This window comes from Lycium barbarum, chromosome 8, assembly GCF_019175385.1.
Source record: "Lycium barbarum isolate Lr01 chromosome 8, ASM1917538v2, whole genome shotgun sequence".
Classification (NCBI taxonomy): Eukaryota; Viridiplantae; Streptophyta; class Magnoliopsida; order Solanales; family Solanaceae; genus Lycium; species Lycium barbarum.
Window position 1 is genome coordinate 2,748,631 of NC_083344.1, and position 58,698 is coordinate 2,807,328.

A 58,698-nucleotide genomic window follows, 5' to 3' on the forward strand; every position below is an offset into this window, starting at 1 on the left:
GTCTGCTTCTGGATTTGCTTCTATGATGTTCTCTATTTTGAGAACCACGATTCTTGCCTCTCCCTCTAGTGTCAGTCACCAAGACATCTGATGAGGAGGAACCTTGAGATTTTCTTCTCATCTCTTCATTTAAAAGACTGCTCTTGGCAAGATCCATGGAGATCACACCATTCGGAGCAGAATTTGATAATGAAGTTCTAATAATTTCCCAAGAATCTGGTAGGGAACCAAGTAGAAACAAGCCTTGAATTTCTTCATCAAAATTAATGCCCATAGCAGATAACTGGTTCATGATCCCCTGAAAAGTATTCAGATGATCTGTCATTGCGGAACCATCGTGGTATTTTAAGCCCAACATTTGTTTTATCAAAAACATCTTGTTGTTACCAGTTTTCCGAGCATACAAACTTTCAAGATGCTCCCATAGGGTCCGAGCATGTGTCTCTCCAGAAATATGGTTCAACACATTATCGTCAACCCATTGTCTAATAAAGCCGCAAACCTGCCGATGCAATAAATTCCACTCTTCATCTGATTTATTATCAGGCTTTTTATTGGCAAAGACAGGTTGATGAAAATTCTTGACATAGAGCAAATCTTCCATTTTGCCCTTCCAAATGGCATAATTTACGCCACTCAAAGTAACCATTCTACTAGTGTTAGCTTCCATCGTTTATCACAAATACAAATACTATTTTATTCGAAGACCAAAGTAATTCTTTTCTGATGTGGAAGTTCAGACTGTGCTGCAACCACAGAGCATACTCAGACAGAACCTTGGCTCTGATACCACTTGTTGGGAATAAAATAGACCCGCAAAAATAATATTCACGGTATTAGTGATAAACGCGGAACACTAAGTTATGGTTAAATCAGCAAGAATAAAATGCAGCAATAATGACACCAAGATTTTACGTGGAAACCCTTCTGAATAAGGGAAAAACCACGGCCAAGAGGAGCAGCTGATATCACTATAGTAAGGAATTTTACACTGTGTAGTCACGAGTATAAATACTCCAAAGACCACTACACACTCAAAAAGAAAAACACTCTTTTGATTTTTCCCACCTCACTACAATATCACTCACACTCTATTTTTCTTCACAGACTATTTTCTTACAGTCTATGGAATACCTCACTTTGCTCTCACTCAGATGTATTGTCTGAGATTTTGGTGTGTATAGCAAATGATCTTGGTGATCTAACAAATGATAGAAAGCTTCCCTATTTATAGGGATGAAATGGAGCTATTGATGTCATCAGTGACATCACTTGAATGTAGAAAGTCAAGATGTTCACTATGAACACATTCAGTAGCCGATTTTCTCATTTCAACAATAGCTTCCAATTGTATATTTTGTCAAAAGGAAGAAAAAACTTTCTTCCTTAAAATAGGGGACTGGACCCCACACAGATAACTGAAGTAACGGACAAAAAAGATGCTAACGAAAAACAAAAGCGAAGAGACAAATAAAGGGCTAGGGTCATTCTTAGTAAGAAATCAAAGATTTAATTGTTATGCTATTGGTATGAGTTGCTCATGAAGCAAAAAGAAATATTGCGAGGATTGCATTGTTGGGGGAAAATTCTCAGATACAAATTAAGACTCCATACTCTTGAATATGCCATATAAAAGAGAGAAGTTTCCCTCCCCTTCTTATCTCCACAATCTTAAGGTGTTTGAACCTCTACAAAATCAATTACAATATTGAATTAGAATATACAATGATAAGATAAAAGAAAATATTGACGCACCTCTAACAAACTTTGACATGTTTGAACCCTGGCATTACAGCCTTAGCACAATCTTCATCACTGCCCCCGAAAATATCTATTTTGAAACAACTCTATCAATATCTTCAGAAATAATATAAGCTAAATCAAAACTAGAAATTAATAGGATAAGCTCTATTGATACTACAATCTTCATCAATTTAAGTAAGAAAAGGCCTCAAAGACATATTAAAAACACAGAATTATCAATTAAGATTCTAAAAATCTCAAATACAAATAAAAGCCAGAAAATTCATCTAAGATCAAGAAAGTACGAGGGAAGAAAGTAAATGGCTAAGACTAATATTGAATTACGATTTAAGAAGGTTGTTTGCAAATAAGAAAACGGAAGGAGAAAAATAAAGAAAGGGCGATTCAGGAATAGTAATAAATTATAGTAATAGTGAAAAGAGATAAATAAGATATCTTTAATTTATTTTACATTTTGGAAGTAGAAAACAAAAGAAGAGAGAGGGGTTCTAGGAAAAATAATAATTCTAGCAATGCTAGTGAAGAGAGAAATAAATAAGGTATCTTTAATTATAATTTTTTATGCAGATTTTGTTAGATCAAAAAAGGAAAAAATGAAAAAAAAAAAAAAAAAAAAAAAAACAATGGTAATCCTGGCCTAAGAGAAGTGTCACATCACCTTCTCATTACAAGCTTACTATATATATATATATATATATATATATATATAAATTAGCATCATAATCTACAATTTGGATTACAAATTTATTATTACGATTATAATTAATATTTCCTATGTGTGTGTGTGTATATATATGCACACAACTAAGGGAGTCATTGCAATCGGAAATAAAATTAAATTGAAAACTCACATTAGTTTTTGAAAGGGGATTTGAAGAAGTTATCATGATGAGGCTTCATATTTTTCTGGCTTTGCTCATCATGGCTTCAATGTCAAAAGCTGAGTTAATCAATGCGGCCAAACCCCCTGTTGGTCCAACAACTTGTCCTGTGACTAAAAATAGTGAGTACCTCTTTTTATCATATTTTTTTATATTCATCTTTTTATTAGTTCAAAACGAAGACGTTGAGGCCGTTCCATAAACAGTTCTTTGCCTAAGTGATTCTCACATGACAAATCTATATTGATTGGAAATTGGAATGTACCTTCTGAACAGGTGTTGGCAAGGTTTTTAAACAACATTGATCTATTGTCATAATTCGTCTTGTACATTTATTTGAGTCTAAAGTTGCAAGATTGTAAAGCTTAATTGAGTTACCTTCTATCTCCAAATTGACGTTTATTTGTATTAATTTCAAGTCGTGTCGAGCTATATGTTTGAGTAATTAAATTTATCGAGAAATGATATCAAGGATATCACTTGGTTCGATGTGTCTTCACCCTACATGGTTCAATCATGCTATAATATAAGCTGAACGATTTTAATATGTCTATTAGTTTTATGATGTATAAACTGATGAATCTTCATTTATCTGTGATTAGTTTTTATTAAATACGCTTGGATTGCATGCTATTTGCAATAAAAGAAAGGGGAAATGGTCAAATTATCTCTTTACTTTCAAAATATTCTGTGCTCAGCCCCCATTATACTTTGCGGACAAAAGTACCCTGCCATCAACAAAATTGTTAAAAATACCGTTACAGGAAACTACAGAAATGACAATAGCTCTTTTGGCAACAAAAATAATATAGTTGGCAAAATTCAATATTTGGCTACAACTTAATTTTATTGTTGGCATATATGATGACTTAGTTTTATTATTGGCATATATGATGAATCTTTTAAAAATGAACTTTTTTTTTGTTGCCAAAAAAATTAATTTGTTGTCATTGTATTGATTGTTGTTGCAAAAAGTAATATTGGCAATAACAAAAAAGTTGTTGCACGTCGTTGGAATAGCAGCCGATGAAAAAAGTTTATGCAACAATAAAAAAATATTATTGTCAAAAATACTTTTTGCAACAATAGTCTATCTATCTCAATAAAAATATTTTTGTTGGCAAATATCTTCTTTCTTGTAGTGCCCCTTCATCCATTAGCCCCTTCCACCATGGACAACAATAACCCATGTGCCATAGCATTTGAATGAGGTGAACGTCACGTCACGTCACGTCGCATGCGCCTCCCCCACACCCCAAATGAAGTTTTACAAAATGTCTCATCCAATTTCTAAATTTGTAGTTCCAACCCGAATTTTTATCTTCAGATCCTACTCCAATCAGATTTAAACCAAAATTTGCAAAAACACAAACACACTCAAAAAAAAAAAAAAAAAAAAAAAACTATTGCTTGTTAAACCATAAACTTTTTGTAGTCCTCACATGATTTTTTTTTTCTTTACCCCTAATACTCATACATATTTGAGTCTTTTATGAGGAAATATTATTAAACTTGTTTTAAAATGGTTTTCCTTGAGAATTTATTATAGACACGTAAAGAATTATCATGTCACTCAAATTCTATCTTAATATAGGCTTAATTATGGCTTAATACCCAGATGGACCCTTAAACTTGGCATGTTTTGTAAGATAGGCATATAAACTTATAAGGTGACCAGATAGACACTTAAACTTACTCAAAGTGTATTTTTCAAGTTTTTCAGTTGTTTTGAAAACAAAAACTATATTTTTCAAACACTCACAATTTTCATGGCCAAACAAGCCCTAAATATATCACAAAATATTTTTTTAAAAATGCAAAAATAAGGCAAACGCATATACATGAGACTATAAATGTGCACTTAAACCAATAAATACTCGTTAATCGCAATTTTGCAGCTTTCAAGTAACTCGGATTTTTTTTTTACACTTGAATAATTAAAAAACAATAACTTTAACCAATAAAAATCCTTAAAAAAAGAAATTTCTTTTTTTAAGGATTTTCTTCTCGGCTTTACAGTTTTCTTAATTTGAAATTTCTTTTACACTTGAAATACTGAACTTAGAAATTTCTTAATTTGAAATTTCTTTTTTTAAGGATTTTTATTGGTTAAAGTTATTGTTTTTTAATTATTCAAGTGTAAAAAAAAAATCCGAGTTAATTGAAAGCTGCAAAATTGCGATTAGCGAGTATTTATTGGTTTAAGTGCATATTTATAGTCTCATGTATATGCGTTTGCCTTATTTTTGCATTTTAAAAAAAATATTTTGTGATATATTTAGGGCTTGTTTGGCCATGAAAATTGTGAGTGTTTGAAAAATATAGTTTTTGTTTTCAAAACAACTGAAAAACTTGAAAAATACACTTTGAGTAAGTTTAAGTGTCTATCTGGTCACCTTATAAGTTTATATGCCTATCTTACAAAACATGCCAAGTTTAAGGGTCCATCTAGGTATTAAGCCCTTAATTATTGAATTAAAATACTATTCTTGTAGTACTAATTATTATTTGTTGATGTTGTTTACTAATTATCATTTGCTATTTTCAATTTTTATTCGTCTGGTTAGACGTAAAGTTGTTTTATTTTCTCCTGTAATTTTACATCGTACATGCTGACACAAGTAATTAACAAAGATTTCACTTAAGGTAGAATTAAGTTTTAAATTAAAGGAATAATACATATAAACTTATAAATCAATGTTAAATACTTTAAAAATGTATCAAAATGTAAATTATAGTCCTTTCGTCTCAATTGAAAAATGAACTTCGATGTATAATAATAATTAATCAAAATTTACATATGCACACTTTTAACATAAAACTTATCTAATAACTGACTATATTGGAAGAGGAACTATTTAATTTTATCTATATTCTAAATATGTTGGAAAAAATACTGAAGTTAAAGAAAATACAATTTGATCTCCAAACAGTAACAATACTAGAAAATTACAAAAAAGTATATTTTTTTAATATTACAATATTTTTTAAAATACCAAATAATAAATATTTTATAAAATTTAGGATAAAATAGTTAAGTTCAACACGAAAAAGTTATTACAATGTAGATTTCATAAAAAGGTTCATTAAATTAAGAAAAAGGAAAAAATAACTTTTGTGACATGCATTTTTTGGAAGGAAAAACAAAGCTTGAAGTAAGAACAATTCAATTTTATTAACTTTTCAGTATTTTCCTTTTGTGATTTAATTTGAAGAACTTCTACAGATTATCTTGTATTATAAAGGCTTTTAATTATTTATATTTATTTATAAGTTAAATTTATTTATTTCATCAACAACAATATTTTCGCATTAAATATTTTTGACATTAATTGAATACTGTAATATCTTTTGATAAAAAATAAGTTAGCTACTATGGGTTCAATTCAAATAATCAACTGAAATTAACATAACATATGAAAAGCTCAATTTGGATCATCAGGGACTTTAATCTCAAAAAATTTAAGTAATATATCAATTAGAAGAGATCTCTATTGTTTGATTATTTAAAAAAAAAAAAATATAATACAACTAAGAAAAATGTTTTCTTACTTTCATATACGTTTGATATTTTGAAATTTTAGAATTCTTTTGGAAGTTTCAAATTAATGTTCCAAAAATAAAGAAGCAAGAGCAGAATTTAAAAAAAAAAAAAAACTATAAATTAAATTTTTAACATCAGTAAGCACGGGCCAAATAACACTAGTATATTTATAGGGAAAAGGACATAAAGGGTCATCCGGCCCAAACTATTCCCACCGGATGGCCCATGTTTCTCCAAACCCAAAGTGTAGCCAGCGACCTTTGTGACGACTTTAGCCGCCACTAAAAGTCCGACGCAAAAAAAAAAAAAAAAAAAGGGACCATTTGTTGATCATTTTTTTTGTTGGTAAAAGCCACTAAAGATCAACTATGTATAGAAAAATGTATCAAACTGTGTCATACGGATAAAAAAGTATTATTATAGTATAGAATATGTATCCCCACCGTATATCTATAGAAATGTATCATAGGTTTATATCATTGTTGTGTAATTTATGTATAATAAATGTATCATCAACGTATACTCACTAATCATACATATATTATACATTAGTTATACATTGATTATACACTAATGATTCACTTATTATACAATTCCATACATAAGTATATAAAATGTATTAATCTTGTATAATTTATGTATAAACAATATCATTCTTGTATAGAAAGCGTATCATACGTCTAGACAATGTATCATACATATACAATATATAAACTGTATCATTCTTGTATAGAAAGTGTATCATACGTATAAAAAATATATCATACATATACGTATAGAAACCGTATCATTGTTGTATACAACATGTATCTATAATGTATATGTATAGAAAATGTATCATACGTATAGAAACTGTATCATTATTGTATAATATGTGTATAATAAATATATAATTAACGTATAATTTATGTTTAATAAATGTATAATTAAGGTATACTTACTAATTTTATTAGTTTGTAGTTGATATATTTTAGTTTGTTAAGTTTTCGATGATGGTTACTTTAGTACATAAAATGTATCATTGTTGTATAGAATATGTATCCCAACTTTATATGTATAGAAAATGTATCATAAGTATTATTATACATGTTTTGAAATATTTCTTGAAGGCACAATCAACGTATAAATATACACAAATCATACATGTTTTGGAATATTTTTTGAAAGTTCAATCACTGTATGAGTATACACAGATTATACATGTTTTGAAACATTTGTTGAAGGCTCAATATGAATTTTAACCTTTAGTGGAGACTTTTTTAATTGCCGCTTAAAAAAGAAGAAGTTATCTTTAGTGGCGACTAACGTCGCCACAATTAGTCTTTTTTTCAAGTGAACTTATAGTCTCCACAGAAAGTCTTTTTTTTTTTCTAAAGGCGTTTGGGCTGCTGGACCGGCCAGCGCTTGGGAATAGTTTGGGCCGGCCGGCTAGCTCACGGTATTAGGCCCCAATGTGGGATTACTTTGGCCTATTGGCATCGTATGTCTTTTTCCCATAAGTACGATGTATTTCTTTTGTCCGTCCGCCTAATTCTATTTTATTAGAAGAATAAACAAGAAAAATATACATAGCGGACTATCCAATATAATATGCAAACAATTAAAGGATTCATTGATTCAAATCATTTTATAACGAAATGAACATTGAAAACTATACCATTAGTTTCTGAAGAAAAATAGAAATTCAAAGAAAGTATATTAAAATGATGAGGATTCACAACATTTTCTTGCTCTTCTTGATGGCTTCAGTTTTATCGAAAGCAGAATTAATCAATATTGCAAATCCCCCAATTGGTCCCACAACTTGTCCCGTGCCTAAAAATCGTGAGTATATCGTTTTATGAACTTGTATTTGCTATTCATGTCCATATTCCTTGAATTAAAACGAAAACATTGAGACTGTTCGAAAAATTATTTTTCACGTACTTCTAACATGACCTGGATAGTCAAATTAAATATTCACAAATTCTAATTTAATCCTTAATTATGGTTTCTAATTAGGCACAATATTGAACCTTCAGTTAATTGATATATGTGTTTTTAAGCACTCTGAGTGTGAATCTTCACAAATTTAACAAACTACTAAGTGCATAACCATTAAATTATTGATGTATTTTGTTAAATTTGTCTTGCTACTCTATATTTGAAAGTAATATAATTCTAAAAAGGCTTGCAAGTATTTTTTATTAGGCAGACTAGTATTGATTAGTTGCAATATTAGGCTTGCGAGTTATTTTTGATAAAAGAAATGCATATGATTTGGGATTTTTTTGTAATTTCATATTCTCAGGATGTGAAGATGTATGCAATGAGAGATGCTCAGCTACATCTCACAAAAAGGCCTGTTTGTTTTACTGCAAGCATTGTTGTGAATGGTGTAAATGTGTTCCACCAGGAACTTTTGGCCAAAAAGAGTGTTGTTCTTGCTACAATAATTGGAAGACAAAATTAGGAGGACCCAAGTGTCCGTGAAATCATTGTACAACATTGGTGTTGGATCATTTTTATGTTTCTTTGTTTTCTTGTTGAGAAGCGTTTTGTTATGTGCTAATTGGGGTGTGTTTGGTAGGGAAGAAAACGTTTTCTATTTTTTTTTTAATGTTTGGTTGATCAAAATATTTAGAATGCCCTTATCTAAGCATCTTCAATGTCATGCACGACAATTCTCTATCTTGGTTCACCCTTCTTTAATTAGTATTTTGACTAGTTGCATCGCGGATGGTGTGGCGAAGTAGTGAAAACGGTTGTATGGATACTCTACATAGTTTCTCTAGGAGAACAAGTTCCTTGAAAATAAAAAAAATAAATATCCTAATAGAAGTAGCTAGAGAACACGAGTTTCATAAGTGGTCGCACTCGATAAGGGAGCCCTTTAAAGTTGACAACAAGTTTTATTTAGATTCTCGAAGTCTCGAACTACAGCTTGTTCCAATTGAGCACCTGAATATATAATAAAGTGTTCCTATTTGAAACTTTTGATTGAAATATTGAATTTTTATTGTGCATGTTCTCAAGTATCTATTACGTAGATAAGTTAATGACGCAAACTATGTCACCACCTTTAATTGTCACATTAGCCTTTATAAACCGTAAAACCTCAGGTATGTTCCAATTAAGGCTAATGTAAATAATTAAAGGACATGACATATTTTTAAGTGATTAACTACTTAATAGACGCATGAGAACACACGCAAAAGTTTTTCAAAATCTAAACCGAAAATATAATACTTTATCATGTTCACATGCTCAATTGAAACAAGTCATAATTTGAATATCTAAATAAAATTTATGGTCAAATTTAAGAAATTGTCAACGTATTAAACCTTTAAAAAAAAATTAAAAAAAATAAAAACTTGAAAAAGATTGGCAGTACAAACCATGTGCACCGTAATTATCGGAACAAACACAGGACAAGGCAGTGACATTTTGTCAACTTATGCATCGCAAAGTGCAACACTACTCAACTCATTAAACAAACAACTTATCCAATTCCCAGATTGTCCACATAAAAATATGTTGACTATGAGGTGATAGCTTATTCCCAGTTCCCACTTCCATATTAGTAGTTGTAGATTTCTGAAAACATTAATCACATATACAAACTCCACATGAGAATAGCATATAAAGAAAATTGCAACAAGATCGATATTTGGTTCCACCGATTTTCTCTCGATCTCCATGTGTACTCTTCTTTGGTTAAATTTGAAAAGGAAATTTAGATCACAACAATGTTAGATGGAAAATCGGTTTGTCAAGCTTCTAAAATTAGCTTATTTTTAAAATTGTTTTTAGAGTGATTTTCGATAAAGTACCTCTATTGAGAAACGGTTTGAGTTTGACTAATCGATTTTAAAAATACTTCTGAGCAACAACTATTATTTGACCAAGCGTTTAAAAAGTGTTCTAAATGTATTTTCTTAAATAATAGTTGTTGAAAAGTCAAAAGTCAAAAGAAATATTAACAACTCGTTTAGCTAAGCTTTTGAAAAGTCAAAAGTGTTTTTTTTGTCTTTCTAAAAGTAAATATTTTAAAAAGTGAGGTCCTTTTTTTAAAAAAAAAAAATACTTTTGACTTTTCAAAAACTTAGTTAAACGAGTTATTAAACCATAAGAATAGTAAAGAAATATTAAAAAGTTAAACCTTAAGGAGTTTGGCTAAGCTTCCGAGGAGCCAAGGTGCTTATTTTCATTAAAGAAATATTCATTTTAAGGAGTTCAAAGTGGTTGGCTAAGCTTTTAGAACAAAGATACTTGTATTTTAGCAAAAATTGTTATTTTTCAAAAGCTAAAAAACAGTTTCTCCAAGAAGCACTTTTGAAACCTTGATCAAGCATAAATTATTGCTCTTATATTGCTGGTGTTTTTTTAACGGAAAAGGGCCAAAACTACCCCTGAACTTTGAGAAATAGTTCATTCATACCCTTTATTATACTTTAGGATCAATTATACCCTTACCGTTATAGTATGGGGTCAATTATACCCTTATGTCTAACAGCTGACACGTGGCATCATCCTAGCCTTTCAAAATTATTTTCCCCTCAAATAATTTTTTACCCGCTAAAATAACCCAACCCGACCCGAATTTCTTTTCCAGCCAAGGGGTAATGGGTTGGGTCCGTATCACTTTGGCTGGAAAAAAAAAATTAGGGTCGGGTCGGGTTGAGTTATTTTAGTGGGTAAAAAATTATTTGAGGGGAAAATAATTTTGAAGGGCTGGGATGATGCCACGTGGCAGCTGTTAGACATAAGGGTATAATTGACCCCATAGTATAACGGTAAGGGTATAATTGGCCCTAAAGTATAACGAAGGGTATGGATGAACTATTTCCCAAAGTTTAGGGGTAATTTTGGCCCTTTTCCGTTTTTTTAATTAATCAACTTTCCCTCATAACTAATATTTGCATAACTCTAACCAGTTACCAAACGATCCTTAAAGTAATAACGAAATATATAAGGGGTAAAAAGAAGGCTTAACACATCGATATCCCTTTTAACTTAACAACAAATTTCATTTAGACACCCGAACTACAACTTGTTCCAATTGAGCACCTAAACACATGACAAAGTGTTCAAATTAGGAGCTTTCGATTCAAATTTTGAAATCTTTTTTGTGCGTGTTCTAAAGTGTTTATTACCTATAGATAAGTTAATCACTTAAATTATGTCACCTCTTTTAATTATACGCATTAGTCTCAATAAATCGTAAAACATAAGGTATATTCGAATAGAGATTGATGTAAATAATTAAAGGAGATGATATATTTTATGTAGTTAAATGTAACTATCTAAAATGAGAACACACGCAAAAATGTTCTGAAAATTTAAATAGAAAATGTCTAACAAAAATACGTTACCATGTTTCAAGCGCTCGATTGATACAAGTAACAGTTTGAATTTTCAAATGAAATTTAATGTCAAGTTTAAGAAGTTATCGATATATTAAGCTTAAAGAAACTTACAAAAAAGGGCAGTACAAACCATGTGCACCGTAACTATCTAATTTAGTCAACTTATACATCGCAAAATGCAACATTGCTCAGCTAATTAAACAAATAATTATCCAATTTCCCAGATTGCCCTCATGATTGGCTAGCATGTTGACCATGAGATTACGAATTTATTTCCACTTATATATTAGTGGTAGATTCTTGGAAAAGTTAACAACATGTGCAAGTTGAAACAGATCACATATTATTCGTTATAACATGATAGAAGATGGACGAATTATATAGCTTTGCGATAATAAAGTACGGTAAGCAGAGAGAGTTTTAATTCACCTTTTTCTGCAGATATCTTCATTGACAAAATCAAAAATTTCACCCCATAAAAAATACTACTCCCTTCTTATAAAAAAAATTATTTTAGTTTAATTTAACACGAAATTTAAAAAATAAAAAAATACTTTTGAAATGAAATATTTAAACCGTAAATTATCTCATAAAATTAAATTATTTTTGAATATAAAAATATTGTAATTTGGTTCAAATTAAATAAGAAAATTAAGACAAACCATAGAATAGATAAATCATTAAAACTGAAAAAGAGCATTTAAGGAGAATTATGATGGGGGATATGTGGGACCACGGAAGAAATCACAGTACAGTACTTGGTTGTGGCAGTTACAAAAATAAATTTAAGAAAACAAAATGAAATATTTAAAAGATGAAAAGTACATGACAATTGACAAGTACATGTGAGCATTGAATGAACACGTGGCCATAACACTTTTATGATTGAAAAATACTCTTTTGACCTTGATCGACTATGGGTGGAGCTAGGTTAGACCCCCTTTGGAGAAAAATTATACTACATATAAAAGATTAAAATTATCTTTATATGCATGTAGTGGATGTCGAATTTCTTAATTTTTTTGTTTAATTTTTTATATTTAAAATTCATTAATAAAAATTCTGATTCTATCACTGTGATCGACTATTATGATTCTTATTATAGCAAAATATACCATGAAGAAATTGGACTTTTGGCGACTTGGACGGTCGCCGCATTACGCTGATCTATTAATGCAACTAGAGGTATCATTATTAAAAGTCGTCAAAAAAAAAAACTGATTTCTGGTAGTGTGGCCAACAAGTGTGTCGATGTTACACCAAATACAAAAGATAAAGCTTATTAAAAGTGGTCACAAGAAACCTGATTTCTTGTAATGTGGCCAACAAAGTGTACCAATGTCACATTGAATACAAAAGATAAGCTTGAATTATGCTATTTATATTATATTTAATTATCTAGTAGTACTAAATTACTAATAGAAAATTAACAGCAATATTCCTATCATATGTACAAACTCCATGCGAGAATATATAAAGAAAATTGCAACAATATCGAGATTTGCATCCACCGATTTTCTCTCAATCTCCATGTGCACTCTACTTTGGTTAAAAATTTGAAAAGGAAACTTGGATCACAAGAATGGTGGATGGAAAATCGAAAAAGAAGATTAGTGTGTTCAGTCAAACTTTTAAAATTAGTTTATTTTGAAATTTTTATTCTTAAAAGTCCTTTAAAAAATATTCTTTGTGAGAAGCAGTATGTGTTGGCTAATCAATTTAAATAACAACTTTGACCAATCTTTTAAAAAGTGTTTTTAAGTGTTTTTTTTCAAAAATTTGACCAAAGACCTCAATTTTTAAAAATAAGCATTTTTTACTTCCCAAAAGCTTGACCAAACAGGCTATTTAACCATAACGATGATAAAGACTATTAAAAAGATTTACCTTTTAATGTGTTTGACCAAGCTTATAAAAAGTTAAAGTGCGTAGTTTCTTTAAAAAAAAAAAAACTTATTTTAAGGAGTTAAGATACTTGACGAAGTTTTTAGAACAAATGTAAATGTTTTTGAGTAGTAATAAAAGTTATTTTTCATAAGTTAAAAAAATAACTTCTCCCCAAAAGTACTTTTGAACATTGGCCAAATACAATTTGTTGCTTCAATATTGCTAAAGTGTTTTTCAAATTAATAAGCCTAATACAAACTATTTTCTTCAAAAGTAATTTGTCGAAAAACATTTCTAATAAAAAAAATACTTTTTAAATTAAGCAAGTTTTGAAGGCCTAACTAAACACATTAAAACAAAAAAAAAAATGGAAAAGAGAGGATAATTTTTTTAAGAAAAATATAATTAGGTTGATGAAGATGTTTATGATGTGGCATCACTTTATATTTGATATGAATATGATGTGTCATTCCCACTATGACATTGACAAGCAAGAAATAGACAAGGCTGGAGGTGATTAAACATTTGTCCTTACCAAATAGAGTGCTATTAGAAAATCCATCAATTACAATATCAAACAGGTTTTGCAAGACAAATGTTTAATGACCTCTAACCTTAGTCTATTTTTTGCTTGTCCTGATGGGAATGACGCATCATATTCGTATCAAATAAAATCATGTCACATCATAATTTGTAAAACAATAGTGCCTTAAATTTAATTTGTTATTACATTTTATTTGGATACTTCAACATACTCGTTCTGGTCAAACATCTTAACACATGATAAAATATGTATATTAGACGCTTTCGACTTAAATTTTAAAAAATATCTTTTGCATGAATTCTAAAGCTCGCATTATATAGATAAGTTAACTATATAAAATATGCACTTCATTTAGTTATACATATTAACCTTAATTGGAATAGGCTAGCGGTTGTACGACTTATTGAGGTTAATATTTATAATTGACGAATATAACATAATTTAAGGATAAATCTATTTGTGTAATGGACACCTTTACACACAAATATTTTTTTCAAAATTTAAGCTGAAAGTGCTTAATAGAAACACTTTACGATGTGTTTAGACGTTTAATTGGAGCATCACGTAGTTCAAGTATCTAAATGAAATATAATAACAAGAACGAGTTTAAGGAGTTATTGATGTATTCCGCCTTTTAACTTATCAATGAATAATACTCTCTCCGTTTCAATTTATGTGAATCCATTTGATTGGACAGGGAATTTAAAAAAGAAGAGAAGACTTTTAAACTTATAGTATTAAATTAGTCACATATATGTTATGTGGCTATAAATCATTGCACAAAGGTGAATTGTTTCTAAATATAAAAATATATCATTCTTTTTTACACGAATTAATAAAGAAATAGATTCACATAAATTAAAATCACTGGACTAAAAAAATTGCACCAAAAAATTGTGATGACATGATAAGTACTTATTTACCCTTAATCAGAGAGTTTGGTTTATGATGCCCTTTAACTCCCACCCTCACTTCCCGGCGCAATTCTGGATGGGAAACGAGAAATAGAAGAAGAGAAACTTAGCATTTACATTTGAACATACCTGTCCTCTCCATGTTCTCTTTTTGGTTTGACAAAAAGTAAAGGAAAAAGTCAAAAAGTAGGAAAGGATAATAAATATTACAAATAAAAACACTTACATCCACATGCCATCAGTGTTTGTCATAATTGAAAGGGCACATGTATGCACATGGCTTCAGATAAATTTCAGGCAATGCAAAAGAAGTGGTCCCCATTGTGCTCTTTTTGCTTTGACATTTGGTGCCCTTTTGTTGGCCATGGATATTTTTGGTTTTTTTTCTTCAAAAATATGAATTTCGAAAATTCCGAAAAATTTATGCTTCAAAATCTGTTTCGACAATTTTTACTTTAAATCACTTAAAATTAAAAAAAAAAGTTAAATTTGTACTTTTGTCTAAACACAACTCCAATTTTCTAATATCATTTTCATATAGAGCTATGATCAAAGACACACTTGAACTGTCATCTCAAGTGTCACACTTTAACTATCATCTCTTCTCTTTTCCTATCTAAACTATCATCTATATGTATTAAAACACACCTCACAATTGATTAGGTCAACTATCAGTTGTTGTTTTTTTTTTATTTGAATTGAGTATCACTTAAGTGCATTCTATACATATATGGTGATGGTTAAAATAAAAAAGGGAAACAACTGATATTTGAAGTGTGAAAGTTTTTTTTATCATTATCTCTTCCAAACATTATTTTTTTCAAATTTCACAATTTTATATCCAAACGCCTGCTTGATGTCCCCATTCTCCCTCTTGTTATGAAATCGAAGAAATTAAAGAGAAAATTGAAAATAAAAAAAATTATAACTTTTTGTATTGATTTTTTATTTGAAAAATAAAAGGCTATATTCCTATGTGCAGAGAAATGAAGAGAATAAAATAAAATAAAATATATTATCTCCTTATGAATATTAATTTAAAAGGACATTAAATATTTTATAATTAAATATAGTAACAAGACTTAAAAAGAAATTAAATGTTTTAAAATAATTTTTGATTAAAAAGAAAATAAATATTTTATCATTAATGTAATAAAATAAGGCAGGTAAATTCCTTCACCAACACCCCAATCTTTGATTATTCCAATAAGTACGTTCAACAGTCTCATAAATAGAGAACTAGAGAACCCCACACTCTTATCATCTGTTCTCTCATTCTTAAAACCTTTTCTTTACTAATCTTTGAAGACCCAAAATCAAGATTCAATCACATCTTTTGTTTCTCTATCCAAACATTGTTAAGGTATTAGATCCTTTTAATTATCTTTCTGACTCCACCCCATTTGGTTTAATTAATTGGAGTTGATGTTTGCTTGTGCTTTTCTTTACTAATATGTGCTAAAGATTCAATCTTTGAGTCCTTATTAGTGGCAACTTAGGGTGAGTTTGACATGGAGGAAAACAAAAAATTTCAAAAATATTTTTTAGTTTTCTCATATTTGGTCGATTAAAATATTTTAAAAACATTTTTTCTGAAAGATAAATTTCTTAAAAATGACGAAAATGACTTTCTCATAAAAATAGGAAAAAAAAGCTCTATAATGATATATTTCAAGTTCATTGTCTCCTCCCACCCTCCCAACACCCCCACCCCCGCGCCTTGACCATCCTATTCCTGCCCACCCTGAAACCCCGCTCCTCACTCCATCTATCCCCATTGGGTTTTACTAAATTACATATAAATATTCGTGGGATAATATATTTTTTCTTACTCAAACACTAGAAAATAAGTAAGATACTCACTTATTTTCAAAAAATATTTTTTAGAAAAAGATTTTTCATGAAAGACATTTTCGTTCACACCAAACACACTCTTATAGTCTTTGTGATCTCAGTAATTACCTTTCTGCCTCCACATTTTTTAAGTTTTATGCCTTTGTATCTGGATCTTAAAGATTCAAGTTTTGACTGCTTCTTTTACATTGGTGTAGAAGAGATTTGAAGAAGTTATTCAAGATGAGGCTTCTTCCCATTTTTTTGGCATTGCTTATCATGGCTTCAATGATAGAAGCTAAGCCCCTTATTGGTTTCAATAATTGTCCTGTGCCTAGAAATAGTGAGTAACTCTTCTTCTTTTTAAGTCATTTTGTTTTTTTTTTATTTCACTTACCTATCGGTTCAAAATGAGGACATAGAAACTGTTCGAGAAGTAGTTCTTTACTTCTAACATGATACTCGAATTACGAACCTATTGGTTGGAAGTCGAGACCTTATGAGGAATGGCGTTGGTAAGAATTTTAAACAATATTTCCTGGTCCAAAATAAGTAATCTTTCGTCCTAATTTATGTGGTATAATTTGATTAGACATCAAATTTAAAAAAGAAAAAAATATTTTTAAAACTGAGTGTCTAAAATAATTTATAGATATTTGTGTGACCCTATATCATTTTATTAAGAATAAAATGAGTAACTTTAAGTTAGGTTATATTTAAATATAGATTTTTTTTTTTGACAGACTGAAAAGGGAAGTATATCACATAAAAATAAGGATCTAGTAGTTCAGTTGGTTGACTACCTGAACTTTCACCGTGTCGGTGAGGATTTGAATCTCACATTGTAATCCCCTCCCCATTTCCCCTTCCCCCACCCTCTATGTAATAATTTTTTTTTTTTTTTAAAAGTATATCAGATAAATTGAAACATAGATAGTAAGTTTTTAGCGCTTTTTCTTTAATCCAAAATAAATAAATTTTTCAAAGCCAAAGGCATTATTGATTAGGTTTTTTTTTCAAAATTACTCCTCTTCAGTGTGGGTTTCAAGTTTCAACTATTTTTTAAAATCTCAATGTTGACTACTACTTTTAAGAAAATTTTTGGGGAAAACAAAAAGGTGACATTGTCGGATAACCCTTTGACTAATGTAATTATGACGGAGTAACTTTCTTTAGTAGTGTGCCTCTCCTAAAAAAATCATATTTTTTTTAACTAGAAGGAGTATCAATCTGTATATTATCATAATTCGTCTTGTACGAGTATGAGTCAGTCTGGAGTTGCAAGGTTCTAAAGCATTTTACCTTCTATCTCCAAATTTATGTTTATTTGCATTATTTTCAAGTAGTATCGATCCATATGTTTGTGTATTAACTTCTCGACGAAATGGTTTCAAGGATATCACTAGGTTACATGTGTGACCGCTCTACGTGGTTCATTCATGTTATATAAGATAAACAATCTTCATTTCTCTGTCAGTTTTATGTTGTATAAACTGAATAAACTTCACTCGTCTTTGATAAGTTTGTATTAAATACATCGCGATTTCATGCAATTTGTAATAAAAGAAAGGGAAAATGGTTAGATTTACCCCTTTACTTTCAAAAATAGTTTACATTTAAATTCTGTTATACTTTGGGATGAAAATACCCCAACTGTTATAAAAAAAAAAATGCCCCTTTTGTCTGTTAACCCCTTCAATCTGGAGTTGAAATCCGGATTTTCCATAATTCGGAAAACTTCAAAAAGCTGTTTTTTTTTTAATTTTTCACTCCAAATAATTCACAAAAATCTAAAACAACTCATATTGGTGTTCATGTCCAAACACAACTCCAATTTTTATATACCATTTTCAACTTTCTTCCAGATGCTACTTATTTTTTTAATTTCACAATTTTTATGTCCGAACACCGACTAAATGTAAACTATTTATTGAAAGTAGAGGGTAAATCTGTCCTTTTTCCTAAAAGAAAGGAATCTTTACACAAATAGTCCGTCGAATTCACTTGTTATTTTTTCTATCCAATATGCATACATTATATACTAATTATATACGTGTTATGCATATATTATGCATCCGTCATCTATATAGAATTCTTAACTTCTTTTTTTCTTAAACTTTTTGTATTTTTCAGGATGTGCAAAGGCATGCGTTAGAAGATGCGCACTTAAAGGTCACAAGAAAAGATGTTTGTTTTACTGCAACCATTGTTGTAATTGGTGCCAATGTGTTCCACCAGGATATGTTGGGCAAAATAAAGGGTGCTGTGCTTGCTACACCAATTGGCACACACAATTAGGAGGACCAAAATGTCCATGAAAATAAATTAATCATGGAAGAAACAATGGTGGATCAGTTTTATGTTTAATTTTCTTTAATTTGATCTTCTTGAGAAGGAATTCTCTTGTACTGTTACAAACAAGAATTAATATTTCTTGATTATTGTTTTATGTTTGGTCACAATGATCAAACTATTATCCATATTACTAATTTTCATGAACCAATAAGACACATGACTTCTTCTTTTTTATTGTGCATCATTGCAACTCAAAATGTTTTCCTATTATTATTTTTTGTTTATTTCCTTAAGGGTGAGAGCGGATCGATTTGAAGTTGCAATCATTAAATTGTAATTGTAATCTTAGTTCAACAATTATCAGTATTACAAAGAAAATAATTAATTGAGACTAAAAAGCAGCAACAACAACAAGAAACCCGGTGAAATCTAGTTTGAAAAGGAAAAGATTATCAAATAAGTAATCAGGGTCAATGTTGGAAAGAAAAAGAAACAATTCAGGGAAAAAGACATATTAATTAGTTTTTTTTTTTTTTTACAATTTTTCTACTATTATTAAAGAAGATTGAGGCCCACCATTTTTTAAAAAAAATTGGTGACCGATGACGAGAACTCTACAGAAACTGACGTTTCTGTATAGTAGTAATATAATAACTAGACTTAAAAGAAAATTAATTAATATTCTAAATATTACTAGACTAAAAATATTCTAATATTTACGTGGATCATAAAATATAAGACAAGTAAATTCTAACACATTTCACTCTCTCACCGACACCCCACTCTTTGATTAATCCAATAAATACGTTCAACAAACTCATAAATAGAGAACTAGAAAACCCCACACTCCATATCCTATTTCTCTCATTCTTCAAGCCTTTTCATTTACTACTAGTCTTGAAGATCCAAAATCAAGATTCATCACATCTTTTGTTTCTTCACTCCAATTGTTTTTTTTTTTTTGTTTTTTCCCTATCCAAACATTGTTAAGGTATGAGTCTTCTGATCTTTGTAATTACCTTCTGCCTCCAATTTATCTTGTGCTTTTCTTTACAAATATCTGTTAAAGATTCAATCTTTAGCATTTTATTAGTGGCAGCTTATATGGTCCCGTTTGGCCATTAAAATTATTTTCTTTTTTCCCGAATAATTTTTACTTTATTTAAAAATTAGATCACATTTGGTCATAAGTGTTTTTTGCACTTTTTTTCCAAAAATATTTTGAGAAAACATTATCTGATCATACAAAGTGATCCATTTTTTGGCAGTTTTTAAAGATGAATTTTTCAAGTTTTCTACTAACAAACTTTAACTGCTTTTCATCTAAAATATATATCCAAATACAATTTTAATTTCCAAAATTTATTTCTCATTCCATCTTCAAAGAGCCGAGATTTTCTTTAAGTTTCGACCAAATCTATGTCCAAAACTCTAGCTTAGTATTTGGCTATGAATATTTCAAATTTCGTTTTTTTTTAAAAAAGAAAATCACTTTTCACTTTTGATATTATAAGTACATTCAATCATTGAACACTATTTCAGAAATTCTTTGCAAAAAATATGATCAAACAGAACTCAATCTTCAACTCCAGCGCCATAAGAAAATATTTGAAACTATGGCCAAACACCTACATAGTCTTTGTGATCTCAGTAATTACTTTTCTGCCTCCACCTTTTTGGGTTTTATGCCTTTGTATCTAAGATCTTAAAGATTCAACTTTTGACTGCTTTTTTTCCATTGTTGTAGAAGAGATTTGAAGAAGTTATACAAGATGAGGCTGCTTCTCATTTTTTTGGCTTTGCTCATCATGGCTTCATCAATGTTAGAAGCTAAGCCACTTATTGGTTCAACAAGTTGTCCTGTGCCTAGAAATAGTGAGTATCTCTTTTTTTCATTTTTTTTGGGGGGGTTTTTACATCCACTTATGGTTTCAAAACGAGGACATTGAGACTGTTCGAAAAATAGTTCTTTACTTCTAATATGATTCTCGAATCACGAACCTATTGGTTGGAAATCGAGAGCTTATGAACTGTGGTGTTCATAAGAATTTTTAAACAATATCTATCTATTATCATAATTCGTCTGGTGCACGTACTAAATTAGGAGCCACTGATTTAAAACTTGGTGAAACATTTCTTAAAACTTCATTGTTGGGTATTTTGTGGAAGATGAAATGGAAGGGTAGAGGGAAGGTATTAGGGGAGGGTGGTGAGGTGGCATATCACTTGACGCTACCTCACCCAAATGTTATGTCACATGGGATGTTGTTGGCCATGGTGGAAGGGGTTAACGGATAAAGCGTATTTTTAACAACATTTTGTTAACTGCAGGGGCGTTTTTGTTTCGCAAATATAACGAAAGTTAAATATATACTTTATTTTTTAAAGTAGAGAGATAAATCTGTCCTTTCTCCGTAAAAGAAAGGAATCTTTGCACAAAAAATTCATTGTTTACTTTTTCTTACTAGATATACATAGATTATATACCGACCATACATGCATTATACATATATTATGCATCCGTCAGCTATATTTTGTAAATCTTAACTTTTTTTAACAAAAACTTCGTGTTTTTCAGGTTGTTCACAGGCATGCGTTAAGAGATGTGCACTTAAAGGTCACAAAAAACGATGTTTGTTTTACTGCAACCATTGCTGTAATTGGTGTCAATGTGTTCCACCAGGATATGTTGGGCAAAATAAAGGGTGTTGTTCTTGCTACAACAATTGGCACACACAATTAGGAGGACCCAAGTGTCCATGAAAATAAAAGGGTGGATCAGTTTAATGTTTAATTTTCTTTATTTGATCTTCTTGAGAAGGATGATCCCATGTATTGTTAAAATCAAGAATTAGTATTTCTTGATTATGTTTTATGTTTGGTCACCATGATCAAACTATTATCCATAATATTACAAATTTTCATGAACCAAAAATAAACTGAACTCCTTTTTTTTTTTTTTTTTTTTTTATAACTGTGTGTCATTGCAATTTTATTCTTTTTGTTTAATTCCTTAAAGCGTCGTTTGCTATGCTGGACAACCAAAAGTAGTCCTATGATAGTGTCTTATTGTTATTAATTTTGGGATAAGTTATACTATGATTAGAAATAGTATTGAGATGGTGGTATAATAGTATCGGGATTAGTTATCTCTGGACAAAATAATGCCAATGACAAATTACCCCCGGGGTCCCTCAAACTCTATTTCTCTAAATAAAATCGAGGGTGTTTTTTTGCAAACAAACAACTTCTTTTTAGAAATTATGCATTTCGTGTTATTTTTAATACAACAAATCAAACAATCAATAAAAAATAATATCACGATAACTAATTCCTTCATAACTTGTTTTCGAGCCAATTAAATGACCCCTATTTGATATTCTTGAGAAGGATTTCCCATGTGTTGTTAAAATCAAGAATTAATATTTCTTGATTATATTTTCTGTTTGGCCAACATGATCAAACTATTATCCCTATTACAAATTTTCATAAACCAAAAAGAAATTGAACTTTTGTTTATTGTGTATCATTGCAACTCAATTTTTTTTTCCTTTTATTCCCTTTTTTGTTTATTTTTTAAGAGTTAGAGTGGATTGATGAACAATGGAAAAAAAAAAAAAAGGAACGGGGGGGGGGGGGGGGGGGGAACTTTAGTAAAGAAGAACCTCTTTAGCGCAATTTGAAGTTGCAATCATTAACTGTAAATCAAATCTTTAGTTCAACAATTTATCATTGTTACGATGAAAATAATAATTTGAAACTAAAAGATTAACAGCGTCGTGCGACTCGAATAACTCCAAACTAGCTGTTAAGTTCAAAGCTCCACCATAAAAAAACACATTTTTTCAGAAAAATAATACTACTTTAAAGAATAAGTTGAAGACTTAGAATATTTCTCTTTGTCTCAATTCCTTCTTTCACTGCACCAAACCTCAAATTATAAACAAAATACATAATGTGTTTTCATTTACAATATAATACTTCTCATCCACTCAACACAAGGAAGAAACGTCCTCATGTATGTGTAGAGTTTCTTCCATATACTGAATGTCAATATAGTGGATAATACTTTGAGGTGTAGTAGGAGATAAATGGAGTGAACATGTCAAAGTGATTACATGAATTACAAAGAATAATGACCACTTTCTCCACTTTAATTCGACTAGTATGTCATGCACTTTAATATTTGAGAAAATGACACAGTGTACCCATTAAGACACATGATTGACATACATTAGCTGTGTTTTAAGAAGTTGGGACAAAATGACTATGAGCCCGTTTGGATTGGCTTATAAGTTACTTATAAGCTGTTTTCAGCTTTTTTGAGTGTTTGGCTGACCAGCTTAAAGTCATTTTTTGCTTAAAATAAGCTCAAAAAAATAATTGGGCCCATTTAACTTAGCTTATCTAAAGCAGCTTATAAGCTGAAAATAACTTATAAGCTAAAAAAAATAAGTTAGACTATCCAACTTATTTTTTTTAGCTTATAAGCTGTTTGCAGCTCATAGACATAAGCCCATCCAAACAGGCTCTATGTCACACGTTCTAGGCCAAAAAATCTATCACCACATGACCGATAAATAAAAACAATAGCTGATAATACGCATTTCCTATTTTCTCTGCTACAATGTTTCCAATGGCGGACCCAGGATTTTGAGTTCGGGGTGCTTGATAATAATAGAGAAGTAAAATTATCACTTCATGGGTGCTCTATTAGTTACTTATATCTGTTTTCTTTATATTTTTTATACAGTTATACACTCCGTGACTGAGTTCAATGGATGCTGGAACACCCAAAATTTGCTAGTGGGTCCGCCCCTGAATGTTTCCTCCACACCTATTTCTTCCCCAAAAATCTCTCCATTAGCACCGCGAATCTCTCAAATTGAATAATCTTGACTCACTAACCATATCTTTTGTATACTGCTATTGTCTAATTTCTCAAATTTTTAAGATTCTGTACTTAGAAACAGTGATGCACGGTTGCTACATCTTTTTGATCGATGTTGTTAGTTTTTATTGCTAATTTAATTGAGAAGAACAGTGCTTCAAATCTAGGATTAATGATTCTGATTTTTAGGATTCATTATCAATTCCTCTAAATATTTTAATATTGAACTAATGCTTCTTAACTCTAAACTAAGTATTGCTTTTGTCATTCGGCCCAATTTCATTTTTAGGAGAATAACAAGCAAACATATACTTGGCGGATTATCCTATATGATATGCACATAATTAATCGCAATCATTTTGTAACGAAATAAAGATTTAAAAATATCATTAGTTTCTGAAGTTATTGGTAATGATGAGGATTCACCCGCACATTTTCTTACTCTGTGTTACACGCGCGGCTTCAATTTTGTCAAAAGCAGAATTAATCGACCACCACATTGATATTGCAAAGGTCCCAATTGGCTTGACAACAATTGAGTATAGTCAGACTTCATTATAATAGTCATTCTTTATAACATTTCATTATAATATTTAAGTGTTCTTTAGAATCAAATTTAATATTATGTTATATTATATATTTTTTATAATAACATTTGCTAATCCGAACAAACAATATCGCTATAAAGAGATTTGACCGTAGATCTCTTTCTATCGAACTTGTTATTTTTCACGTCTACCTCCCTTCTAAAGATCAAACAATTAAGAACGTTGAAACTGTTTGAGAAATAATTTTTCGCTTCTGACATGAATTGAATAATCAACCTATCACCTAGAATTAGAGACAAATTAGATTTGTGCGATCCTCACTTGTCACAAACTTAAACTTTCAGATGGGATAGTCACAAACTTCAACATGGTATCAGATGAGGCACAGATCTTCGGATCGAATCTCACTGCCGCATCTTATAAAAAAGAATTTTTACGTGCTTGACCCATAAAAAAGAATCAGAAAATGAGATGGTCACGCACTTCAACACTTCATTCTCTGCCTAAGAGTGAACAATTTTACGAAATTACTGAGTTCTTTTAGGGTAACTTACATAAATAGCTATAGTTTGGGGGCTTCTAACCAACCGTAGCTACATTTTTGTTAATTACATTTCGTAGCTAGTTTTTAGTTATTTCGAGTGTATTTGACTGTATTAGAATATACTGTTCCGTTGTACCTAAATATTTGTGCGAACTAACATGGTGTATTTGCCTGTATTCGAATATGTTGTTCTGTTGTATCTAAATATTTGAGCGAGCTAACTCGGTGTATTTGACTTTATTTATAAGTGTATAGATAAACGGCAAAACATAGTAACTTAGTGTATTTGACTGTATTCATAAGTGTATAGATAAATGGTCCTAGTTAGTATTGATATGAGTTACTAATGTATTTATACATTTAATACATCTGTCAAAATACAAACTTCCATAGATACTGCAATACACTCAGAAAATAACGAATACACTCATATCTGGAGATACAAGAAATATCCATATCTGAATAGCGAAGGTATTCCGGCGACTCGAGGCCATGGCAGTGACCGAATCTGAGGGGCAAAGGTACTCTGAGCAAAGGGACCCTACAAAATCCCAAAGCGATGGAAACGACTCTTTGAAGAAGTAGGTTCTACTAAAGAAGAGATGAAGGATATAATAGTGACTGCTGAGTAGTAGTAGTATTCTAGTAGTTAAAGTGAGAGAATACTAAATACAATATATAGCTATGATATGTAAATTAAAAAACTAACTGTAATTACGAAAAATAATTAAATTAAATAAGTAGTAGTTATTAACCCTATATACCTCTTAAAGTTAGCTATGCCATATAAATTTTTTCTTGTAGACATATATATAATGTAATAGTATTATCTATTATTATTAAGCAAGCAACTTTTTCGCAACTCGATGGTATACTTTAATTTCCTGCTTAAGTAGCTGAAGTCTTTTTATTTGATTGCGGTGAACTAAAATTTACGATCTTAAATATGAACACCAAGAATATGTTACTAAAGATAAGTAATAAATTTAAAAATAAAAAATATCAAAATATAAATAATTTTTCTTTTTCTTGAAAATTATGTTATATTTAAGTTATTCATCACTAGTATAATATATATATTTTTTTTATACATTTTTTTTTGTGTGGTTTCTCAGCATGTGTCCTATAGTTGCATTAGGACCCATATTCATACAAGATTTGTGTCGGATAAGGCCATCAAAGGAAAAACACTCTCTAACAAGAATTTTTTTCATATTTATGGCTCGAGCCTATGATTCCTGGTTAAGAATATCTATTCCACCACAACCTTTATTGGTACTAATAAAACATTTAGAGAACTTCATAAATAGCTATAGTTTAGAGCGTAATTACGAAATGTAGCTACATTTCACTTATTTATAAAACGTAGCTACAGTTGCAGTCCCAGCCGGGTATCAACTGTATCAGTAAAAGAGTTGTATCAAGCGGGTATCAGCTCAGCTGTATCAGGTGGGTATCAACTGTATAAGCGCACACTGTGTCAACTGAAATCGAGCGAAAGAGTTGTATCAGCGCATACTATATTAACGCTAATAGCTACAATTTGTAAATATAATAGCAATGTTTCATAATTTTTTGAAACTATAGTTATAGTTGGTAAGTTTGTCACGTGGCCTAATTTTTCCTAATACCCCTAAAATTCACAAAACTCCATATCAACATATATCTAAAAATTGCAATAAAATCAAGATTAGGATCTACCTACCTTCTCCCCATACCCACTTTTTGGTTTGATACCTGAATCCATCTTTCCTCTCACCAACCCCCACATCAACTACCCACTCATTGATTTTTCCAATACGTTTACCAAACTAAGGACCCGTTTGGCCACGAGAACTATTCACCTTTTTCGATTTTTTTTTCACTTTATTTGAAAATTATATTTGATCATGAAAGTTTTCCAAATACAAAGTAAAGTTGTATTTAAAATTTAGAAAATACTTATTTATTTTATTTTCACTTTTTTTCACTTTAGATATACATTTAAACAATCAAATATTTTTTTTAAAAAATTATAACCAAACATAATCCTTTATCTTCAACTCCAACTTCAAAATATTTAGCTTATACAGCCAAACGACTACTTAAATAAAGAATTAGAAAAGCCACACTCCATTCTTTCTCCTCCAACTCTTTTTGGAGAACCAAATCAAGATTCATCACATCTTTTGTTTCTCCACTCCATTGTTTATTTCTATTTCAATATCAAAAATGGGTGGCGAAACTAAGGTTTATACTTTGGCAGAGGTTGCCCCCCATAACAATGTTAAAGATTGTTGGCTTGTTATTAGTGGCAAGGTATTAATCTTTTAATCTAATTTAGCGTTATTGATGTTTTCTTTTTCTTTACACATATCTGTTAAAGATTCAATCTTTGGACCTGGAAGGGGAGCCTTGGCATGTGACCTGAAAATAGCCTCTTGTAGAAATGTAAGTAAGGGTGCGTACAATAGACCCTTGTGGTCCGGTTCTTTTCCGAATCTTAATGCACGGGGCTGTCCTTTTTCAATCTTTGGGCCTATGTTAGTAGTAATATATAGTCTTTGTGTTGTGAAATTAGTCGAGGTGCGCTCAAGCTGATCCGAAAAGTATAGTCCTTGTGATTTCTGTAATTACCTTTCTGCCTCCAGTCCACCCCTTTTGATGTAATTAACTGGTATTGATGTTTTTTTTTCTTTTACAAATATGTGTTAAAGATTTAATCTTTGGGTCTTTGTTAGTAGCAGTATATAGTCTTTGTGTCATTGAATTAGTCGAGATGCGCCTAAGCTGGCCCGGACACAGTGGATATTAAATAAAAGTATAGTCTTTGTCATTTCTGTAATTACCTTTCTTCCTCCAGTCCACCCCTTTTGATGTAATTAACTGGTATTGACGTTTTTTTTTTTTTTTTTTTACAAATATGTGTTAAAGATTTAATCTTTGGGCCTTTGTTAGTAGCAATATATAGTTTTTGTGTTGTGGAATTAGTCGAGGTGCGCCTAAGCTGCTCCGAACACCGTGGGTATTAAATAAAAGTATAGTCTTTGTCATTTCTGTAATTACCTTTCTGCCTCCAGTCCATCCCTTTTGATGTAATTAACTGGTATTGATGTTTTCTTGTTTTTTTCTTTCTTTACAAATATGTGTTAAAGATTTGATCTTTGGGTCTTTGCTAGTAGCAATATATAGTCTTTTGTGTCGTGGAATTAGTCGAGGTGCGCCCAAGCTGGTCTGAACACCATGGGTATTAAATAAAAGTATAGTCCTTGTGATTTCTGTAATTACCTTTCTGCCTCCAGTCCACCCCTTTTCATGTAATTAACTGGTATTGATGTTTTCTTGTTTTTTTTCTTCTTTATAAATATGTGTTAAAGATTTAATTTTTGGGTCTTTGTTAGTAGCAATATATAGACTTTGCGTCGTGGAATTAGTCAAAGTGTGCCCAAGCTGGCCCGAACACCACGGATATTAAATAAAAGTATAGTCTTTGTCATTTATGGAATTACCTTTCTGCCTCCACCCCTTTTGATGTAATTAACTAGGATTGCTGTTTCTTGTGCTTTTGTTTACAAATATCTGTTTTGATCTTTGGGTCTTTGCTAGTAGCAATACATAGTCTTTTGTGTCGTGGAATTAGTAATATATAGCAATATAAGCGGGCTTAGGCGAGGAGGAGAAGAGGCGCTTTTGGGAGGATTTTGACGAGTTAGTGGGAGGCATACCGACTACTGAGAAACTTTTTGTGGGAGGGGATTTCAATGGGCACATCGGGTCTATTTCGGGAGGTTATGATGATGTGCATGGAGGCTTTGGCTTCGGGAACAGAAATGGAGGAGGAGTTTCACTTTTGGATTTTGCAAGAGCTTTTGGGTTGGTGATACCAAATTCGAGTTTTCCAAAGAAGGAGGAGCACTTGGTAACCTTCCGTAGTTCGGTGGCTAAGACTCAGATAGATTTTTTACTCCTTAAAAAGGATGATAAAGGTCTGTGCAAAGATTGTAAGGTCATTCCGAGCGACAACCTTACAACCCGTCATAAGCTCTTAGTGATGGATTTAGGGATCAAGATGACGAGGAAGAAGAGGGTCGGGGATGACCGACCTAGGATCAGATGGGGGAGTTTGACCACGACTAGTGCCTTGGAGATGGGAGAGAAATTGAAGGATATATGCGACCGGTATGTGGGATAGGACGGCTAGTTGCATTAGGGTTGTAGCAAGGGAAGTGTTGGGGGTCTCGTCAGGTGGCCATGGTCGGCATCGAGGGGACTGGTGGTGGAATGGAGAAGTGCAAGGGAAAGGTGGAAGCAAAGAAGGTGGCGTATGCGAAGTTGATAGAAAGCAAGGATGAGGTGGAGAAGTGAACGAATAGGGAACTTTATAAGATAGCGAGGAAGGAGGCGAAGTTGGCAGTTTCGACGGCAAAAACGGCAGCTTTTGAACGTCTTTATGCTGGACTAAAAGAGAAAGGCGGGGATCAGAAATTGTTCAGGCTAGCCAAGGCGAGGGAGAGAAGGGCACGCGATGTGGATCAGGTGAAGTGCATCAAGGACGAGCATGGAAAAGTATTGGTAGAGGAGACTCTCATTAGACGGAGATGGCAGTCATACTTCCACAAACTCTTGAATGAAGGAGGGGACAGAGACATTGTGTTGGGAGATTTGGAACATACAGGGAGACGTCACGATTTTGAGTATTGCAGGAGTATTAAGTTTGAGGAGGTTAAGAGTGTTGTTCGTAGAATGCGCAGGGGAAGAGCGACCGGACCGGATGAGATTCCAGATGAATTTTGGAAGAGTGCGAGCTCGGTAGGTTTGGAGTGGCTGACTAGGTTGTTTAATGTCATCTTTAAGACGGCAAGGATGCCCGAAGAATGAAGGTCGAGCATAATGATCCCTCTATACAAGAACAAGGGGGATATCCAGAGTTGCAACAACTATAGAGGTATCAAGCTGCTAAGTCATACTATGAAAGTGTGGGAAAGGGTGGTGGAGATGAGGGTGAGTAGAGGCGCGTATATTTCAGAGAACCAGTTCGGATTCATGCCGGGACGCTCAACTACAGAAGCCATCCATCTTGTGAGGAGACTGGTGGAGCAGTATAGGGAGAGGAAGAGGGATTTACACATGGTATTCATCGAGCTAGAAAAGGCTTACGACAAAGTTCCAAGAGAGATCCTATGGAGATGTTTGGAGGCTAAAGGTGTAACTGTGGCGTACATTAGAGTGATCAAGGACATGTATGAGGGAGCCAAAACCAGGGTAAGGACAGTAGGACGGGACTCAGAGCACTTCCCAGTTGTGATGGGGTTGCATTAAGGATCAGTTCTCAGTCCGTTTTTATTTGCCTTGGTGATGGATGGATTGACGCAACAAATTCAAGGTGAGGTGCCATGGTGTATGCTTTTCGCGGATGACATAGTCCTGATCGATGAGACTCGTAGTGGAGTTAATGCTAAGCTGGAGGGTTGGAGACATACCTTGGAGTCTAAAGGGTTTAAGCTGAGGAGGACCAAGACAGAGTACTTGGAGTGCAAGTTCAGTGAAGCACCTCAGGAGGTTGGCGTGGAAGTTAGGCTTGGTACCCAGGCATCCAGAAGAAAAGTAGTTTCAAGTATCTTGGGTCTATCATGCAAGGCAGCGGGGAGATTGACGAGGATGTCACATATCGTATTAGGGCAGGGTGGATGAAATGGAGGCTCGCTTCCGGAGTGCTATGTGAAAAGAAAGTGCCACCATAACTTAAGGGCAAGTTCTACAATGTGGTGGTTAGACCGACTATGTTGTATGGGGTGGAGTGTTGGCCAATTAAGATCTCTCACGTTCAAAAGATGAAAGTTGCCGAGATGAGAATGTTGAGATGGATGTGTGGGCACACCAGGAGTGACAGGATTAGGAATGAGGCTATTCGGGTTAAGGTGGGAGTGGCCTCGGTGGAAGACAAGATGCGGGAAGCGAGACGGAGATGGTTTGGGCATGTGAAGAGGAGAGACACGGATGCCCCAGTGCGGAGGTGTGAGAGGTTGGCCATGGATGGTTTCAGAAGAGGTAGGGGTTGGCCGAAGAAATATTGGGGAGAGGTGATTAGACAGGACATGTGTCAGAACCCAAATCATGGATCATGCTGGCACCCACACTAACCCTCCCTGGTGGGCGAACCCTTCAGGTAACTACCTTAATTTGATACAACATGCGGAATAAATACTTTTATTATAAGAAATTCCCAAAACCTTGTCTAGACTCATACAAGAGCTTCTAAGAAGTTTACAATTTGAAGTAGATAACAAACTCAAACTGGATACGACTTCTGTTTAAGGATAGAGAACAACAGAAATCTAAGGGGAGACTCTGGGTTGCAAGATCTCAAATAGCTCACCCAAACGCCTTTGACGAATGCCTCGAAACAGTCATGAGACTCCGAACATCACCTGAAAATAACTCTACACTCTACAAGGAGTGTAGCAAGAGTAGTATGAGCACAACACAAGGCTCGTAGGTATCATAGGCCGACAACGGTTAGTTCACGCATATAAACAAGAAGCAACTAACAAGTAAGCAGATAAGTAATCAAACACAGTCACAACTCTAGCACATATGAAAGTCTTGCAGTAACGATAGTCACAAGGGATTTCAATATCTCAGGTTATAAGCCTAGGGGGAAATCTATAAACCTCGAGTCCATCAAGCCTCTAAAATAAATACTTACAAACAACAACTCAATAATTCACAAATCAAGAATCAATCAGAGAATGTGCCATGCAATGACATGAATAGCAATTCAAATGGAGTGCTATGCAATGCAATGTCGTGCTATGTAAATGTTATGCAATGCAGTAGTCACCTCTCACGCTCCATTCTCGTACACACATGCTATGGCAATGCCTCATAGTCATGACCCATGGGGGACCCGCGAAGTCCATGTACCACTCGTGCTCTCCGGCAGAAACCTCGGAGGCTATCAATTACTCTTAATCTCCGGCAAAGACCTCGGAGTCTCTCTGTCACTCTCAATCTACGGCAAAGACCTCGGAGTCTCTCAATCACTCTCCTCACCATTTGAACAACATAAAAGTAATATGGAAGCATGTCATGCATGATATCAATTTCAACTATATCATTAATATGCAATAACAAGTACAAGCCATATTATTGTCCATGGCTCCATCATCAATATTACCCTTCCCTTTCATAAGGTGAGTGAGCTAGTATGTGATAAAGATACAATTAGGTGATAATTACATCAAATAGCACATAGAATATGGGATGCATGCCTTGCATGAATCAACCTCAATAATCACCGCAGTCATAGGTTCCATAGATTCATACTAGGAAGTGCAATTCAGTATTCAATTTCTCAGTAATAACTTTCCTCTTCCATATGACAAGTGAGATAACAAGAGAGAGGGAATTATATCAAGTACATGCAATCACAACCATGGTGACAAGCCCACATAACAATATCACAATAATGGCGACAAGCCCACATAACAACTGACGATACCAACCTCGATGGAATTCACCTCCACACCATGCCTGAAGACCTATCATGCTTTTCCCGTTAACCACTACTATCTACATACGTTTTGCTAACCGGAGTCTAGACATAAAGTAAGCCGTAACCTACCTCAATGCCGAACAGGTGTCACGAACTTTCACGCCAAAGCTTTTTCCTTCTGAAGTGCTTCCGAACGGACAAGGTCTATCAAATATATAATCTACGTTAGAATACGAATCTAATAGCGCCCATATTGCTATACCTATATTTGAAATCCAAAAACGCACTCCAAAAAGTGGCCTTGGGCCCACAAAGGCAGATTTGGAATTTTTTTGAAAAATAATTTCACCCGTTATCTAAGGATCATATAATTCGGGCGGCATCTCCTCGAAATAATTCACCCCATGCGAACTCCAAATTAGTTCCAAATGACAACAACAACACCAACAACCTTATGTACATCTAATCCATAAGAACATAGCACCATAACAATCCTCATAATTGTAACGACCCATTTGGTCGTTTAGCACTTTTAGGCCTAATAACCCTAAAACACCCTTTTCGTGGTCTAATTTTGGTGTCTATAGCTTGCGATAACGGGTGATTCGGTTACTTAATTGACGAGTAAATTTTAGAATATATGTATTTAATGTGTGTGAATAGTTTATTCATAGAAATATTATTTGCACACACATAAGGTGTAAGTGGGTAAATATGGTATTTGACGGAGTGGATCATTTTTTTTAAAATAAAATAAAATGGTTGAGTAAAAAGATTATTTTGGACAATGATTTTAGTTGGGGAGTAATAGGACAAGCCCATAATTAATTATTTGAGAAATTGATTAATTAAGAATGTTAGTGGGAAACATGTCAGTGATTAAGAGTGTTAGTGGAAGACAAGTAGTTAGGTGTTACTATCAAGGAAGACACGTGTGGTTCAATGGAATAAGAGTCAAGTGTGACTAATGCTTCTGTAGATATTGATGATCAGATTGGGAAACAAAGTGGACAAGTATAGGTCCATGTGGCATCCTAATAAATATAGAAACAAATGACTAATGTTACTTATACCCATTGCTGGACACGTTTTGGGGAATATTATGCATAGTAAGCATAAAGTGGCCGTATGTGTAATCCTACTACATTAAATGTTGGTGGAGTGGGAAAAATGAATTAATTAAAAGAATTAGTTTCTAGAACATTTGGATAAAGATGTATTGTAAAGACATTTAATAAGCAAATAAAGGTGGAGGAAGTGTGGTGGAAATGAGTAAATAATTGGGACTATTGGATGACTTTGGGGACATTCCAACGTGAACAACAATTGTCCAAAGTGATAAAAAGAAGAGGGCTGACAGTCCATTTAGTGGAGGAGCACATAATCATTTTGTGCACTAACTTATCATACCCCACCAAGCATGTTAATTAAAAAAAAAAAAATCTGATCATAAATCATCACATGCCATAGTGGGACGTGTCTAATGGGTGGGCTGCATTATGATGACTAATGAATCACACTTTCATCTTCCCCTTGAATTGGAGAGAGAGAACCACACGGCCATGGCAAGTTTTTGAAGCTCAAGGCCATTGGTGCAAGTGATTATAGGATCTGCCCTAACTAAATTAAGGTAAGAATCCTCCTCTCCAAGATATATTTAAAATTCGTCCAGGCCATAGGTAAAATTGTGAGATGAGAGCTACCGGATTAATGACAGGAAATCGTATAACTTCTTGTTGTTGTCATTGATTATGTGTTAAGAGTGAAGGAATCTTGATATTTAAAGCTGTAGTTGTTTATATGAAATTGTTGAGATATGAATTGGATTTTGTGGAATTAAAATTCTCTTTCTTTCACCATGTTGGAGCTGGCCGTGAGCTTGGCAGCCATGGTTATTCATAATTCTTTCTCCAAATCAAGATGAAGATTAACAATTTAATGGTGTTGAAAAGGGGCTGGCCTTGAGCTTCAAAAAGCTGCCATGGCCGTGTGGTTCTCTCTCTCCAATTCAAGGGGAAGATGAAAGTGTGATTCATTAGTCATCATAATGCAGCCCACCCATTAGACACGTCCCACTATGGCATGTGATGATTTATGATCAGATTTTTTTTTTTTAATTAACATGCTTGGTAGGGTATGATAAGTTAGTGCACAAAATGATTATGTGCTCCTCCACTAAATGGACTGTCAGCCCTCTTCTTTTTATCACTTTGGACAATTGTTGTTCACGTTGGAATGTCCCCAAAGTCATCCAATAGTCCCAATTACTTACTCATTTGCACCACACTTCCTCCGCTTTTATTTGCTTATTAAATGTCTTTACAATACATCTTTATCCAAATGTTCCAAAAAATGATTCTTTTAATTAATTCATTTTTCCCACTCCACCAACATTTAATGTAGTAGGATTACACATACGGCCACTTTATGCTTACTATGCATAATATTCCCCAAAACGTGTCCAGCAATGGGTATAAGTAACATTAGTCATTTGTTTCTATAATTATTAGGATGTCACATGGACCTATACTTGTCCACTTTGTTTCCCAATCTGATCATCAATATCTACAGAAGCATTAGTCACATTTGACTCTTATTCCATTGAACCACACGTGTCTTCCATGATATTAACACCTAACTACTTGTCTTCCACTAACACTCTTAATCACTGACATGTTTCCCACTAACATTCTTAATTAATCAATTTCTCAAATAATTAATTATGGGCTTGTCCTATTACTCCCCAACTAAAATCATTGTCCAAAATAATCTTTTTACTCAACCATTTTGTTTTATTTTAAAAAAAATTATCCACTCCGTCAAATACCATATCTACCCACTTACACCTTATATGTGTGCAAATAATATTTCTATGAATAAACTATTCACACACATTAAATACATATATTCTAAAATTTACTCGTCAATTAAATAACCGAATCACCCGTTATCGCAAGCTATAGACACCAAAATTAGACCACAAAAAGGGTGTTTTAGGGATATTAGGCCTAAAAGTGCTAAACGACCAAATGGGTCGTTATAACATGGCGCAGTTACAGCTTAGCGAGGACATGACCTTAGATAGGAGGGTGTGGAGGACCCACATTAGGGTAGAAGGCTAGTAGATAGTCTCGTTATCCTTCCTTATTAGTAGGCGCATTATCACAGTATAATTTCTTGTGCTCTGATGTCTGCTATTATCTGTTATTTCCTGTATTTTGATTATTCTATTTTATCTGTGTCGCTTTCGTTATTTGCATTTACATATCGCTTTGGATTTCTTAGCCTTATCTGACCTCTTTTTATGCTTTTATTGAGCCGAGGGTCTTTCGGAAACAGCCGTCCTACCTTGGCAGGAGTAAGGTCTGCGTACACTCTACCCTCCCCAGACCCCACGGTGTGGGATTCCATTGGGTTGTTGTTGTTGTTGTTCAATCTTTGGATCCTAAATTGTAGCAAGATGTTAGTCTTTGTGATCTCTGTATTTACCTTTTTTGCCTCCACCCCTTTTGATGTAATTAACTAGGATTGCTGTTTCTTGTGCTTTTGTTTACAAATATCTGTTAAAGATTCAATCTTTGGACTTTGGGTCTTTATTAGTGGCAATATATTGTCTATGTGATCTCTGTAGTTATCTTTCTGCTTCACCCCTTTTGATGTAATTAACTAGAGTTGATGTTTGTTGTGTTTTTCTTTTATGAATATCTGTTAAAGATTCAATCTTTAGGTCTCTCTGAGTTAATGTATCAATATTAATGGTAACAGTGGCTGATGTAGAGCATACTTTTGGGTTCACGGGAATCATTAGCTTTTGCACAAACCCTATATTTCTATTAAGAAATTCATAAATTATACATAAGTATGTGATTGTGAACCCATTTGTTATTGTATATTAACTTGAGGTCATTGAAGGAACCATAAACTTCAAATCCTGGATCCGTCTCTGATGACAATATATGGATATAGTCTTTCTGATCTCTGTAATTACCTTTATACCTCCACCACTTTTGATTTAATTAACTGGAGTTGCTGTTCTTATGCTTTTCCTTATAAGTATCTGTTAAAAGATTCAATCTTTTGGTCTTTATTAGTGGCAAGGTTAATATTAGTCTTTGTGATCTCTGTTATTACCTTTCTCCTTCACCCCTTTTGATGTGATTAACTGGAGTTGATGTTTCTTGTGCTTTTCTTTACAGATATCTGTTTTTTTTTTTTCCAAATAAAGGTAACAGTACAAATATCTGTTAAAGATTCACTTTTTGTGTCTTTATTAGTGGCTATATATAGTCTCTGTGATCTCTGTATTTACTTTTATTTCTTGACCCTTTTGATGTAATTAACTTATATTGATGCTTTCTTGTACTTTTCTATACAAATATCTGTTAAAGATTCAATCTTTGGCTTGTAATTTGTGGCAAGTATAATCTTGGTGACTTCTGTAATTAGCTTTCTGTACCCCCTTTTTGATACCCTTTTTGATAAACATTTTTATGCTTTTGGTAGCTTGATCTTAATGGGGTGCGGCCCTTCCCGGACCCGGCTAACGCTGGATGCTTTGCGCACCGGGCTGCCCTTTTCTTGTAGCTAGATCTTAAAGATTCAACTTACTGCATCTGTTCTGTCGTTTTTATAGTTTTTCTTTCTCTGCATTCTTTTCTGTTTTGAGATGAGGGGTCTGAAAAGGGGTGAACAGTGTGAAAAATTGGAATGCATATTAGTTGAAACTGGGGGTGGATCTAGTGTCTGCATTCGGATCAAACTACATATATATTTAGTTTAAAAAATGAATTCTGAAAGGGGAAAGATCCCTGGATAGAATCATTGGATTATACAATTTGTGTGTATATTGAATTTGCACCCATTGTCAATTGTCATTTAAAAGCTAGGTGCAGTGACACTCGATAACTCGCTTGATGCTTGTGTGATTAGCTTCATGAATAATAGCGAGATTGTATCGATTCCTTCGTGATTCCTTCGTAGGAATAACTATATAAAGCACAGGATTTTAACTTCTTTCTGTTTCTAGAGGAGGGATTTCACTCAAAAGTTTGGTTCTTGATTACTCAGGTTTGAGTCATCAATATTTGGTTTTATCAAACAATTCCCTTTTTGAAGCTTCAACATCCTCTTTCAACAGTCTAATACTGGGTTTTTGCGAATTTTAGTGCTTGCAAGGCGTTAGCATGATGAATGATGACATTATTGGCATTTTAAAGTGCTAAGATCGATGGTTTTCATTCTACTGACCTTTGGTTGGTGGGTCGTCATTGTCTATGGATTGTGTCTACGTCTTAAATTCAACTTATTTCAGTTCTCAACTTGTTTCAACATGAATTTGATGCGGTCTTGATGAATCATTATCTTTCTAGATGATGACTTTGGTTTACTTATCATTTTTTTTTTTTTAAATCTTTTTAGATGATGACTTTGGTTTTATTGTAATGAAAATTCATTGGTTCATTGTTATGGTTTAGTTCTCAAATATTTTGGTGGACGAGTACAAAGGAATTTATCAATATGAGAATATGGTTGGGAGCTACAATTTAGATGATGTAAATATCAAGCGGTTAATAGGAATTGCTTGTTTGGTAGTTACATAGATAATTCATGTTTTAGGACTTTGGATTTATCAGGTCGTACTTTTTGGGTAAAATGCTTAGTACATCACTTTGTTCTTAGTAACATGTGACTGACCTATCTTGGTAATAAAAGGCTAATATCCCCTTGTGATTTTGATATACAGTCAAATCTCTTTATAACAGCATCGTTTGTCTGGATATTTGTTGGTTGCTATAGCGAGATGCTGTAATAGAGAACATATAATATGAAAGTTTCTGATAAAAAAGAGATATAACGTAATATGAAAGTCGGTTCTAAAGAAAGCTTGGTCGTTACAGTGAAATGTTGTTACTGAGGATGACTGTCATAGAGAGGTCTAACTGTACTTGAAAACTATGCCATTGGTTTTCTTTTCTTATAAGTAATGATGAATCTTATACTTTGTAATTTTGAAACTTCTCCGGAGAAATTTATAATCTAGTATTGCCCTTGATTCATGGTACCAAAACTTGGGAATTTCTATTCAACCCTTCCCTGCACCTTCCTGCTCCTCATTGTCCTCCCCCAATTGAAAAAAGGAACAGGAGACAAACATAAAAATTTCACCATAACTTTGTTTTTGTTTAGGTTTCTTTGTATACTTTGAGTTGCAGCGTCTTAGTTTACTATATTTATAAAAGAGAAATATATTATCTCCTTTCGTAGGCCATAAATTGATGAGATAAAATGAATAGCCAGTTTTTGAAGTTTAAGCGTAACTGCATTAGTGTAAATCTATGATATTATAACTCTGCCGTGGTGAAAAAGTATAGTGCTCAAAGATAGTGATAAATCTTTTTTGTTATATGAGTCAAATGGTTAAAAGTTGTAAGCATTTCAAAGTTTAATATGCAAAAAGCACTGATAGTTAAGTATGAAATTACAGAGAGGGGGTTCATTCACTTTGTTTTTTTATACCACATGGGAATCATGAGCTATTCTTTAGCACAAGGGTAATGTGCATTTCCCTTTGTGTTTCAAGGTTACACACTCTAGGTTTCCGAGTTCATCTCTTCCAACAATCACCTTTTCTCCTCCTAATAGAATTAAAAAACTTTGTGCTCCTTGTTTGTTCGTAATTTCTTAGTTAAGAGTAGGCTTGATTTACAACATTTCGGCAAAGGCCGCTGCACCCTTATAACACCGGGTTCATATGAACCCAGTACTTTCGACACGGAGTATAAATTCATGTTTAACTAAATGAAGGATATTTCGGAGTAGTTGGCATCACTTGATACTTCTTATTGCTTTCCAACCTCCATTTTCTCTCCTTTTTTTTTTTTCCTTCTTTTGTTTTCTCAGATTTTCTTGTGCTACTTTTTAATTGAATACCCAAGAAGTTTGGGATTGGCTTCATTGACTGATATTGATATTTTATTTGATAGGTGTACGATGTGACAAAATTCTTGGACGACCACCCAGGTGGCGATGAGGTTTTATTGGCTGTTACTGGTAATATACTTTGATCAACTTTTTCCTACCAAAACCACACTTTTTAACATTCAAATTGTTCATATATGTTTCAATAGTATTCGAGTTGTAAAGTTGAGTAGAACACCGACTTTGGATCGTGCCATCTAGTGAGGGATCTAGACCAGACATGACTTAATAGAGACCTCTGCAAGGTAGGAGTAAGGTTTGCGTAAACCCACCCTCCCCTGACCCCACTTGTGGGATCACATTGGGTATGTTGATCTTTCTTTTGTCCCTTCCAAACGATCGGAAAATAAAGAAATGGTTAATATATTCAAGATAATTTAGTACTTACGAAATACTCCCTCCATCCCATAAGAAGTGTCACCTTAGTCAAAAACACGCATATTAAGAAACCAATGATGAAGTGTGAAGTTAATCAAATTATCCTTATTTAAAAAAAAAAACTTTTTCCTCTTGATGATTAGAGTATACACAAGTAGTCCATTTTTTGACATTGGGAATCCAACCATCATCATTTAGAGTGCTACTACTTCTTTTGTCCAAGGGCAAAGCTGGAAAAAACTAGTCAATGTATTCATTGGTTTCCTAAGGTGACACTTATTATGGTACAAAAAAATTTGGCTAAGGTGACACTTATTATGGAACGGAGGGAGTGCTATTTAATCATATCGGGGATGTGATATGGTTTCGAAAGATAAACCAGATATGGACATTTCCTATGAACAAAATTTTTACATTTCATTTAGGATTAGGAATACGTGTAATCAGACCTGTCTTTTACATGGTTTCATTCGGTTCCATTAGGGAGATGAGTCAATTTATAGATTTAATATGTGAACAAAATTCAAGAAAAAAAAAGAATGAATTTACGTAGGTGCCATCTCTAAAAACTTGATGGTGATTTGGTGCAGGAAAGGATGCAACCGATGATTTTGAGGATGTCGGCCACAGCAGCAGTGCTCGAGCAATGTTGGACGAGTACTATGTGGGCGATATTGATTCAGCAACCATCCCGACTAAAACCAAGTACACTCCTCCCAATCAGCCTCATTACAACCAGGACAAGACATCCGAGTTCGTAATTAAGCTCCTCCAATTCTTGGTTCCCTTGATTATTTTGGGTGTAGCTGTTGGCATCCGCTTCTACACCAAAGAAAAATCCGCTTGAAGATTGAGTGCAACGGTAAATTCATAATAAGCGTCCGAATTTGCAAGATGTGACCCTTAGTCACCTCCCCGCAACCCCCCCCCCCCCCCCCCCCCCCAAAAAAAAAAAAAAAAAAAAACCCACCAAAGACGAGCTTAAGAAGAAAAAGAGTTGGTTTTCATTGTTTCTATTTCTGAGACTTCATATAGTTATATGTTCTTGTTGTAATAGATATTTGGTTTCTTCAATTCAATTTTGTGAACTTGGATTATTGGCCATTTGGTGATGCTTTATTAGGATGTTTCTGTTCTCTTGATGTGCTTGCTTTTTTAAAATGCTCAATTGGGATCATATTTTACATTTTTCTGGCTCAAATTTTACTAGAACTATATTGGTCATTATGTTTCAAGGGAAATTGGACATGCACACCTTTTTTCACATTACTTTCAAGAAAGTAATAAATCTGAGGCAGTAAGTGTGATGTAATACTGGATTCACTATTTGTCCATTATAGGAACATAACACATCTGAATGTATAGTTATAAGTCGAAAACAATGAACTTGATATTTTTTTGAAATTTTAGTAGCGTTTCATACACCACGCACACACCCCTATCTATCTTCGGTGTTGAAAATATTAAGTTCAGTTGAACCTATTACACAAAGGCTGCTTCCACCTTTGCATCCTTGGTGATGCAAAATGGGAGGCCAGAAGAAAGAGGGCAAAGGGGTGACTCTGTGCACTAAGCATTCTGCGCTCACACAGGGTTTGAGGAAGACCAAGAGGGTGTATAGTGGTAACCTAACGCAAGCATCAGTAGCTGATTTCACGGTTCAAACTTGTGACTTGTAAGTCATGCGGAGAGAATTTTACCGTTGCTTCAGTGCCCCCTTTAAAAACAAATCTGTACCCCCATATTCAATGTCATACTGAAACAACATGGAAGTGACCACTTTTTCCTAAGATCCTATTCTTGTACTATCCATTACAGTTTTGTCACTTTCTCCACAAAAACCTGATTTTAAAGATCATATGAATAGCTTTCTGTCCTCTAGTTCTTTTCTTAGTATTCGTGGCAAAAATGGTGATTTCAACAAGAGAAAAAGGTCTGCTAAAGTCGTGTGTAAATACATAAAGAGCTTATTATTGTTGCAAAAGTCCTGAAGAATGAATCCTAGGCCCAACATCTCCGAGTTTCAAAGTCTGCAGTTTGACCCGAAGGCTTTGCTCCAAACAGATTTGCTCAAACTCAGCTTGCAGATTGAGTTTGAGTACATTGTGAAGTTCATAATAAGAGTCCGAGCTTGCAAGATGTGACCTTAGCCTGCACCGTCACTGCAGAGGCGGATCTAGGGCGAGTTCTGTGGGTTCAACTGAATGCATTGCTTTCAGCTTGAACTACGTATACATATGCAAAACAAAAATTCAAAATGTATACATCTAATAAGATAACATCCTTCATCGCCCCTCAGTCACAAAAACTCTATAGCCTTATCCAAAAACAAAAAAAAAATTGGCTTACCAAAAAGCATATCTTTGCAGCTCCTATACAAGATTTGGGAGAAAATAGGGGTTGTGAACTGGAACAAATATTACAAGCAAACACATTATCCGATTAAGATTTCATCGATAGTTACGTTCTATCAGTTATCTTAGAATCAGTTCTTTCTGAGTGCCTCGAGGGAGAAGTAGACTCCCTGGAAGAACTATGTCCGAAAATATTGAACTTTTTTCCAATCCTTTTCGAGAAAGATTTCATAAACCTTCGCGAGCTAGATTTTTGCATATCTCTCTTCATACAAACATGGTCTTTTTCCAAGTCGTTCAATCTCATCCTCATCCGCGCTAGTTCAAGTTTTAGCTCTCTATTTTCTCGTCTCAACGAAGCATAATTGTCCTTTGGAGACATTGCCGCACTTAGAGCACCACTATTGATCCTCCAAGATTGGTGCATTGGCTTAATGTCATCGTCAGGGTACGAGCAAAACAAGGCGCTTCGAAGCCTTAATTGCTCGAAATAGAGAACTTGTACGATTGATTGGAGGGGAAGGCGCTCGTTTTGTGCAGCGTGTGCACCTGCTTCTTGTGAGAGCTTTTGAAAATCAATCAATTTGCATAGTCTCCTCTTGTCTGGATCTGATAAGCCTTGATGAGCCTGGAATGTAGATTCATGAACAAACTTAAAGTTCGTTAAAGCAACCAACGGGTTGAATAGGAAAAAATGAGTGAAAACAACTCTATAGAGGTAAGGGAACGCGTCCAAATTACCCTTCTATTATACAAAATATCTTAATTTACGGTCCGTTATACTTTGAGGAAATTCATACCCTTGCCATCCACAAATTGTCTCATACTTGTCTGTGAGTTTAACGAAGCATGGATGGTGTGTCAAAATACTTCAGGAAGTAGGTCCAAAATTTAGCTTTTGTGTTAATGACCATGGTGTCCGGGACAACTTACGCACATGTCAACTAATTCTACGGGGTACTTGCTACCTCCCACCAGCACAGGTACCTCCAAAATTTACCTAATTACTTTGGAGTATAGTTAGAAATTACCTTTATTATACTTCAAGTTGGAGCTCCACTAAAGTCAACGGAAAGTATAAGACAGTTTACTAACGACAAGGGTACGAATGGATCCAAAGTATAACGGAGGGTAAAATTTAGGTAGGTCTTATAGTAGACGCATATTTTTTACCCCTTTTCTGTAAAAAAGAGTGGACATATCTAAAATAACTTTATAAAGGGAATGATTGTGTATATCTCAAGGTAAAGAACCTTAACTCTCTTGATGGAGAGTTAGCATTGTTATTCTAGAACCATATTCAATTAAGTCATTAACAAACAATTTCATCTTCTAAGAAATAAACATTTTGCATATACAATCAGACATCTCTATAACAACCATCCTCTATAACAACATGTCACTATAATAACCAAGTTTTAAATTTTTTGGAACCGATTTTAATTTTATGTTATATTATATGTTCTCTATGATAGCATTTCGCTATAGAAACCAAAATATATCCTGACAAAAAACTGCATTAGAGAGGTGTTTGACCGTATCTCCTGGAGTGAAATTACGAAGGGCTCGTTCAAACTAGCAAAACTTTTCAAGCATATTTCAAATAAGTTGGTAATACATACTTTGAGATACACGTCAATGGCTCGATAAAGGCTATCGTGGACAGTACGCGCGTGTGCTGGTAATGTTTCTGCTACAGCAATGAACTTGTTCAGCTTTAGATTTGCATCTGGTGCAATTTCAGCTAGGTAGTTGTCAACCAGCTTAGATACTTTGAACAATGCAGTTTGCGATGGCGTTGCAGTAGGGCTATCAGATTCAAAAACTGATACATCTTCCATATCATCATCGCTATCGCCCTCCTGCTGTGAAAAATTAACCAAGATTCTATGCACTGTGTCAACATCAAATAATGTATCACCAGCATGGCGAAACGAAGGAATTAGAATATCATCCAGAGTAGCTATATCCAATTGAGATCCTATCCGTCTCTCGAGATCAAGCCTACAAGCGGCCGTGCAATCCAGCATCACAGCGCTTCGCAACAATCCAAAGAGAAAGCTCAAGGGAATGACGAATTTCTCTACAGGCATCAGGCTCACGATTGTCTCAACCACGAGTTTTTCTTGGACATTTGAACCGGAAACGGGCTTTTGTATCAGCTTTTTCTGTGCATAGCTCACTAGTGATGCTGCAATGCTCTCGGGCCTAACACCGCGAAACTTCATCGCTGTTATGACACGTTGGTACAAGTCGATACGAAGAACTGAAAGATCCTCAATCCACCAGTCTGTTGAGATTTACTAACAAGGCGTCAAGCGGAAGCTAAGAAAATAAATCTTGAACGAGAATAAATTAGGAACAAAAGAAAACTATACTAGAAAGAAGCATAATATGTTAATATGGTTTGGTCAACTGACTTACATATGTGAAAATTAGTATGAAATAAAGCATAAAAACTATTGTTTTATTGTGCGAGAGGGAAGCGTGTTCAATTTATAGAAGTACAACAACGTTTTCTCAAGAAAAGGATAAATATGGAAGAGTCCTTTTCCACCAGAAAACCTTTTTGAAGTAAAACACAATTATGATTAAATTTAAATAAGGTAGGAAATTCAGGGCAAACACTAACAATCACCTTCACAATTGGCTTGTTTACTCATATGCAGCCTCCCGGAGCTACTATACTCCAAGCGCGAGAAACTTGAAGCGATCTGCTCAACACAAGCTTTAGACGCTACAGCATCGATACATCTACCAACGATTTTCAGCTCATCAGCAAGCGGGAGCAAGTTTTCGCATTGCCTCAAGACTTCAACACACATTTCAAGATTCTTGCATACAATGCTGTCGAGATATTCCTCAGCTCGGGAACCGAGGTTGTTTTTCGAGTAGTCCTCTGACATCTCGAGGTACTCGGATACACAACAGAGTTGAGCAACATTTGCTGATGTAATCTCAAAGTTGACACCATAACAGAATTTGGCTGCTAACTCAAATGATTCTGATCCACCTGGTAGACTAACAAGCTCAATTCTTGATATATCAGAGTCCCTGTGCTCTGCTACAAGCCTCCGGATTCGTCCACTTCTCGAGACAAGGGGAAACTGAAACCACAATTCTGCTGTGTTAGGGAAATTTCTATAATATTATGGTCTCTGAACTAGCTCATAGGCATGGGATAAGGTATTTTTACACTGTATAGCCACCCACAAAAATAAATAACCAGAAAATTTATATTTCTTGTAGATACACATAGACATATTTTCAGAGGCGAATCCAGGATTTCAAGAGGATGAGTTCACCTTAGAATTTTTTTTTTTTTTTTTTTTTTTTTAAAAAAAAGATGCAAAAGTGCATTTAGTAGTATTCGATCCCACAACCTTAAGGGATTAAACCCAACACTTAACCAGTGCTCCACTCAGTTTGACCATGTGTTCCTTCAGTTAGTATTAGATATATTTTAAGGATTATATACATAATATATACTGAGTTTAGTCGAGCGACCATGGGTTTACGTGACCCAATTTTTGCACACAGATTCGCCCCTGCATATAATATGTACATATTTTATACATAACTAGTGTATATTATTGTATATATACATATATATTAATGTATATATACAATAATATACATATTTTGATTTGAAATGAGAATGGCTGATACAACAAAAATATCAACTTATTGGTGGAGACTCGTTACCTCTATTTAGATTTCCTATCGGGCTCTTCAATCTAATCCGAGGTCCAGTCATTATACAATGCATTAATAATATAAAATTTTAATTTGTCGTAGAAGGTAATTGCAAAGTCTTGATTGGGCTTGCATTGCATATTTAGACTTAGGCTTTAAGGAAACATTAGGGGCTATACAGTCTGCTTTCTCTGTCAGCAGTCTGCTTTCTCTGCTTTCGTCATAGGCCATAGATGTATACATGAAAACTTCGAAAATATAGTATAAATATCAAATTTTAAACTCAATGTTTCAAAGAACTTAGAACCTTAAACCCGTCAAGTTTAAATGTTGGATCCACAAAGCGGCGAGAATGGAGAGGCTTACCTTGTGTAATGAAAATATGCCACCATCCACTTCTATTGTTATATCACTGGGAACATCTCGAAATACCCTATAACATGTAAAACTACCAATTAGCAGAGACAAAAACTTAACATTTTTGTGTAAAATGTGAAATTCCACCTTATGAGCCAACCAAGTTAGAACTAATATACACTGACAGTATAAAATCTCTTTATTTACACCATCAAGTTACTTCAAATCCAATTAGTGTAGATTTTGCCACACAATCTAACGACAGCAAAACTGTCTCCTCTCTTAAACTTGGTAAGTTTTATATAGCAAAACATAAATTTGTAACATGCAAAACACGATAAATGACATACTACGACAGGTAAAACTATACCGATAACGTAATTTTTTACACTATCAGTGTATATAAAACACGAACCATTCGTTATATCTCTGGCGTGAAGCAGACTTGGTTAGAGGCATCTGGTGGTGATGGTGGTGCTTGTCCATGGCCGTGGTGAAGAGAAAAGGTTATTGAATTTATTTGAATTTAGAGAAATTAAGTAGAAACAAAAATGTGAAATGTTGTTAAGACAAGAAGAAAATAAGAGGACAAAGACACAAGTTGGAGATCTTGCTGTTGGTTGAGTAGTTTTTTGGCCATATTTTGTCAAACTTTAGGCTTTTGTTTTCAAAAATCATAGATTGCACTTGTCCAAAGAGATGGCCCTCTCTTGTGGGACATGTTTTTTTTTTTTTTTTTAATTGTTATTAATAATAATAATAATAATAATAATAATAATAATAATAATAGGGATTTATTTCAAAATTTAAGTTATATATACGGTTAGTGTAATTTTTTAATATTTTTTTATGGATAAATCCGTAAGATGCGGAATTTGTGATCTTGAAAATAGTTTAACTTATATATAATGCCAATGTAAATCCTTTTTAGAGTATGAGGTCAATCAGAGATATTTGTAGGTAAGCTTCTTTAAAATGTGAGATTTATAATTTTTGAAATTAGACAAGTTGCAAGCTACAATAGGTAAGAATGACCTAATGGTATAAAAAAAAATTATACTCACAGTGTATATAACTTAAACTCTCTTGAAAATAAGACAAGTTACTGCAATAACTAACGATAAGTTGATGACTTAATAATGGTGTATCTAATTAAACTCTTTATTTTATGTAGCATATTTTAGTGTAAAACTTTTATACTATAAGTATAACCTATAGCCTGTTGTAGCAAGTTTTTTTGTATTATTTTTTAGGTAACAAGTAAGAGATAAAATAGCAAAATTTGGCTTTAGAATTCAATCACCTTTTTCTCGGTGACAATGTAATAGAAAAAGGTAGAAGAAAAGTTGGAAAAACAAGGAAAGAGAATCAAGAAAAATTAAAAGATAAAGGTGGACACTTTTTTTATAATTTACCATAATCATGATTATCCTTTATCCACCACCTTGAACTGAAATCATACATAAAAACAAATTTTGATGGGAGGGCCCCAAATGTTCCCATGAATTCGAACATATCATAACTTTTGTTGACTTTGTAAACTATGAAAATGATTGAAGATGGTATAACAATTGTTTTTAGAAAAGAAAACAATGGTATAACATTTTCAAATCGCAATTTAACTTTCATTATGTACTAGTAGTATAAAAACTAAATATTCTATCATATTATTAATTTAATAAAAATAGGATTAATAACTACAAGATAAAGCAAATTATATGTTACAGCATAATAAAATAGACTAGTAATATAAAATGAGTTAATAGCAGTAGTTTTGATAATTTGGTAGATTTTGATTTTAGTTCTTGTGATATCCGATTAATAAGCACATTTCACTTTTAATTACTTGAAATATGCATTTTTGATCTTTTTATTCGTGAATATTCACAAATTTTCAGAATAATTAACTTTTCACTATTTAATTACTCATGTGTTATAAAACTTGTATATTTACTACATCTTTGGGGTTGTATTCTTCTAAAAACAATAGAAATATAACATATTTCCTATATAAAAGGACCATAAATAAATATTTTAATTAAATGATGGCTAAATATGTTGAATCTTATATAACAAGAACCAAAAACAGAATTTTCCAATTATTAAGAGATCAAAAGTACTATTTTCCTTAGAAACGTTACCCATATATATGTGTGCGTTGAATCATTTCCTCCCTCCCCACCGTGTTTGAAGAACAAAAATAATCTACCTCTTTATCAATAAAGTCAAAGTCAATGTATCACATTCAGACTTTATGAACACAACAAGCATTCTTAGCAGCCACAAACACACCACCTTACTGTATTAACAACTTCACGAGAGATTTAAACCTAATACTCTTTTTTTTTTTTTCCTTTCTGGATTGTCGCCATGTGTACGGTACTCACTTTAGGACTCAACTAATCTAGCTCCATTTTGGCCATAAGAATTATTCACTTTATTCCGGAACTTTTTTTCACTTTTTTCCGGAATCAGCGTTTGGCCATGAGAATTCCGAATACAACTTGAAGTTGTATTTCGGAATACCAAAAACTTAAAAGACTTATTTTAAAAAAAAAAAATCACTTTTTTCACTTGTTTACAACTACATTTCACCAAAAACTATAATTGCAAAAACTATGGCCAAACACAACTCCAACTCCAACTCCAACTCCAAAATTAAAAAAAAAAAAAAAAGTGATTTTTTTTTTGGTATCTATGGACAAACAGGGCCCTAGATTAGTGTCGGAAAATCCTACCATATATACTGTATATGAGGGTGAAAAGGGTCTATATCAAAGATAAAGTAACTTTATGCCAAGGCTCGAATTCAAAGACCTCTGGTTAAGGACGGAGGAGTACCAGTGCTCCACCTCACTATGGTGTAAACCTAATACTCATTTTCTCGTTTGAATTTTCACCCTTTGTTTGGTACCCATTTTAGGGCCCAAAATCCAAATTTATGTATTGAAATCCTACTATGAAAGGGTAAAACACTCTCTATCAAAGGCAACTTTATTCCTACGACTCAAATCTGAAATATCTAATTAAGGACCATAGGGTACCACTCCACCGCATCTTTGGTGGTAAACCTAATACTAGGTTGTTTATTTTTTTATTTTATTTTTTTAAAGATTCTCACCCTCAGTTTGGTACCCGTTATTAACGCCCAACTAATAATCCAAATTTGTGTTGTAAAATTCTACTACTGGAATGGATCGGTCCCAACCTGGCCATTAAAGGTGAGCTCTGTCGGTCCCGATTTTTAGTCGGGTTTAATTTACGGGTGTCAATGGTTCAGGTCGTTCGGTTATTCTTAGAAATTAGTACTATACCAATAATTCGGTTACTCTATGGTGTATAACCAAAATTAGACTTTTCAAAACCGTCCCAGTCGTGTCGGTATCGATACGGTTTGGTAAATTTTTTTATTTTTGAAACGTCATCTAACGGCTATCGCAACCGATAAAATTTGATAGAATTAAATACCCAAAATTTACAATAACATATAATGAAAATATTTTTTCCTTTATAATATGCTACAATGGCAATTAACCGAAGCAATATACTCATTATGTTTACCATAATCACATGATGCACCACTCTTATTATAAAGAGGCGGCAAATTTATACATTGATTTAAATTGGTGCCTATAATTGATTTCATTGAACCATTACGACTGTGTACCTTCGCATACTTTGTAACGTGGATAGTCTCTTTTAGCTGTACATGATCATTATTCTATCAAAGAAGTGTTTTACTATTTATAAATGACCAAAGGTTGAGTACTTCAGTTGTTGAGATAATCATGAAGAACAAAGCAGTGTTGAGTATTTGAGTCGTTGTAGTAGCAGCAATAGGTGTTAGATTTGGTATGGTACTCCTTTTTTTTAAAAAAAAAAAAACTCCAAGGCCCTAGTACCAAGGTTCAAGACAATTTTTTTAGTACTTACTATTTTAAATTTTACATACAACAACTATACACACACGTATTCGGTTAGGTTCGGGAATTTTTTGAAATTTTTTATAAAATAAAAAAACTAACCTAATTTTTGGTTCGATTATAGTTTCATACCATAACCTACGGTTTCAATGGGAAAAAAAAAACCTAAAAATCAGTTTGGTTAGTTTTTGAAATTATATTGACACCCCTAGTTGAATTGTCCTTAATGGGCTTGGTTGGGAGCCGGTCTCTTTACAATTTTTTGCGCGGATTTCCCTTTAAAGTCACTGATCTTTAATTTTTGCCCCTCAAATTGTTGGTATTTGATTTTTGCCCTTTAATTAAAAAGGTGGCCGGAAATACCCTGAAGTTCTGAGTTCGAACCCCCGCTAATCAAAAAAATAATAATTTCGCAAGGTAAGGCTTTGCAAAAAGTTTGTATTATGCGGCAGACTTTACCTTAAGGCCTAACTAAAAGTCTGCCTTATAAGGCAAAGTTTGCCGTATCCGGCAGACTTTTAGTTATGCCTTAAGGCAAAGTCTGCCGCATAAGACAGACTTTTCCTTAATAGTTATGTCTTAAGGCAAAGTCTGCTGCATAAGGCAGTCTTTCGCGAAGCCTTGGCTTGCGATTATTTTTTTATTTTTATGACTAAGTCGGAGTTCGAACCTAGAACATCGGGATATTTTAGGCGAAAGGCAAAAATTAAAGACTAGCAATTTGAGGGGCAAAAATTAATGACCACCCCAAAAGAAGGGCAATCGTGCAAATTGCCCGTCTTTTTAAGAGAAGAAATGTTTGATACAATCCACCCAGTTGATGATTTTTCTATGATTTATTTTTGGTTATCAATCAATATTTATTAAATAAAGCAATTTGAAATTACTTTTTATATGACACAATTGTAGAAATGCTTTTTACACCAATAACGTACGTAAAATTAGAATTATTGATACAAATCATTTTTTAGTGAGAGTTACCATCAAAGTTTACACTCTGATGGTACCAATAAGAGTCTTTCACATAATAAGTCTGCATTTAATGATCCAAATAAAAAATTGAAATAAATAAATAAAATTGTATGAAAGATATCTTTAAATAGAACTATTTGATATATAACTAAAGCTAAACAAAGAAGAGTGAATTTGATAATCATTTACGCGTGGTGCATGCGTTCACAAAGTTAATTTTGCTGGTCAATGTTCCCCTCAAAGTTCAAAACCTTTTGAATTGGTCCTTGTATTCATAGGCGTAGTTAAAATTTGATGAATTTAATTTCTAATGTTCTTATTGATCAATTCATTACATTTAAAAGCTATGAATTTAAGATTTAGATGTAATTATGTTGTTGTCTTTATCATTAATTTGTTATATTTCCTAGTTAAGCCTCTACATTACCACATATCAGCTTTTGTGTGATCGAATATTTTTAAATTGATTTAAATTATATATATGTAAAATAATAATTTTTATATAATTTTTACTCTAGTTTAATCTGTTACAATAGATTATTTATCATTTATTCTAGGTTACCAATTAATTTTATTAAATAAATTATATGTTATTATCCCTTAAATAACCGAATTGTATAAATCTTTTCTATACCGATACATAAAAAAGATAAAAAAGTGAATTTTCTAAATACCTAATCTTAGAAAGAAAACTCATCAGCTGAGTGATAAACAAATGATTGTGCCATAGCTTTTAATATATTTAAAAACTTATGTAGTGATTTTTTTCTATTTGAATTATAAAAACTATATGTGTTCTCAATTCTTTTCCATTCTCGCTCTCGTTACGGACTTTTCAGCTTTTATTTTTGTCTTTCTAATTGGTGGAGCCATGCAAATTATATCTTTGTCTGAATGGAGTGCATGTTTACTGTTGTTTTAACTGATTCATGTTGTGGCACGCCGATAATTATCATTGTTCATAGACTTACATCCAATCAAATTTAAAAAATGAAAGTCATTAAAAAGCATATATAGCTAGTAGCTAATTGTGTCATCATTAGACTATAAACCTTTTCAGCACTAGCAATTTCAGCTCAATTATTCATTGAGAAATCCAGGAAGGAATTATCTTTCTTTAATTAATTTCTAATAACACTATATTAGTAATATTATTATTATTATTATCCAGATTTGTCATTAGTGGCGGAGATCACTAGACTTAATACTTGACCCTTATTCAACAAGAGCAAAATATTATCCATTTTCGTAACGACAAGGATATATTTGATCTCAATTATTAATAGAGATAAATTTGAACCATTTTGCATTGTCAACTTTTGCCCTTTGTAAATTTCAACTCCTCCATAGGCACGTAATGGAAAGATTAGAAGAACCATCTTAGAGAGGTTTGTACACTAAATTTTGAAGTTAGGTATCATTAGCAAGCTATAATTGTTATTCACTTACATTAACCAGTGACAGATATGGAATTAAGTAAAGAAAAAAGAAAAGCAAAGCAAACAAAAAAAGAAGGAGAAATTACACGCTTTACCCTTAAAATGGGCTGTTCTTTAATTTTTATCATTCAAAATCGAATTATGCCTAGTGAAACATAATTTCTTTATAAGAGTGGGGCATAACTTGCAAATATTTTGATGTGAAAAAAATAAATATATGCCCAGCGAAAAAATTGTTTGTTATGAGGGGCAAGTGAGCTTGCTTGTCATCATTACTGAGCAATGATCAGCCATCATAATGGCAAATAAATGCATACCTTGTAATTAGATCAAGCAAGAACTTTTGGATCGGTATCGTCTATAATGCATCACAATTATGGGATTTCAGTACTTGATTTGTCCCTGCAGTAGTGGTGGACGTTAGACTTAATACTCTCTCCAGTTCAAAAAAAGTGTCTACTTAGTTATTTGTACATCCTTTAGGAAAATGCCAACTCCTATAAAACAGTAGGTAATTTGACTAAAATATTCTTAATTAAATAGGTATTGAGATTTGGTCACTTAGCATTTAATAGGCAAATCTGGAATTATTAAATTAATACTTTCTTGATTTGGTAAGTGAACACTCTTTTTGAACCAACAAAAAAAGGCTAAGTGGACACTCTTTTTGAACCGGATAAAGTAGTTGACCTTTAGTCACTAAGGGTAAATATAACCATTTTCGTAACAACAAGGATATATTTGATCTCAATTATTAATAGAGGGTATATTTGAACCATTTTAGATTGTTCAGTCAAATTTGGACTTTACCCTTTCTAAATTACAACTCCCCGTAGGCACGTAATGGAATATTAGAAGAACTATTTTAGAGAGGTTTGTACACTCAAATTTGAATTTAGGTATCATTAACAAACAATAATTGTGATTCACTTATATTAACCAGTGAGAGAAATTGAATTTGTTTTAAGAAAATTCAATAAAAAAGGAGAAAAACAGATCTGGCAAAGGGGTTGGAAAGCCCAATACAAGAGAACGACAGAGATTGGGTGGATGTTAGTGGGCTGGGTTCTTCACCGCAAAATGTGAAGGCCCAAATTGGTGCCTCTTGAAATAAGTACTTTTCTTTTTGCACGGATTACCTTCATTTGGGGTCGTCTTTAATTTTTGCCCTTCAAATTAGTGGTCTTTAAGTTTTGGCCTTCGTCTAATACTTCGAGATTATGAGTTCGACTATCAACTCAGTTAAAAAAATAAATAAATTCGCAAGACAGAATTTCGCAAGGCAGAATTCTGCACTTAAGGCAGAAATTTACAAATTCTGCCAGAATTTGACCCTTAAGGCAGAATTTCTCTGCATGAAGGGCAAAAGTTAAGGACCACCATTTTGAGGGACAAAAATTAAAGACCACCCCAGCGAAGGACAATTTTGCAAATTGCCCCATTTTTTTGCGCGTATTTTCCTTCTTTTGGGGTGGTCTTTAATTTTTGACCCTCAAATTGGTGGACTTTAATTTTCGGCCTCGCCTAATACCCCGAGATTTTGGGTTCGAATCCCAGCTCAGTACAAAAAAAAAATCGCAATGCAGAATGCTGCCTTCAAAACTCTACCTTTAAGGTAGAGCTTGCTAAGGCATAGTTTTCCTGTAAAGCTCTACCTTAAGGCATAGTTTGCAGCAAACTCTGCCCCATCAGGCATAATTTGCCTGCAAACTATGCCCGATGGGGCAGAGTTTGTAGTCAACCTCTGCCTAGCGATTTTTTTTTAAAATTTTCGCCTGAGCAAGGGGTTCGAATCCGGAACCCTGAGGTTTTAGACAAAGGACAAAATTTAAATATTTTCATTTTGATGGAAAAAAAAATTAAAGACCACCCCAAAATAGAGGCATTACTGCGAATTGCCCAAATAAGTATACGGGTATCTGACTTTGACATTTATCAAAATTAACTTTAGACACCATATTTGAAGATCAGTCATTTTTTACTAAGCATCAACCATATGTAGGAGTGTTCATGGTCCGATTTGACTCGATTTTTGGTTAAAACCAAACCAATTAAGTCGTTTTTTTTTTTTAATATTGAAACCAAACCAAATCATTATAGTATAAATTCTATTGGTTTCGCTTTCGTCGGTTTTATCGATTTGGTTCGGGTTTTGCAATTTTGTAGATTTTAAGGTCGTATTTTATAATGCAATGAAATTGATACAAGTAAGGTACACAAGGACAAAACAAGTGAAGCTAATTCGACACAAAAGAAGTAGTCATTCACTACCTGGTGCACTCAATTAGAAACTGAAGAAATTTTGTAACAAGATCAAGATTTAATAACCTGTTCTTTAACATGAGAACTGTTGCTTCTTGTGGATCAAAATTTGCACCTTATTTAGTGATATGCAAATCAGCAGAAAAGAAAAGAAGCCGGTGCGCATTAGCCATACAAGAACACCACTAGGAATCAAATGGTCTAATGGATCTCAAAATCAAAAGAAAATCTTGCAGTTCACACATATTGGCCAAATTTTACTTTCTAGTTATTTGAATTAGTATTGGATTTCTAAACATATTACATATTTTAAATACATATACGTTTATAGGTTTGGTTCGATTTGGCTATTTTTTTTTTGTTAACACCAAACCAAACCAAATGTTATCGGGTTTTGAAAATTAAACCAAATCAAACCAAACTGAGCCGGTTTTTGGTTTATTAAGCCGGTTTGACTCAGTTTATCAGTTCGGATCGTTTTTTCGATCTCATTTGAACACCCCTAACCATATGTGGTTGAAGTCCCGTTATTTTTGCCTCACCTTTATATATGACTAAAGTTCAGGCAAAAATTGCTGAAGTACAACTATTTTTACCTGAACTTTAGTAAACTTCAGACATAAATACACGGACTTCACTCATATGTAACTCCAGTCATATATATAGCTAAAGTCAGACATCCAATTTTCCCTTACCATTAATTCGACAACTTTAGACAAGAATGTTGGAAATCTTTGCAACTTCGCGAATGTCTGAAATTAGTTTTGAAATGGATAACATTGCAAAATCGTATACTACGGCTAGGGTGTCAATGATTCGATTCGGCCGGTTTTTTGCAAAAAAATATACCATACCAATTTTTTGGTTACTCTACTATATATAAACAAAATTATATTTTTAAAACACTCCCAATCTTTTCGTTTTTTCTCCGGTATCTTTACGGTTCGGTTAAGTTTCAGTATTTTTGTAAAGATCAATTAATACAATTTAAAAAATAGAAGTAAAGAATTAAAAGTGATGGGAGAAACAAACTTAAAATGCACTAACATTATTGATGAACCTCACAAACGGAACGACATACGTCTAACCTATAAGGAACACACTACGCTATAAAATAAATACTAGAAAGATAGGCATGCAGCAAGCCAACGATTGTATCAAGACATATAATTGGTGTTTAAAGAATGTTTTTATTATAAAACTTATTGAAAGCTAAAACTATATAAATTAATTTTCATATAAGTTCCAGTGCAGTGGGAAATGGTAATTGTATTAAACTTTTAGTTTAATGATTTTGCAATATGAAATTATATGTACATGCTGTCGTTGCTAATTGGAATAAGAACTTTAAAAATTTAGATAAAATATAGAGGGAACAAAAAGAAGAGGGAAAAAACCAAACCTTTCCCTTCTTCTAGAGTAACTGATGATATTGTCATGTAGTAGTGTTTGAGACTTTATGTATTTTATTTCAATAGGGTAGAGTAGATTTAAGTTTTAATTATAACCCTCTCTATTTAAATTCATCCCAAGGCAAGGTATAAAGGTTAAAATATGTAATGCTACGTATTATAAATTTTGATATATAAAATATATGTTCTACATGTATATTTATTCGGTTCGATTCGGTATTTTTTATAAAAAAAAATAACCCGCTATAATTATTCGGTACGATTATAAATTTATATTGAAATTTTCCTTTTCATTAAAAAGAACCTAAAAATCGATTTGATACGATATGATACAGTTCGATCGGTTCAATTGGTTTTTGAAAAACTATTGACACCCCTAACTACGGCTATGATTTAAAATGAAGACTCTAAAATCAGTTATACGAGCACTTCGCCCTGAAATAGGTAACATTTAGTATATTAACATAGTGATTATCATTATGGTATTTTATCGTTGGTGTGCTGATAAATTAGTGAATCGATATGGATATGAGTAGTTGAAAATGAGTTTACAAAAATAATAATCCACCCTCTCATATTTAGTACGAACTAAAAACGAGTTGAGTTATGAATAACATGAATATCCATATTATTGAAACCCACTTGTGAACCATAGCCTAGGGGTGTACAAAGGAAATCGACAAATTGCACCAAACCGATAATCCGAATCAAGCCGAGAAACAACCCGATTAGTGGTTTGGTTTTTAAAAAGAAAAACCCGAACACTACTAGTTTGGTTTGGTTTTAACTACAAAAAGTCAAACTGAATTAAGCCAACCCGACATTACATTTATAAAATTTCAAAAATATTTTATACATAAAAATATTTATTTATAATGTAATTTATAAATGTTTCTTAAACTTTTTCATATTTTTTTTTTTTTTTTATCTTTTAACATATTATTTCAAGCTTGGAATTACAAGAATGATCCAATAAATTTTATAACCCATAGCTATTAATAACTCAAGTAAAACTCAACAAAAATCAAATCAATATTAATGATAACAAAAGAAATTCAATTCTAACACTAGGAACGACAATAATGTTGGATATCTATTTTTTAGTTTTATATTGGTTTAGAAAGTGGAAACACATAACTTAAGTTTATTGTTTTCTTTACTATCTAGTCATGTAATTAATGTTCACTAGCCGTACTTATTTTAGCATGACATAATACTTTTAGATTATGATCATTTTCTATGTGCCTTATAAATTAGTCGTATTTATTATAGCATGACTTAGTACTTTTAGATTATGATCATTTTATTTTATGCAATTTCATTACTTTTTTTGGTTGAATATTTTAGTACAATATCATCTCTCATCTCACATTTTGTGGTAATTTCTTAATAAATATCTTAATTAGATAGTCGTATCTTACTAGAACTAAAGAAATATTTGAAGTACAAGTTATATATTGTGTATGAAGACTTTACCTGAGAAAAACCCGAAAAAATTGAGAAAACCCGAGGTTGAAAACCCGAATTTTATTGGTTTGGTTTAGTTTAGTTTATAGATTTAAAAACCCAATGCAATTGGTTTGGTTTGGTCTTTCAAAAATCAGAACCAACTCGATTCATGCACACCGTAGCCTAAGGGTGTCAACCGGTTAAACTGTAACCGGTTTAACCGGTAACCGGAACCGGTTAAACCGGAACCGGTTAAACCGGAACCGGAACCGGAACCGGTTATACCGGTTAACCGGTTCCGGTTAACCGGATATTAATTTACCGGTCCGGTTCCAATTTTTTTTTAACCGGAACCGGTTCCAAATTTTTTTTAACCGGAACCGGTTAAACCGGTTAAACCGGAACCGGACCGGTTAAACCGGTTAAACCGGTTAAAATTAAAAAAAAAAATAGTATATATATTAAGTATATATTGTATATATAGTAGATATGTATATATATATATATATATTAAGTTATGCATATATTTAGTATATATATTAAGTTATACATATATATAGTATATATATTAAGTATATATTGTATATATAGTATATATATTAAGTATATATTGTATATATAGTAGATATGTATATATAGTATATATATTAAGTTATACATATATATAGTATATATATTAAGTTATATATATATATAGTATATATATTAAGTATATATTGTATATATAGTAGATATGTATATATAGTATATATATTAAGTTATACCTATATATATATATATTAAGCTATACCTATATATAGTATATAGTACATATATATAGTATATATATTAAGTTATGCATATATTTAGTATATATATTAAGTATATATTGTATATATAGTAGATATGTATATATAGTATATATATTAAGTTATATATATATATATATATATATATATATATATATATATATATATATATATATATATATATATATATATATTAAGCTATACCTATATATAGTATATAGTA

General features: G+C 32.8%; 2 protein-coding genes and 3 long non-coding RNA genes across 5 annotated transcripts; 4 read left to right on the plus strand and 1 right to left on the minus strand.

Annotated features, from left to right (window-relative positions):
- Nucleotides 1-2,594: 2,594 nt before the first annotated feature.
- LOC132604936 (uncharacterized) lies at nucleotides 2,595-8,781 on the plus strand. The gene is made up of 2 exons (XR_009568935.1): nucleotides 2,595-2,767; nucleotides 8,480-8,781. It is a non-coding gene; the product is annotated as an uncharacterized LOC132604936 (long non-coding RNA).
- Nucleotides 8,782-16,123: 7,342 nt separating this feature from the next.
- On the plus strand, nucleotides 16,124-19,243 carry LOC132605687 (uncharacterized). Its single transcript, XR_009569411.1, has 3 exons — nucleotides 16,124-16,245; nucleotides 16,934-17,058; nucleotides 18,849-19,243. It is a non-coding gene; the product is annotated as an uncharacterized LOC132605687 (long non-coding RNA).
- A 554-nt stretch (nucleotides 19,244-19,797) lies between these two features.
- On the plus strand, nucleotides 19,798-21,971 carry LOC132605686 (uncharacterized). Its single transcript, XR_009569410.1, has 3 exons — nucleotides 19,798-20,001; nucleotides 20,758-20,885; nucleotides 21,589-21,971. It is a non-coding gene; the product is annotated as an uncharacterized LOC132605686 (long non-coding RNA).
- A 5,111-nt stretch (nucleotides 21,972-27,082) lies between these two features.
- Nucleotides 27,083-40,751, plus strand: LOC132605689 (cytochrome b5-like). Its single transcript, XM_060318873.1, has 3 exons — nucleotides 27,083-27,291; nucleotides 39,451-39,517; nucleotides 40,414-40,751. The coding sequence occupies exons 1-3, from the start codon at nucleotides 27,205-27,207 to the stop codon at nucleotides 40,668-40,670; spliced, it is 411 nt and encodes a 136-aa protein (XP_060174856.1). The 5' UTR covers nucleotides 27,083-27,204; the 3' UTR covers nucleotides 40,671-40,751.
- Nucleotides 40,752-41,781: 1,030 nt separating this feature from the next.
- On the minus strand, nucleotides 41,782-47,324 carry LOC132605688 (BTB/POZ domain-containing protein At5g48800-like). Its single transcript, XM_060318872.1, has 5 exons — nucleotides 46,646-47,324; nucleotides 46,240-46,306; nucleotides 44,816-45,284; nucleotides 43,800-44,467; nucleotides 41,782-42,805 (listed from the first exon to the last, which is right to left on the minus strand). The coding sequence occupies exons 1-5, from the start codon at nucleotides 46,714-46,716 to the stop codon at nucleotides 42,284-42,286; spliced, it is 1,797 nt and encodes a 598-aa protein (XP_060174855.1). The 5' UTR covers nucleotides 46,717-47,324; the 3' UTR covers nucleotides 41,782-42,283.
- Between the last annotated feature and the right edge of the window lie 11,374 nt (nucleotides 47,325-58,698).

Bases quoted from the DNA above. Each gene is read 5' to 3' on its own strand.
- LOC132605689 (XM_060318873.1), top strand. From the start codon at position 27,205: ATGGGTGGCGAAACTAAGGTTTATACTTTGGCAGAGGTTGCCCCCCAT. The intron at 27,292-39,450 runs GTATTAATCTTT...TTTATTTGATAG, and splicing joins GGCTTGTTATTAGTGGCAAG to GTGTACGATGTGACAAAATT. The intron at 39,518-40,413 runs GTAATATACTTT...GATTTGGTGCAG, and splicing joins GGTTTTATTGGCTGTTACTG to GAAAGGATGCAACCGATGAT.
- LOC132605688 (XM_060318872.1), bottom strand. From the start codon at position 46,716: ATGGACAAGCACCACCATCACCACCAGATGCCTCTAACCAAGTCTGCT. The intron at 46,307-46,645 runs GTTCGTGTTTTA...TACATGTTATAG, and splicing joins CGCCAGAGATATAACGAATG to GGTATTTCGAGATGTTCCCA. The intron at 45,285-46,239 runs GTAAGCCTCTCC...TTGTGGTTTCAG, and splicing joins GCATATTTTCATTACACAAG to TTTCCCCTTGTCTCGAGAAG.